Source organism: Wolffia australiana, chromosome 2 (genome assembly GCF_029677425.1).
Source record: "Wolffia australiana isolate 7733 chromosome 2, ASM2967742v1".
Taxonomy (NCBI): domain Eukaryota; kingdom Viridiplantae; phylum Streptophyta; class Magnoliopsida; order Alismatales; family Araceae; genus Wolffia; species Wolffia australiana.
In genome coordinates this window covers 11257430-11329518 of record NC_135836.1, presented here as the reverse complement: position 1 = coordinate 11329518, position 72089 = coordinate 11257430, and the positions used below count along the sequence as shown (strand labels likewise).

General features: G+C 43.2%; 1 protein-coding gene across 1 annotated transcript; it reads right to left on the bottom strand.

Annotated features, from left to right (window-relative positions):
* Positions 1-29010: 29010 nt before the first annotated feature.
* Positions 29011-30778, bottom strand: LOC144716824 (GDSL esterase/lipase At5g55050-like). The gene is made up of 5 exons (XM_078592074.1): positions 30451-30778; positions 30206-30321; positions 29875-30114; positions 29553-29802; positions 29011-29449 (listed from the first exon to the last, which is right to left on the bottom strand). Exons 1-5 carry the CDS (start codon positions 30698-30700, stop codon positions 29232-29234), a joined length of 1074 nt encoding a protein of 357 aa, XP_078448200.1. The 5' UTR covers positions 30701-30778; the 3' UTR covers positions 29011-29231.
* Between the last annotated feature and the right edge of the window lie 41311 nt (positions 30779-72089).

Below are 72089 nucleotides of genomic sequence, written 5' to 3'. Positions count from 1 at the left end.
ACTGAAGGTGCAACCCAAGGGTGGGGAGCGATGTGCAAACCACACACAGTGGTGCAATAGGCCCGTGCAATGAAGGCCTCGTGAACAATGGTGTGGCATTGACCGCTCGAGCGGGTGGACTGTCGCAGCCGTAGTAATACAACTAGACTCCGAGGGGGGGGGGGATCTTCTATCCAATGAGAAGACCATGTGGGGCGGGCTGGGCCGAGCCGGGCGATAGAAGATTACGATGCAATTTTGTTTGATGGCGTGATCTCGCTTGTCGGCTTTAACCGACAAGTGGGACCAGCAAAGGTGTGACTATCGTGTATACCAGCGTCTCAGGCGTGCGAGTCGACCGTGCCTGCTTTTGGTGTTGACAAATGCATGGGGGGGGGGGAGAAGGAAATCTTACATCTCTGAATGTGCATGAGCAGGATCTATCCCGAGTTTGGTAGATGCATGTTGGAGGGACACCACGATGCAGCATTCTAGCGCTAGTGGTTCATCACGGTAAATACCTTGTAGCGTTCTAGTAGGGCTTGTCGGCATCTCCACCCATCTTCTTCTTCGTCTCCTTTCTTCTATTTCCTCTCCTCTTCCTCCTACTTCTTGTTCTTCTTGGGTGAGATCTGGGCGTGGAGTAACTCCCAAAACAAAGAATTCCAGATCTGCTTTATGCGGTCCCCATTATGGCCTTATATAGGACAATGACGGGCCATTTATAATGATTCCAACAAGGGGCCCAACAAGGGGACCCCTTTTTTACAACACAACTAAAAGAAACAATGGAAATTAATGACTCGGCGATACAGACGAATACAAACTAGATGATATGGACGAATACAAACACGACAATACCGACAAACATGACGTGACAAATACATGGACTTGACGTAGATAATTATACTAACATAATAAAACAGCAAATTGGATGAGCACGAGCTGGAGAGAAATTCAAAACATGTCACGGCGCGGTCGTGGTTATCAACCAGGTTGTTAAAACCAAGTGTCTTCACTGTAGCTTTGGCATGCCAGTCGTGCGAACCACCAGCCGGCGGATCGTCAATGATGATGATGTCAGTTTCCCTAACGTATCCGATGGGTAAGCTGGCGCGCTCCATCAATGAGCCACAACGTGGAAATAGTTTTTCTCTATTTGAACAGGAAAGAGTTCATTCTCTCTCTAGAGAAGACTAATATGCCATGGGTGAACCCCATTCATCCCCCACCGAGCAATCAATGAGGGATATGATGATTAAGATGATGAAGCAATTAGAACTAATCAGCAATAGATTAGATAAATTAGAATCTCATCATACTAGTGAACCTCATCACATTGTTGGGAATGAACTAGAACATACCCTTAATCATATTGTGGAAGATCTCCTGGAGGAGGATGAAGGTGTAGATATAGTGATGGAGCATCCACCCCATGAAGATATTGAGGTGTACCCGATGATTATAAATGATGATGAAGAAGGTACATATGAGTTAGAGGATCATACATTTAGTGGGGATAACACACTTGTATTCCTCTTGTGCTGCACCATAAAATCTACCAAAGGAGGATATAGGAGGGGACGTAGTGAATGAGCATCCACTTTATGAGGACATGCACAATACCTTCATGATGGATAAAAGGGAAGGTACATGTTAGGATCATGCATACAAAGGAGAGAACACATGTTTAGACTCTCCTGATTTTGAGGGTAATGAGAACAAAAATTTAGAGAAACCACTTGAGGATCACAACTCTAAAAAATGGTTTTATTATTTTCTTTAAGTACATTGAAGATTATTTTAGAAGGGAGACTTTTGAGTTCATTAAAAATCATCCAATGGAGCAAAGACACATTGACTTTCCGCCACTATTGAAAGCATACATGGCGGATATACACAGGGGAATAAAATTTCTTTTATGAATTCTATAAGTCTAACAGAAGACACTAAAATCAGTGCTTGCTGGAAGACAACCCAATCCACTATTTTAGTTTCAATATTGCTAGGTAGGTTTGATTTTATTGTTATAACTTTATTCCCTCCTAATTAAATGTTGAGGAGGTGAACCCATAGGAGCCATCACGTGCCGTTGACCAAGACGACTATGAAGAAGCCAAGCCGCTGGAAGCCAAGGAGCAGATTTATTTGGTTCTTTCTACCCATACTATTTGATTTTGTGACCATCAACTACTAGTATAATTGATTAATGGGGGCAGAAAATTTTAGTCATATCATGTGCTGCATTATATGCCCCTTTTTACTGCATACATACATAACCCACTTAAACATCCAAGTCAAAGATTTCTTAGATGAAGAATGACGTAGGTATCTAGCATCTCTCGAATAGTGTTGTGAACCACTTGAGAAGGAAGAGAGGTGAATCTAGGAATCTATCACCATAATTATTATAGACATTCCATGGTGTCTCACATGAGAGTATACGATGAGTCAGTGTGCGATTCTTTGTACTACTTAGTCAATGAACATGACCAATCTAAACTTCTGAGCCTATTCTTGAGTAATTGATTATCACCTTATAGCCTTGAGCCGTGCTACAAATCTCTTGTCCCAAGCCTAAGCTTCTAAATACACATCTTCGACCTGCAAGCGATAAATGTCAAACTCGTACGAAAGGGGTGAAAGCTATGAGAAAGAAGAAAGAAGCAGGATATGGAGCAAGGGCTAGAGAAATATGTGATCAATATGCCTCAAACTGCGTTAACCCCACAAGGCAAAAGAAGCTGAACTCAAAATTACAAAGGGGTTATATGAAAAGTATACAAATAGAAACATTTGAGAGGCACCAAGCTTAATATCCAATTATTCTCAAATGGAGTGGACGACAGTATGCGTGCTCAGCTAAATGGTGAGTTCAATGGATGTTGGATTGTAAGAAAGATTGGGATTGGAATTTTACAAAGTGTACAGAGAAGATCGTATAGGGCTCAACTCTGAAGTATCTCAAGTGATCGACACATTGATATATGATAAGAAAATTCCGTAACCTAACCATCACTTTCAAAGGGAGCTAACCCACTTAAAAGCGCACTAGACTCTAAAGTCAACCATCATCATAATTTTTTCTTGGCTTGGTTATCCATCATTGCTAAGGGACAACAAATGTTTAAGTAGACATTGTAATTATAAACATTTTGAAGTCATTTTGTGACTATTTCCTATGTATTTTGTCCAATTTTCTAAGAATTTTATATTTGATGTATTAAATAGAGAAAGTAATAAAATAATCCATTTTATGCATGCTTTACAACTTTGAATATTTATTAAAAATACATTTAAGACATTTTTAATTTTCAAATTCTTTATTTAGTATGTGTATATGGTACTGTAGGGAAGAAAACAAAGTTGGAGAAATAAAGAGAGTAAGAAATAAATAAAATTAATGAACAAGAAAGAAACATACATATATATATATGAGGGGTTTATTGGGCCGGCTAAGGAGCAGACAAGGTGCATAGAGCCCAAGCCAGCCACAGGCCAGCGAGTGTAAGGCTCCAGCCAACCCACACCCAGCAAGGGGCAGTGCCCAGCAGGCACGCCTAGCTGGCCACAAGGAGAAGAGGCCCGTGGAGAGGCCCATAGCGAACACGTATTCCCACACTGAAGGGGTAACTTTTTGATTCAGTTAATGATACGCTGACATTAATATAGCATTGCGGGACTTTGTATTTTCGGATATGGGATTTGAATCCTATTATATATTTTCCTCGCATCGAGCTGGGTCGATGAACAACAAAAGGATCATGGCCCAACAGACCGCAATCTGCTGAAATTTTAAAACAAAATATGATTGGGCTTCGAGCTGACCTGGCCTGAAGTGCGTATCATTTCGGGACCTTTTAAATAAATGGATATGATTTCGTCTGTTCGATCTTCTTAAAGAATATCAGACGGTGAGATCTGTCCAATGTTTTTAAATTGATTCGCATCGTTTTTAGGGCCTCTTATTATTTGGTTGGCGGTAACGCGGATTGCCAGATCCCCGGTGGATTAATCAGTAAGATTGATGCTGACGAGGCGCTAACGAGGCATGCTGATGTCACAAATAATGGGGTACACCGATCTTAACAGGTCAGGGCTGCGATTTAATGGCATCCATTGACCCAAGCTAGAGGAGGATGGGAATATTGAGAGGCAATCTTATTCTTCTTTCCCCCTAGTAGTCCTCCTCATCGGCCGACCTATGGAGACCACCGACGAGGGGACCACAGGCTGGTCCAACGTCCCCTACAACGGTGTTGGATGAAGCCTACTCCAAGGTTTTCAGAGGATCTCTCTCGACCATTTAATAGATGAATTTCAAGCGCAATTGAAGCATTTTTTGACCTTAAGCCCTCTACAGCGGTGGGTATCCCTTTCATGTTTGGAAGCACGCTGCGCCTTCATGACAGCACCGGCGTATGTGGACAGCAAAGAAGGAGCCAAAGAAGTAGTGAAGCAGCTTAGATTTACACCTGGGCAGAAGGGAAGAGCCAGGGAATCTGTAAACCAAAGTTTGGCGGTGGCGATCGGCACCGCCACTCTAATTCTTCATCGCATTTCTTCAGTTGATTTGTTTGTTTGTAGTTAACCTGGATGCTTAATTTCCCGTTAAATTGATATTGTGAGTGAGCTTTTGTTGAAATTGGTACCGCAAACTCGTTGTGGCATTTGATCCAACTCCTAGCTCGTTGGTTGATTATTTGTTTGATTTACTTAAGTTCTAATATCTCAACCTTATAAAATTTAAAAACATACTGTATAAAAAATTTCTATTGGGCATTCTCTCGAACACCTCAGGGACGTTTGATAGAAATACCCATTATCTTCACTTTTGTGCTATTAAAAACCTATATAAATATATAAAAAAACATATAAAAATTAAATACAATATATATCTCTTAGTTTGACATCCTCTAGAGATTTGATTGAACATCTCTTAGGTGTTGGACTAAATTAGGCCTTTCACTAACTTAAATTGACCCTAAAAATCTATAAAACTATATAAAAAATATACAAAACATATAAAAACATCTAGAAGTGCTTATATTAATCCTATAATAAATATCTTGTCTTTATTCACTACTACTTATTATTCTATTAATATATCTAGTTACTACTACTTATTTATTCTTCAGTATTTTTATTATATTTGAGTAATTAACAACTCATTTATTGAATACATACCTAAAGGCGAGTCTTTGTGGAGATGACCTTACTCACCCTATACATTAGAGTATGTTTATATATTTTATCAAATTTATTTGACTATAGACAAATTCAATTCACAGTGGCATTTAAACTTTTATACATAATTAACATTGGCCAGAATATAGTACAAACTAGTAAATGAATTAGTTAACATTCCTTGTTGTATTTAATCAAATGAGGGTTGTTGTTTGGGAGTGGCCTTGTACAAGGTAAATCCATTTCTAAACATAGAACTATCTTTTTTTTAGGGTTTTCAAAATTTGTTTTTATTTAGGGAAAATTTCAAGATTAAGTATTTATATTAGAACTTGTAAATTTAATGCTTTAGTATACACTTTATTTAGTAAGTTAGTGTCATCGTATTTAGAAGTTTATTTTGATCAAATTGACTAAGAAAGCGTGTTATCAAGGCTAAAATAATTTAATTTGTTTTTGGAGTGGTATTTGAATATTTGTGAATATTTCAGTATTGTACATGAATTTAATGACATCATATTCTGAAAGCATAATTTGCTTAATCAGAAAATGATTTTTCCTGAATTATTTGATAATATATTCCAAGAGACAACATTTTTCAAGTTTACAATATACATATTTATATCTATTATATATATATATATTTGAAATATTTAATGGGTATATGACTTTTTTTTTGCTTTTCTGAAATCGCATGGAGGAAACTGGTGAGCTCTCGATGGTCTAAATTCAAATTGTGACACTGAATGATCCAAAAAGAGTTTAAGGCTAACATTCTTAGCGTAGGTTTATTTTCCCCCCTTTTTCCATTAATATGTTTGGACAAATGAACAGAACCATGTCTCTCTATAAAAGCTATTTTTTAAGTCATTTCCTCTTAGAGAGGCAGATTAGAAGCGAGTGAGAATTTTGAAGGTCCATCAAGATGTTGTTGGTTGAGTGAGTGGAGAAGATCAACACAGAAGTGGAGAGACTTATCTAGGTCAGGAAATGCCTTGATCCAAGGGGAAAATATGGATATAAGGTTAGTCTCCTACCTTTCATAGGCTTCTTTGCTTCACATTCATTTAACTAGATCTCCATCCTTACTTTCATCATCTGATTCTCATCCCTTTCTTCCATGATTTCAGTCTGCCATAGTCATTTCCGGTCTCATTCTTGATATCACCTTCGTCTCATATTGATATAGTTTATCATGCTCTTTTTCATCTCACGACTGCCCACCATTCTTACATCACATTCATTTGTTAGATCATTATAATTTCTTTTCCCACCATTTTATTTGACCATCATCCATCAACCTCCATTCACCAATTTCATCATTCTACCTTATTTCACCATCTACATCCGTTATCACCTCACATTTACATCTATCTCACTCTCTCATTTCTATTCTATCTAATCATGTCCCCCTACACATTCGTAAAAATACTATTCATATTGTCATTATTATATAATTATTATCACTCTCTCACATCATCCTTATCGCAATATCCTATTTTACACGTATGTGGTTTTGAACCATCATATAAAGAGCATTTAAACCACAATATCCATTACATATGGGTATTACCCCTGCTCATCACTAACTAATCAAACTATTTTATAAGTAATTTTTATAAATTATTTTTGGTTGAATCAAATATCAAGGAAAAATTAACAACTGAAAGTTGATTTCATCGATTTCCTAAGGTGAAGTATGAGCAATATTTTATGCTTTATACCTATTTATAATATCTGGACAACTAAACATGAGGCTATGATTTATGATATTGTTTTCAGATACAAAAAACTCTAAATTGTAGTTGAAAAGTTAATAGTTTCTTTTATGAAAATATTTTCCCTGGTTTTCTGTATTCATTTATGACCATTTCCAAGTACCTTCTATTTATATACAAGTTTCCTATGCCAAATTATAATTTTATAGACACCGGTGATTGATAATACAAAGGTAAAGTAGGAAAAAACTTTGTAGTGATTTGATATCTCAAAATAATAATTTTGGACCCAACTTATATTCATTCCATTTGGCCAAACTACTGATGTATAGATATTCCCCACGTTGCATCCTTAAATGAAGTTCTTATAAAAGCTTACTGATGGAGCGCACCAGCTTGTTCCATCGGAGACATCTTTGGATCTGCCATCTTCATAATCGACATCCCGCCGGTTCGCGTCCTGCCAAATCAGCGTGCCCAGGCGACGAAGACATCTAGGTTTAATACCCATCGACTATTTTGAATTTCTTTGTGTCATTTTAGGCGTCATCTTACTGTGATCATGCTTTCATTTTTTTGTGTCTATATTCGTTGAGACATGTTTGTAGCATCATGCATCATCGTCTTGTCATTTTGGTTCTCCAAAGTGTATTTTGGTTTTAAAGTGGGTCCTTAGGGATATGGATCCCCCGTATTGAACCTACCTAAGGGACCCCATCTTGACCCTTCATATTAGGGAGAGACTGGCGTCCTAGGTCAGCAGACCAGAAATTATCAAGGCATCCTATTGTGTGTTTCTTGGTCTCACGCCGCTAGAAGAAAGGAGAAGAGGGAGAAGGGAGGAAAGGAGAAGGAAGAGAATGGAAGGACGCGGGAAGGTGGTGAGGATCGCACTGTCGAACCTCCTGCCTGGGTGTCTCTACCCAAGTGCCCAACCCGCAGTGCCTATCCTCGCACAGGCCATTGACAACGATGATGTCTTTACCCCCCGCCGTTACGGCAAACGTTGGTGTTGTGTGTCGCATACGCGAGGAACTTTTCGTCCCGCACTATTAGAACCACAACATGACAATCGCATGTCAACATGCGAGCATGGTCCTGATGGACTCGTTGTACTTGTGGCTAGCCGACCCGCTGAGCACCAAACACCCTGCCAACGCTGTTACCGTGGGACGTGGATGAGGCCTTCGGAAGTCAAAACACCATGATCTCCACCTGGTGGTTTTCTCCTGATCGAGCTATGATGGAGCGCACTAAAACAACCCTCAAGAGATATATTCGGAGCTACCCTTGGTGCCATCAGCAGCACCACTTGTCCATGTCCTGCTGAGTGGCACACCAAAGCGTTTGTGAAGACATCGTGTTTAAATGTCCCGGATAAAGCACGAATATGAAAAGTGATAGTTGTTTTCCATTTTCGTATGTCCATTTTATGTTTTTGTATTCGTCACAATGAGTTCACCCTACTCATCATGCCACGTCAGTAGCATTGTCTTTCACATTGTCATTTTGTCGTAGTGTCGGTACTTTCTATTATTTTTATTTTGTTGTTGTTTGTTGTAAAAGGGGTCCCCTTGTTGGGCCCCTTCTTGAACCATGTGTAAAGAGGTCCATCATGGCCCTATAAAAGGCCATGATGGGCATCGCCAGATTCAGATCTGGATTTCATTTTGTGGCAGTTACCATTTGTCATTCAGATCTCACATTCGAGTCAAAGAAATAGATAGAGAGGAGTAAGAAGAAAGAATGAAGAGAAACCAAGAGAAGGAAAGAAATATCCGATTGATTCGAGTGATGATCAGCTGCATCATACGCACCTTGGACAAACTGGCCACTATAGTCGTTGATTATTGGCCTGCTGCCAAGTTGCACCTGGAACCGTACACACGCCGACGAGCATCAAATTGAATGAGTAAGACAACTCATGGTGAGATCAAAATCGAACGGGTAAGACAGTTAGGTTAACCAACTGACAATCACGCACCACCACTCCACTACGTGACTCCATGTGGTGAGATCATGCATCGCTGGTTACTGCAGGATAGCCAACTGTTTCCTCATCGAGAGCCACCATGGTGTTTACTGTGAGAAGGAAACAAAAGAACTGCCAATACGAACCGACGAGCCCACGGGAGAGCACGTGTCTCGCCTGCCCAGTTCAGTTGCATCGTCAAGCACCCTCCCTGGTGCACTATCTGGTACATGCGTTCCCATTCGTGTAGTGAATAGAAGTCGCACAACACAACCAATGATCACCCCTTGGTTGATTCACCGTGTAAAAGTATTGCTATGTAGTGCCCGTACTGTGGTCAACCTGCACGCGCACGGTGTGACTAGGTGGCCACACAGTTGCACCTTCTACTCGTTGAAAAAAAGCTCGTTGGGCACTATCGGATCTAGATGGAATGCCGCCAGCTAACATGCGGTTCTTCACTTGCTCTGCCCATTATTCCCAGCCCTATCGAACACGCACGCTGCTTGGACATCAACACTATGGCCATTACATCATCAGAGCTTGTTTGTCTGGACACGATCCTAGCCACAACTGCAACCCCACCATGTCTTGCATTGGCAGCCATCATTGCTGCCGTTGTGCGCAGCTGTCCCAACAATCTCTTGCACTGTGTCCCTCTATCAGTTATCAGCCAACTTTACGCATGATCACATCATCTTTGCCACTGCCTTATTGCTGCTGCTGCCCGCATTCGAGCTCTATGTGACCATCACTCCCGTAACAACGGAGATCATTCATCGGCCCGATCATGCCTACGCGCCGATAGGGATACGTACATTGAGTCTTGACTATTCATCGTACTATTCTCTACCATTTTCCCATCTGTCCACGCCTGTCCTCCGACGCCACGCTTTAGGACAAATTTCTCTTGCCTTTAGAGTTGTGTCATGCCCGACTATCTCTAGTGTCACCTCTTCTAGTCTCCGATTATCTCCATCGCCATGGGTTAGCAGGCTTCTCCATACCTGCTAGTTCCAGTCCTTGCCCCGACGAAGACCCTGACAATGAACACCACTACTGATGAGGTACGTCGTTCCCCTTTGCTTATTAGTTATCTTATTTTCTTCCGAATATTTTTAGCTGCACTCCACCGCGCTTTGGTTAGAATAGGTGAGAGAACATATCAAAAAAACTATGTCACGAGAGAATTCTTTGGTACGGGTCGAGCGGGTCTGTTACATATGACTGCCAACAGAATTACTATGTTCGACACCCTAGTCGCCGTCGTCGCTCCGACGAGGGTCAGAAGGCCACCATCACTGTCACCATCTCCGGTTGCCCATCATCGGAGCTTGAAAACTCGGCAAAACCCCAATAGTTGTTTGCAGCACGTACATCCTCCTAGAATCCACGTCATCACATAGTTATATCCCGTTAGGGATTTACCTATTGCACAACGTTATCGAGGACGTCTGGTAGCATTTTGGTATCAGAGCTAGGTTTTGGACGTCCACAATACATCTCCGTACCCTCGCATCATAACATCTGCATATATCCATTTTTGAAAACCCATCTAGGTACCCCATAGAATTGGCCATGGTTGTTGAGATGCGATCTAGCAAAAGGATGCATCCGAAAGGTTTAACTTCCTTGGAATGAGAAGACTTATCCCTATTTCAAAATCATCAGCCCTATACGACTCTTAAAGAATTGTTCCCACATGCCCGAAGGTGGCACATCACTGCCTCCTTCAAAGCTCTAACAAACTGCACCCGTCGATAGGGGTGCCAATGGATCACTCGACCCACGCGGATACATCTGTGGCCGATGTGGACAAGCCCAATCCCACCATAGCACCTCACGGTCACTAGGACTAGTGACATCGAGGAGATAGCGATGACGAGTCGTCACTAACACGGGAAGAATCCCGTGGACAAGCCTACACCTCGGGCTCCCTCAGCATGTGGCCAAGGAGCAAGATGTGGACAAGGGAGATCGCTTTAGCAGCATCGACACTGGGAGGACTTGATCGTTGGCGCTGAATGCATGGAGTAGTTGCTCGCACGCCCCACGGTACCTCTGGTACCTGTCGATGCACTCAAACCTATGGTGCCAGAACAAGCCCATGACCCACTAAGGGTCACGGGATCCCTAAAGTGCCTAGGAATTCCCTCTGAAGAGGACGAGTACCCAAACAAACACTGGCAGGACAAGATGCATGGGGACCGACGTCCTGACCATTATCCCACATTCGACCCACATAATGTTCATGCTTGGGATTAATAGGACCCATGAGACAACTACGATCATGGCTATGAGGGTGACCTACCAGCCCGCCGAGGCGAGTACGTCCAGCCCTATGAATGCCGGCACAATGAACCCGACGATGTTCTTCGGTACCCGCCGTGCGTGATACCTGATCACTGCGCTGCGTATGATGGTCAACCCCGACGATGGGTTGACCATGAATGCTACTCGACCCCACCCTAACGACACGCCGGACCGCGATATGGAGGACACTAGGGCTTGAGAGCTACCCGAACGACTATGAGCGCTGATGTGAGGAGCATCGTGCCAAGATCTTGAAGAGCGTATGGGCCGACGTTGCGTCCTTAGAGGGTTAGGAAGCCAAAGGAGTTCATCAACTGGTAGTCGAGTATGAACTATAATTCTGATGGTGTCGCATGGACAATGACTTGTGCATCAAATATGCAGAGAGGAGACTTGGCAGACACGCAATACTTTCTAGGAGAATGTGCGCCTCGTAATAGAGTGATGAGGACAGCCCATCACATCATGAACCGAGATGGCTTAAAAGCTAAGGAGCAAGAACATGCCATGACAGTTATTCATCTCATGGATTGACCTCAAACAAGGTTGGCAGTTCATGATGTAATATATAGAAGCCTTCGAAGAATGTCAGATGTAGTGCCAGTTTGTGGAGGATCAGCGAATCGTTGTCGGTCTGTTTGCCAACACGCTTTGATCGACCTTGCACAGCGAGGTGCTTAACAGCGAGGTTGACGAAGCCTACGATATCGTGGAGCACTTAAAAGCATCTAGGCAAGGACGCCATTGACCACGCTGCCCCAGCACCACATCAAGCAACACCCGCTCAAACCACCTTGTCCGTATTCGCTGCAACTTCACAAAATGTCAGAGGGTATGGAAATTCCCCTGCCACTTCAATGAGATCTGGCCCACCCGCTCGGGCTATCACGACCAACACCACGACCCGTAGCGCTGCCGTGAACCAAGCACATATCACGTGCTTTAAGGGAAAGTGCATCGGGCCAGCTAGTGCCCATCATCGACACTACTGATCGAAGTTGGAGATGTCAACCCAGATCCGATGGGCGAAATGGAGCCATTAGACAAACATGAATACCACGTGGACAAGGAGTTCGTGCAACAGTACGAAGAACCTGATGGATGAGTCAGGTACATACAGGTCACAAAACCTGGAGCAACCCCACCACCTGCTCCCTAACCCACTAGCCGACAGTTGGCCAATTTCACCGTAGATCGGCCCGGCACTAGAGGAACGCGGCCACCATCTTGAGTGGCCCCCCCTACTCGACCTGCACCAATAGTGTAGTGGACTGACCCGATGGCTGATGCGACCCTTTGCACCTCGATCATACCTATGTCAAGATCAACGGCAAGGTATGCAAGTTGATCGTGGATAGTGGAAGTTGTATGAACGCCATCTGGGATGCAATGGTCCCCCGACTAGGGTTGGTGGCCATACCTCTGTCCCATTCAAGGGTGAGCTCCTACGATGAAAACATTCTATGTGACGTACTTCATATGAAAGTAAGAAGTATCATCCTAGGCTACCCTTGGCTATATGAACATGACATCACTCTAGCCGAAAGGACGAGTACATGCTTGTTCATGTACTAGGGACAGAGAGTAACATGGTACTCATATACCATGAAACCGGTGAACAAGACGGTCCCGACCTACCAAGTAGGATTAGTGGTTGTACGTGGCACCTTGTTCACCCTAGACCTATGATGCGAGATGAACGATACACCAATGTGCCTCGCCATCACTCTTGATGCCTCTGTTGATACACTTGTAGCTCCCAGATCACCCAAAGTCGAGACCCTCGTATCAAAGTTCATTGAAGTGTTCCCCGAAGAGTTGCTTAACAAACTATCATCTATGCATCACATACAACACGAGATTGATCTCGTACCCAGAGCGTCACTACCAATATTTCCCCATTACCGAATGTCACCGCAGAAGTATGAGGAATTGCAACGAAAGGTCCAAGAGCTACTAATGAAAGGCCGCATCTATGAGATCCTTAGCCCATGTGCGGTCCCCACACTCTTCGCCCCGAAGAAGGACAGCACATGGTGTATGTGCTGCGACAGTCAAGTCATCGACAAAATCATGTACCATTTTCCCATTTCCCCCATACAGGACCTTTTCGACATGAAGGCCAGATCCACTATCTTCTCGAAGATAGATCTTCGTGGTGGTTACCATCAGATTTGAATTTTCCCAAGGATGAATGGAAGACCACCTTTAAAATTATAGATGAGTTATATGAGTGGAGAGTCATGTCCTTCAGTCTCTCCAACGTGCCGAGTATCTTCCAACGGCTCATGAACAAAGTACTTTGTGCATTCATCAGAAAGTTTGTCTTTGTCTACTTGGACGACCTCCTCATATATAACCGCACACGAGATGAACATCTTGAGCATCTTCAACAGGTTTGGACAGTCCTTATAGGAGAGCAACTATACCCTCACCCGAGGAAATGCAGCTTTTCTATCTCGAAAGTTACATTCATATGATTCATCCTCTCAGCCTAGGGCGTTGCCGCCAACCTAGAGAAGGTTCGAGCCATCATGTCTTGGCCTTTGCCGAGTGATGTCCATGATGTATGAAGTTTCACGGGACTCGCCATACTCTACTGGCCTTTCATACAGAACTTTAGTTCTGTCACGTCTCTAATCATTGACTGCCTTAAGGTGGAGCTGTTCAGTTGGACATTGGCAACAGACTGAGCCTTTCAACGAGTGAAGCTCATAATGACCTAGGGGCTAGTCCTCTACCTGCCTGACTTCGGGAAGGTCTTCGAGGTTGCACGTGACACTTCTAGTGTCAGAATCGAGGGTGTGCTAAGCCAAGAAAGGCACCCCGTAGAGTTATTTAGCGAGAAGCTAACTGATTTCTGGTATTAGAACGCGAGACTTCGTTACTCAACCTACGACGGCACAACTTGGTTTTCGAAGATTGTGCATTTAATGCCTTATGCGAAGACATCTAACGCTACGCAGGTCGCACAATTATTCTTTCGAGAGATTGTGCATCTACACGGCTTGCCCACTTTGATCTTCTTTGACAAAGATGTCCGCTTCATGAGTTACCTTTGGAAGACCTTGTGGAGTCTCCTCGGGACAAAACTTAAGTTTTTGATGGCTTACCACCCTCACACCGATGGTCAGACGGAGGTAATCTATGGGAGCTTAGGTAACCTGCTCTAGTCCCTAGTAGGTGAGCCCCTAAGGACGTGAGATCTGCTAATTGCCCGCGCCGAGTTCGTTTATAACTCGATAAATCGAATCACCAGGTTGACTTTTTTTGAGATCGCTTATGGCCACTCTCCTTGTCGACCCCTCGACTTAGCACCCGTAGATCCTAATGTTAGGGTTTTGAGGACGGTCTTGCATTCGCCCAGCATGTCTTTGTTGCATAAGCTTATTTATGATAGAATCACGAGTCAAAATGCATTGTACAAGCAGGCTGCCAACTTGCATCCCCAATCCTGTGTGTTCAATGTGGGAGACTATGTGATGGTGAGACTTAGACCGGAGAGATATTCTCCTGGGTCATAACGCCGTAACCAGCTACATGCTCATAACGCCGGCCCATTCTCAATCCTCTGAATAGTAGGCGATAATGCCTACGTGATTGAAATCCCTCCTACGTTGTGGATCAGCTCCACATTTAACGTGGCAGACCAAGCTCCGTAGTGAGCCCCTTCTCCATCCTCTGATACATCCTTTCTAGACCCATTCACTATGAGTGAGTTTGCCGCAACCACTCCCCCAATAATTTCACCAGATTGGCACGAGTCAGCCGATTGTATACTACAAGAGGTAATTAAATATGTAGGGGATGAGGTATCGCGGAGGTTTTTGGTGCATTGAATTAATTTGTTTTTGGTAATTAAATATGGTAGGATGGATAAAAAAAAAAAGGGGGGTGAAAAACGCAAATTTTTTGCTTGTCAGGAATTATGAATTTTTGCAAAATGCATATATTTAAAAAACTCTTAAATATGATTAATAAGTAGGAGGTCAGTCTCAAGGAGGTTAGGGGGGATTAGATTTGATTTTGAATTTGATTTTAGTTTTGGTGTTTCCTATCCTTTGATCTTCAATTCTTCAATGAGATTTGATCTTCCCTAATTAGTGAGAATGAGAAGAGGGGTAGAAGAGATAAAAGAAAAAAAGGATAAAATAGATATTGATAATTGTGATCCAATTGATGATTGGAAAGAATTCAATTAGAGAGGCTAGAAAGAAATTTTTTTTTTTTTTTTTTTTTTTAATTGAATTACTTATCAGAAATAAAAAGGGAACTTTAATCTCCTAAGAAAAAAAAAAATTTTTTTTTTTTTTTTCTTGGAATGCAATTGAATGCTTATGTAAAAATCTCAAAATCCTCCTCTAAATCCTAACATCAGGGCTTGCAAGCTGGCTGCTTTAGGAGATTTAGAAGTTCAGATCAGAATAGAGAAGAAAAAAAACAACAACCTAACACTATCCATATTCAAAAATCAAAAAGAAATAAAAAAGTAAATAGCCAAAAAATCCAATCTTCCATTCCAGAAGCTGGTAGCTGTCCCCTGTCTTGCAGCTGTGATAGAGCACCATCTAGAGGCACATCAATTTTAGGTTTGGCTTTAAAGCATAGGTTATAAATCACCATTTTAATTTATCTTACCTCATGATGTATCAATCATCTAAATGATATCTATATGATCTGAAGAATCTGGGATAAAGACGAACAAAACCATCAAAAATCATCAAAAAATAAAAAAATCATCAAAGTTCAAAATTCATCAAATTAGTCAAAATTGATCAATTTTAAACTAATTTAATTTATTGGTTAAAATTGATTTATTTATTAGTTTTGTAACACATGACGGTAATATCTGGCTCTCCTCCTTTATTTTGAAAATCCTCCTTTTTCGGAAAAATTTTTTTGAGCCCAAAAGTAAAAATTTTATATACCCCCATTAAATCTCTATCTCTGCGAAATACTCTCTCTCCTCCAAAAATTGCAATAAAAAAAAATAAAATTAAAATTTGAAATAAAAATATCGATCTTTACTGAATGCAGTTTTAATCTTTTGCAACGTCAGACAGCAACGTTTTTTTCGCTTAAAAGTTGCAAAATTGCATAAAAAGATCCCATTAAAATAAATATGCCTTTTTCATGAAATAATCTATTTTTTCTTTAAATAAAATCAAAAATTCTTAAAAAAAATAAATTCTTAAAATTCAAAAAATTCGTAAAAATTCTAGAAAATTCTAGAAAAATCCTGATTAATTCCTAAATAAATCCCAAATGTGCATAAATGTATAAAAATTTTTTATTTCATCCCAAATAAATCCTCAAAAATTCATATAAATTCAAAAAAAATTAAAAAATTCAGAGGAAAAACAGAAAATTAGGAAAAAATCTATATTACTAAGGATTTAAAATTTTTAAATAAATAAATCATGCTAATAAAATAAAATATGAAATAAATGCTCATATTAGGTGTTATCAGGGACGTCAGTGCAGACGACTCATGGATTACAAAGGATGAGTTACGACATTTGGGGGCAGATGTCCTTTAGCCATTGGCATTCGCCACGACCAACTCGTTAGAGCCGAGTTCTTCTGAACACTTGAGGATTGGTGGACCGCACCAAAATGACCCGCAAGAGACATCTTTGGAGCTGCCCTCAGCATCATAAGCATCACTGCTAGTCCATGTCCAGCCTGACTGTCACGCCAAAGCGTCTATGAAGACGCCCTGGTTTAAATACTGGGGTAAAGCACATCCACCAAAAGTGTTCGTTGTTTTGCATTTTTGTATGTCCATTTTATGTTTTCTGTATTTGTCATGATGAGTTTGACGTACTCATCGTGCCGTGTCTGTATCATCGTCGTTCACGCCGCCTTTTGTCATCGCCTCGTTAATTTCCAGTATTTTTATTTTATTGTTGGTTGTTGTAAAAAGGGTCCTCTTGATGGGCCCCTTGTTGAACCTTGTGTAAAGAGGCCCATCATAGCCTTATATAAGGCCATGATGGGCATCGCCAGATTCAGATCTCACAGATTCATTTTGTGGCAGTTACCATTTGTCATTCAGATCTCACATTCAAAGAACAAGGGAGGAAGAAGGAGAGGAGGAGGAACAAGAATCAAACAAATAGATAGAGAGGGAGAAGAATATAGAAAGAAGAGAAACTAAGAGAAGGGAAGAAGTGTCTGCTCGATTCGAGTGACGATCGGCTGCATCATACTCACCTTGGACAAACTGGTCGCTATAGGCGTTGATTATTGCCCCACCGCCGAGCTTCACATGTCACCATCTACCTGCGAGCGAGGATTGAAACTAAAGGGTCAAGACCGCTTGTGGGCTGTCATGTTAACCAACTAACTATTAGGCATCATTACTACATTGCTTGGCTGCATTGGGTGAGATCACGTATCGATAGTTATTATGGGATCGCCATCTGTTTCCTCACCAAGAGCCAACGCATTGTTTACCATCAGAATGAAAGAAAATAACTGCCAAGACATTACTTATCGAGAGAGCATGTGTCCGGCCTGCCAAGTCCAATTGCATCATCAAGCATCCCCTCTAGAGTGCAGACTGGTACACGTGTGCCCATTCAAGTCACGAGTAGAAGTCATACAACACCACTGACGATTGCCCCTTGGTTGATTCACCGTGTCATAATATTGCTATGCTTGTATCGTGGTCAGTGCATCATGTGACTAGGTGGCCACACTATTGCTCGTGCTACTTGCCAAAAAAGGGTGTCGGGCATCGTCGGGTCTAGACAGAATGCCGCTAGCTGACACACAATGCCTGACCTGCTCTACCCATTATTCCCAGCTCTATTGCACGAGCACACCGCTTGGAGATCAACAGGTGCGGTGATACATCATCCCTCCTTGTTCAAGTGGACAAAGTTGTCGTCGTAAATACTACCGTGCTGTGTCTTATGCTGGCCGCCACCATTACTATCGTTATGCGCGGCTGTCCTGGTGATCTCTTGCACTGTGTACCTCTCATCAATTATCGACCAACTCTACGCACGATCACGTCTTCTTTGCCATTGCCCTCATTGCTGCTGATGCCCACGCTCGAGCTCTACATGACCATCGCTCCCACGACAATGGACGTCATTGACCAGCGTGATCGCGCCAATCCGCCAAGAGGGACACGTACATTGAGCCTTGGCCATTCATCATACTGATTCTCTACTGTTTTCCCATTCGTCCTTGCCTCTCATCGTATGTCATGCTCCAACACGCAATTCCGCTGCCTATTGAGCTGTGCCGTGCCCATCTCCGGCACCCCTCCTCCACTCCTTGTCTCTAACTATCTCCAGCGTCACGCTCTAGCACACTTCTCCACCGTCCATCGAGCTATGCGGTGCCCATCTTGGCACCACTCCACCATACTTCCCAATATCGGTTTGTGCCCCGATGACCAATGCCACTTCTAACGAGATACGCTGTTCCCCTTGGCTCGTCACTTATATTATTCTCTTCACTATCTTTTCGACTGCACTCCACTACACTCGGGCTAGAATAGGTAAGAGAACATATCTAGAAAACTATGTCACGAATGAATTCTTTCGTACGGGTCAAGCTCATCCGTTACATGTGAGTGCCAACGGAGTTAGTTTGTTCGACGCCATAGTCGCCATAGTCACCATCGTCACTCTGATGAGGGTCGGAAGGTCATCATCACCATTTCTGGTCGCCCATCATCAGAGCTCAGAAATTTGGTGAATCCCCATGAGTCGGGGCCTGCACGTACATCCCCCTAGAATCTATGTCACCAAGTAGTTACATTCTGTTAGGGATTTACCCATCGGATGGCATTATCGACGATATTCGGCTTTAGACTAACTTGGAGCTTCCCATACCGCCCATTGCACTTACTCAACCCTATTGCTTTCTCACCGGTCACGATCAACGCAGCTGGTACACAGAACTGGACCCCCCGTCCGTCTACTCGCCACGTTTAACCCTGCAACACCTGAGCTTGGACATGTGCAAAGGTTGTCAACACTGACTATTGTTCTAGTTAGCATGACGCCACTATTGCCAAAAAGCGCGCACAGCCTGCTTTGCGGAATGACCCGCCGGTCACGTGCGAAACCCGTTCTAGAGGGAAGTCTCTTACACTGGCACAAGACGGAGATCTCTTAGTCCGCCTGATCATGTCGCAAATGGTTGCTCTCTAATGCCCCTGGACATTAGAGTGTGAAGGTTACCAAGAGATGCATCTCTGCCACTGGCCACGCTCTTGCCATCTACATCATTGGGATGCTCATGCTGACTGTATGGGAAAGCATCGGGCCATTGCGATTGCATACTACCTGGCCGTCGTCACCAACGGACATCACTGTTGAAAATCGTACGACCTCGGTAACACTGTGCCGTGCATCGCACCAATCTAGGGTCGTGCCGACCCTACACCGACACTCCAATATTCCTTCTCCTTGCCATCGTCTCCTACTCCTGATTCACGTTCTTACGCCGCAACACCATTGCCATTTGAGCCAAGCAGTGCCCATCAACAATACATCTCCACCTTCCTTCTCGCACTGGCCCATGCACCAACGACAGACGCTGCCATCGACGGGGTACGTGGCTCCCCCTGCTAGTCAGATATATTACCTCTTTCAAGATATTTTTGGCTGCACTCTACCGCGCTCAAGTTACAATTAGGTGAGAACTTATATCCATAAAACTATGAGTCGAGTGATTTTCTACGCACGGGTCGAGCCCGTCCATTACATGTGAGCGCTAACGGAATACTCCATTTGATGCCGAGTTGCCGTGGTTGCTGCGATGAGGGTCAGAAGGTAACCATCACCGTCACCGGTCCCCTACCTCGGACCTCATAGCTCGATGGCATGTACGACCATCTAGACTTCATCACATCACGTAGTTACATTCCCCTTAGGGAATTATCCATCAGACAACCTCACTAATGAAGTTCGAAATTATCTAGGTATTCGAGCATCGTATCGGTATTCGAACGAACAACGTCCTAGACGAGGTTCAGCATAACATACACCATTGTTTATGACAGTGTAGAACAATGTATATCTGTTTCTCCGTACCTTGGCAATGTGGCTCATGGTTTTATTAAGACAGGCTAAGTTTTTAGGCTCATTATTATTGTAACAATGTTTCGTGGATATCTCATGCGAGGATTACCCATGCATCTAAAGGATGCATTCACGTGTATGATAGTGGTCCATTTCATATTGTCTCCCTCAAGCTAGCTGAAATCAGGCTATTTTCCTTATATATAAGGCCAGCAAGCATTTACTACTCATTAATGATTTTTCTGCGTCATGTGTCCCCAAGTAGAATAATGAAATGTGAAAAATATCAATAAGCTGAAGTAGTGTATGTGACACTAAAGGGATTTCTTAAATTTTGGTAAAATAGTATTCTGGACTTCAAAGAGATTATGGGGGTTGCGGGTTGAGAGGAATGTGTGATAGGGGTCCATCCATTAACCCCTTAATTTCTCCTTGAAAACGAATACAACATTTGGGAAAATAAGCTCTGAACTATTTAAAAACAGGAGTTCATAAAATACTCAACAGGCAGTGGACATCCTAATAAAGATAGAAAAGAAAAAGTCAACAGGTAGTGGATATACTAATAGAGATAGATCATGTATCAAATGGGAAGGTAATGGTGTAGATAGAAGATGCTTAAATATATAAGGATCAGAAATTAAGTAGGTGAAGTAAGAAAAGTAAGAACAATCAAATATTATAAATTGGTGGGTAGGTACTTGAGTAATGATGCCCATTAAAACACATTATAGTATGTAAATACCTTGGAAGTGCTTCAGGAAAGGCTGGCAATCAGAAGAAGGCATTCTCACGGATCGATGTAGACAAAACTAGTTAACAAGTCTTGACCCGGGTCCTCTCAGCTTATCCCATCTTGAATTATAAATACCTGATCGTTGCAGACATTGATGTACAATACGAACAAGGGGTAATAATACTTCGTGACACGAGCAATGATATAGAACAAACATGCATTGTTGTCCATTCCTGTTGTGCATCATATCAATTTTGTATTGATATAATTCTTATACTATTCCATTTCTTTGAGCCACTGTCACTTTTTGGTCCACTTTCTGATATAACACGAAGCGCGGGATCGAACTGCTCGTGTTACACCACAAGGAGAAGAGGGCTGATCAGCAGAGCGGCAGCACAGGGTGGCCACATCGGTAACGGTGAGGGGTTGAGCTTCGGCTACGGCTCGCTATAGGCAACAAAGACAGTCGTCGACAGTACAGAGCAGTGGCTATATATTATTGCGGCAACATGTACTTCACGGCGATGGACTAGCAGCTGCATGTCATCCGGCGATCGTCTCCCTTGGAGATACTCTAGGAGACCGTAGGGGTGGGCATAGGAAAGCGTAAAGGCGGAATGGCATAGGGCAGCTGTATCAAGGTACTATTGGATGTCAACGACGGCGATGTCTGGCATCGCTTCAATGATGAAGAAGGCTGTAGGCTAACTACTAGCGGTCGGAGGTAGGCATTGGCGACAATGGCAGCAGCAGTTCATCCTGCGACGACATGTACTTTGTGGCGGTGAAGTGGTGGCGGTGGGTCGTCTGGTGATTGCTCTCCTCCAAACAACTCTTAAGAACACTATGCGCGCATGTGGCGCAGGTAGACACAGCAACGGGCTCGGAGACGAGCGCGGTGGGGAGGACATTAACGGAGCAGCTAAGTTGGTGATCGGCTCTGAGGCGAGTGTAGTATCGAGGATAATCACGCAACCAGGCACGGCGTTGGGCTCGGAGTCAAGCATGGTTGCATGAATGGTGGCAGTGCATGTCGGCACGACAATGGGCTCAGAGGCAGGCGCGGTGAGGACGGCGGCATAATTAGCTGTTGTCATGTGCTCGAAGGCGAGCGCAAGGTTGTGGACAGTGGCAGCGCAGGTAGGCGCGGCGGCAGCACAGCAAATTGACATGGTGATAAGGCTGGCGGCTACAACAATGGTGACTACATGGCTGTGAGGCAGAAGCTATGGCAACAGCTTGGCTGTACGGCTCCCTGGCTGTGATGCTGCGTGTTTGTGTGGAATCGTGGCTGTAGTTGCACATGCGTGGCTATGCATGCGCAGTTGTGCATGTGCAACTACGCCTGCATTGCTGCGCGCTTGCGTGGTTGCACGGCGGTGGGGCTATAGGACTATGGCTATGCGGGTGCTGACGAAGTCCCTGAAGTATTTCCCTAAAAAACAACACCTAATGTAATGAAATGTCATTATATTCAAAGTCATGGTGTTGTTTTTTAGGGAAATACTTCAGGGACTTCGTCAATTTAAAATCCTAGAACAATATTATGCCTAAATCTCATGTTCCCATCAGTTATTCATATATATCAGAGACAAAATATGTTTTGTAAATTGATGGATATGTTTGGTCTACATTCTATGAGTCCATAGTGAAGAGAATTGAATAAGTCTACGCATAAAGAGGATATTAAGTAGTCAAGATTCATATTTTTTTCTGTTTAATAGAATATTTACTTGGAATAACCCATGCATCGAATTACGTCGATGTAATGGGGGAGATATGGGAGCAGGCACTCCCCGATGGTATCTGTTACTGTTTGAAGGAGAGATTAGGGTTTTATGGTTCACCATACTCTTGATCATAAAGTAATGGATGATGATAAAAAATCCATAATGAATACCTTTTACTACTGTGTATTTTTTGTAGCCTGTGGTGCAGATAGGCATGCCACATGTTGGAAACTGAACTTATCAATTAGGTTAAATTCATACCTCGTCAGTTCATATATGTGAATATATTTTTAATTAATAAGTTTGGCCAAATAAATTTAATCAGCACCTAAATTTATAATGACATTGGTACTTGGGCATCAAGGGTCACATGCATGAGATCTATGTATGCTGCTACATAGACTTATTGCTTTAACAACCCTAATGATTATGTACAAGTAATTTCAACAGGGGATAATCCTTTCCTAGTATCATGTCTACCGTATCTAGGTAAGAACTAGTATTTTCTCCCATTATAAAAATCCCCTTCTTACAAAGACTTTATTTTAAGAAGATCAAATTTATCTTCGAAGAGCATTGAACAAGTTATAGAAGAAATATATTGTAATAGTGACCGTCTGGATTTTCCAGACTCTGGAAATGTGAATGATTAGAAAGTATTCTTCCGAGGAACAAGTTCAGAGTTGAATAGGATTTACAGTAGCATATGTTATGAGCCTATTTTTTATACCTTAAAATTTTGATGTATTCGGAGTAAATAAAATTTAAGAGCCATTAAGTACATAGAGCTCAACATTTTCCGTACTGGCACCATGATGGGGGACCATCTAGCTGATGTCATTATTTCATTATTTGAATATAATGAAATGTGACCAAGGAGTGTGATTGTTTTTCTTGCAACCTATCTATCAGGGGAGACAAAAGGAAGATGCAATGGTTTACATTATATCAATTTATATTTGTAATATCCTGGATGGTGGATTCAGATTTTGAGGAATGTCATATCCGTTCACCCTGTACCTGTTTATGTGGCAGAATTAGTTTGAAAATGGTTTCGGGGCAAGAGAAAACAAATTTTAAGTTTGCACAAATGTAGGTCACAAGTACAAACAAAACAGTTTCATTAGACAAACGTTTCCTTGCATGCTGGACTCAAATTATAAGTTTATTGTGAAATTTTTTGTTATTTCATGAACATTTTTGATGCGTCAATAAATAAGTGGCACATACTTGACCTTGGAGGATTCCTATGCTGAACAACATCAAACCAAAATTACAAATCAATATTACAGTATTTAAATTCTTTCTAGCTTGTTCTGGATGTGTATTAATATATTATGATCCTAGATCTCTTTGAAATATCACTTTAAAAAACATTTTTTCCTAATTTTCAACTCTTTCTGCAAAATATCTTTCCAATACCCTATCTTAATGTTACAATCTTATTCATCAAGAACTCAATAGTGCATCTGCTTCGTCTTTCCATAATTCTTTATCAATATCTATTGAGTTATATTTTCAGTTTCACATTGTATTTTCCTCGTTTGAAAGTCCAGCCAAAAGTTTTATTTATCAAGTTATATCATGCATCCATGTACCGAGCAAAAAATGTCTAAAGTTTCTTAATAATTTAAATAAAAATAAATAAAAGTAAAACTTTTATGAATTTTTAAATAAACCCAAAATTTGTTATCTAAAAGTCCTCCTTAACAAAAGTGGTCATCAAATGGTTTCTGAAATAAATAATGTGTTTATGATTTTATATACTCTCGTTGAGAAAAAATAAAATTGAAAAATGCGTGGATAATGGCCTCCTTGTGGATCTATTTATTTTATTATTTTTTATTGCATAAGAAACAAATTAATGATGATTAGAATAAGCATTGATTCCAGTGGCGAGATTAACTGTTATAAATACAGAATTTCCAGGCTTACCAGTCCTCCTTCAGTTAAAATAGTATAATTAATTTATAAAAGGAGTTATAAATATGTTCTTTTGGATATTGTAGATAACCTTTATCATGTCATCCTTTTTACAATTAAAAATGATGTTGATTTTTCCTAATTTTTGTTAATCTATAAAAATTTAGACATATGGTTCTAGGCTTTCATGTAATGTATATTGAAATCGTCGAGACATGCGATAGATATTGTAGAAAAATTATGAAATTTATTCAGAACTGGAGTTAGTGATGGAGGACCATCCAGCGGACACCAGGCCCGACGTCTCCAGCCACGACGAGCTGCTCGTGCCGATGCTCGCGACCCGGAGCTTAAGTACTCCGCGTAAGCATCTTATCTTCCCTTTTATTTGTTTTATCTTTTCGTTATTTTTATTTCTGGATTCTATGGACTGGGCCGGTGTTGGGCCTCGTCCTTGTCATTTTTTTACTTTCAATTGTAACCGTGTAAGAGAGGCCGAACCACGTCTCGCGACGGTTCGTCCTCCCCCACGTTCTCACTTCGCACCTATCCTCATTATATAAGGGGATAGCATGCCCAAGTGAAAGTTTGAGTCATTTGTTGAAGGAAATTTCCTGTCTCCACCTTATCGTAGCTAGAGAGTAGAGAGGATTGGCTATCCTCGCCCACGTCGAGACCACTCCGTGGTTAGAGCCCGCACCTTCACGTCGAGATCATTCCGTGAAGACGTGTTCCCACGCCTCGTCGAGATCACTCCCAGGTCGTCTAAAGATTCAAGATTCGTCACTTCTTGAAGCCGGAAGACCCCTTCGTCGAGATTACTCCGAAGGTGATTGAGGACTCAAGAAGCACCGCTGTCACTGTCCGTCTAGATCCCGCCACTGCCATCCTCGAGCTCTCCAAGAAAATCAAGAACTCTAATCTCCAAGCGGTTTCTTTGATGGTTACTTTCAAGAAGGCCTCTTCTTGGAAGCTCCTGCCTCGCACACCATTGCCATCTCCACCAGCGCCCCCCCAGCTCGCCTTGCACGCCCACCTTTTGGTGCCCTCCGCCGAGCCACCTCCCCCCACCACCATCCGCCGCTCGTGCACGCCCGGGCGCCCTCCTGCAACCAACTCGCGCGACCCCGCACGCGCGCCGCCAACCGGCGCCCAGCCAGCACCCGCCTTCAGCGCACCCAAGCGCCGTCTCACCTGCACGCGCGACCCGCACGCGCACTCTGTTCGACAACTATGTGGCCGCCCCTGCCCGCAGCCTCCCGGCTAGCGCCCGCGAGCGCCCGGTGCTCAGCGCTCGCAAGCGCCAAGCGGCCGCCTTCGCCGGCACGCGGGGCTTCACACGTGCGCGCTGGCCGACCGGCGTCCGCGCAGTCCCTGGCAGGCGCCTCTGCTGTCCCGCACCCGCGATCCCTGTGCGCAGTGACCGCGAACCCTACCAGATGACCGCGAGCCCTCAGGTGTCTGCTCACACCCTGTACTCGTGGGCTCCGCACGTGCCCGGTCATCCAACTGTGTGGCCGCCCCTGCTCACGCCCTCTCACCATCGATCCCGGTCGCCTCCAGGCCTCCGCCTCCTCCACCCGCTCGCTGTCCACCTTGTTTGCTCGCTCAGCCTGCCACACGCAGGCCGTTGTCCTACCCTGGACTTGCCAGTCATTCGTCTTTGTCATCGGGCATCCAGCGCAATCAATCGTGTTGTGGACTATCTTCAAATCAAGTACCTATTTGTCTCCTCTCCATTACTCTGGTATTATTACGTCTTTCAGTGCCGTCGTCCCCTGTCACTTCCTCTGTCGGATTTTCATCACTCATCGATAGGATAGCCACCATTGTCGAGAGGTAGGATTTTCTTGTGGTAGAGGATTACCCGTTGATTCTTAGGCGTCGAACACCTTTGGATCGTCAAACGCCCCTCACTCCTTAGACGTCTTAGTCAGTCCTAAGGGTCATTGGGAGTTTAGTCAGATCAATATCTTCCCTAGCGAATGATGTTGATCATCCTTCCTCTTCCGTGGCCGTCCATATTGCTCATTTAAGAGTATTTTAAATGTCATTCGTCTCAAATCATTAATTACGAATCCATTCACCATCATCCTGTGACGTAATACGAGCCGCCCAATCCCGGCACGTCATCGTATTACATCAGTTAGAAACAATTACAAAAAACCTCAAAACCAGTTTTTAATATGAGACTTACTTCTGAGTAGTAAAAAATGTGATTGCACTGGGAGTGCAGTAACTAGCTGAAAACCTCAATCAACGTCAATTTCCTTTTACCTTTGGCATTTTATACGGGTTTAGAATGTTTCTATATATCAGCTCAGAATATGCAAAAACACTTTATGATCACACTACTTCATTATTTTGATCTTAGGAGGCTTGGGATAGTTAGCATTTTCTCAAAATGATTATTCATTCATATTGAAAAATAGTTCTGCGATGTTCACTTTTAATACCACATTATTACTGTTATGATTATCATGCTGTTCGCCACTATTGTTGATCAAGAATAGATTTGAAGACATATAAGAATTTCTAATTCACTAATTTTGGATCTAACGTGTTGTAATAAAATGGCTCCTCTATTTCAACTTATATTTCCCTCTTTGTATACCTGATAACACCCTAAATTTGGTCTTTATTTCATGTTATTAGCACAACATTATGCATTTATAGAGTTTAAAATGGGGTTGTTATCATATAGTTTTACGTAATTAATATTTCCAAGTGATTTCTGATTATTCCCTAATTTTCTCTTAATTTTATGAATTTTCTGGGATTTATTTATGACTCAAATCATTATTTTTAAATAATAATGTCAGGTTTAAAATTTACTTTTGAGGTTAAATAGTGTGGGGATGAATTACTGAATTTTCTGGAATTTTCTGTATTTTTCTACAATTTATTGGGATTTTATTGGAATTTTTGGGTTTTATTTGAGGAATAATTGAATTTTAAAAGAGGAAAATGCTATAATTATCAGGCAAAAATGAGTGTTAAAGCCATTTTACAACTTTGAGGGGTTTCTTGTAAAGTCGCGTTGTTGTTATATCCCTAAAACAGCTCTCGGTAGTGGCATAGACACAATTATGTAAATTTGGCACGGATTAGTAGAAAATATGCATGGTAATTTAGTGACTTCACAAAAAATCAGAGGAGAGAGAATGCAGAAGGGGCATATACACAATTACTTTTGGGCAGCATCAGGCGGCAATTTTCCATTTTAAGAAGGACTTTACAGCAAAAGCAGCGGAAAGACTTTCGGTCAATTGACGTGGCCTCATCTCGGCCATTAGATGGAAATCTGACGACGCTTGGTGAGGGAGGCCAGTGGGAGGTAAGTCTAGCACCCGTGCGGGGTATACAATGTGCTCACACGAGTGGTGGCCTAGCATTTTTTAAATCGTCTGTGCGCTAAAGAACGCACGTTTAGACGTGTATTAGTTTGGAAATCTATATGTCATAAAAACAAACTTCAAAAAATTTTAAAATCCTGTTAGTACTGTACACTTGTAATTTATATATTTCGAGATTAATATGAACACGACAGTTAGTAGAATAAATGAATCATTTTTTATGTTTATGGCATTCCATAATGAGGTGGGAATCAGCGGGCAACTTTTTATCAAAATGAGTAGGCTAGGCTACTCAGAAAAATCATTTATTGCTCATAGACAACTTTGATTCAAAATTAAGTCAGGGATTCTAGAAAAGGGCTTGCTGTTTGTTATGGTATCGATTTTATTTGCAATATAGTGACATTTTAAATTTCACATAACATGTATTAAGTTGATCAGCCAACCCATGAAAAATTATTATGATAAGAGCTGAATTTGAGCTTCATTTTCTCACTCATATTTTTGTTATGTTGTAATTTCCTAGGAGGAAAATAATATGTTTTATACTAGTACTAGGTATCAGCTGTCATTCATCCATTAGTAAATATATGCATTACCATGATACTGGCATTCATCTATTGTGTTCAAATGTGTAGATACATAGCCGAACTTGAACATAGTGATGGGTTAACTCAAGAGAGACTAATAAGGATATGGTTGCTTGGATTGCCTAGAAGTAAAAGCCATTTTTTGACTCCCATGTATGTTTATATCTGAGATATCTCATTAGTCTCAATATTAAGGATAATACCTGTTGATTTAAAAGTGTACTATTCAAGATCAAGATCTCCACGAAATCAGGTCCTATCTCTTAACTTAACTCATGCCACTAACAATATGCAGTTTTTTATGTTGTATCACCTATTTATTTGTCGTTAACATAGTAATACAAAAGATCCCAAAAGTTTTATTTTACTCTTATGGTAGAACAAAGTTTCATTGGCGCAATATTCTAATGTGAATATACTAGGAGGCTGGGTTTCCGGCTGTCACCAACTCAGAAGTAAGAAAAACGCAGACAAACAACGTCAACGTCAGCTTAGAAATATCCAAGGCGATTATATGAATTACATTCATTGTTTATCATGGGTTGTTTCCAAATCAACAATAAGATCTTCAACTCGTGCCTCTAAATACACGGAGATCCTTCTGCAAGAAAAAAGAATTATTCGCGATGACTGCGGCCGGGAGCGCTCTGTACGCTCAAGTGCGCCGGGCATCTTCATTAAAGCCGAACCAGCTCTCCGATTGAAATGGGTGACGCGTATTTGCGCCCATTAAACACCACGCGAGAGACCAGGTCGGAAAAGGCCTGCGTGGTGTGATATCTATCCCAGAACAAGTACTCATTTCTGTTTGAGCAGTACGTTGAATTAGGCGTACAATCAGTCTCGGCGTTAAGTCTTCCGGAGCCGCAGCATGCGGCGACGCCTTCCTTGAAACCTGAAATAGAGTGCCGAAAACCTTCCATTATTTTTGTTTCTCACGTAAAGTTAGCATCGTGTAATCCAACAGAATGTAGGCGTGTATATTTTCTTTTTCCTACCAAACTTTTGTGGGTTGGAGGCGACACTATTGATGAAGTTGTAGGCGTCTATGAAAGAATATGATAAGCCATGGAGTCTGGACGCCATGTCGGGTAGCGCTATCTTCATAGCCCGGTTGAACTTCCTGGAAAGAGTGTTCGTATATTCGATGCAACCGCCGCCGGAAACAGATAGTCGTGCAATGGGGATGCAACCCAAGATGCCGGTTCCAGACACAAGAAATTTCCTTGCTCCGCGATTGTATAAAGACTGCATGCAATCCAAGACAACAATTAGATTAATTTTAACAAGGCAAAAACGGATGAAAGTAGAAAAGAGCACCTCCAACTGTTTTGTAAACTCCCGGGTCAACTGTCCAATGAATATGTCTTGTTCGATTTCATTCTGGACCCCGGAGCGAATTAAGACTTGGAAGATGTCATTGTTGGCCGTGCTAAAATAGAATATTGACTTCGAAAGGAAGCGTTTCGCTGCTTTGGGGCCGATCCGCGTCTCCAGCGAGTGCGAGACTCTGTCGAAGTATCTTATTTGCGTGCTCATTGGAATAGAGTTGTTTGGGTTCTGATGGTTCCCACCGATGAAAGAAACTTTTAATTAGCAGTCAAAGAAAAGAAACGGACGCAAGTGTTTAATAGGACAGTTCTGCTCTTACAGTTGAATCGAATATACCGGACGCCCCAGATGCGAAGTTTACGCCTTTTGCTTCCTGCTTGCTATCGTTTAAGGATAGATAGGCCGGTGGACTTAGGCGGAAACCTAACCTCATGGCTGGAGATCAAACGCAACCAGATTACATGTGTATCCCCAAGTAAACCCGTGATTGAGAAACAATATGAATCATTGAAAAGTTTCAAAATAAATGCAACGGCCATCAAAGAGTAGGGCAATGTTGGTTACCGAGGTAGTCGATTCCACTGTATCCGTTGCTAAATCTCCCCGTCGCCCGGCGTCCGGGAAAGTCAATACCGTACGGCGGAAAATTCGCTCTAGAGGGATTTCCCCCCACGAAATTATTGTTTCCAACGTCAACGGTGGAGTCGCCAAACACGTAGATTGCCGGAATCGAGTTGCTTGCCGTTGCGGTTGCCACAAAGACTGTGACGGCGAAGGCCAAGGCTAGAAGCGGATAGCGAAGCTTGTTCTCCATTATTCGGGCTGATCGAGTTCGAGGAACACTTGTCTTGGTAGATACCCGATAATTATCCCGTACGTCTGTGTTACTTATAGCCTTTGCGTTTATCGCCGCTGACTTCCGAGAGGTGGACAACGTGTTTACGTGTGATGTGTGAATGAATTGCTGCGGTATGAACACGGAGAGAGCTCTTGTGTTGTGAGTGCCGACATCGGTTTAGGATGCTCACACGACGGCCAGCAAAGACGACGAGTTCACACGTTTTAGAATACCAAAAACACGGGTAAAAGATACCAAGTCGATTTTGACACGCTCGTTTCGACAAGCCTATCCATAGAGCCGGATAACGCGAGAGCATCGGTTCTCGAATTAGTAATTGTGAAACTGAAAAAGAAATCTAAACCTAGATTAACGCTTGATTTTTCATCAGGGGAAAAATACTTTCGCAATAGAGTCAAAAGAAATTGTCGATAAATTTCTCAGACTTTACCCTTCCTATGCATATCGAATTTGGTAGCAATTTCCTCAAATATGATAATTCTTTATTGTGTATTACGACTCAGTCACGTGTTAAGATCCACTCAAATTCCAATTGAAATATATATTGCTTTTACTTTTCCACGCGAATGGGACAACTATTTTGTATCATTCAAAATGAAGAATTAAACAAAGCAAGTGCGATAGTGACCCATGAAATGCGCAACGACAGTCCTTAGCTGGCAGGCCCCGGCCACAGTTGCAAATGGAGACAACGCTGATAATGACTTTGCACGTATTTGGCCTGTGGTGCCTTGTGGTTTCACAATGGGGTGTGCCAAACAACTTAACATTAAAATGTTAGGCCAATATTATTTCTAATTGAAATGATTATACAATTCCCCTTTACCAGGAATAATTGTCAGAATTGAAATTACTTCTTAAAATTATTTAAGTTTGTAGATGAACCGAAAGTTCATTTTTCAATACCCAGAGTTCATCGATTTGAGCCGTACAATGGTTAGTAAGAAAATATTTTCTTTTTATTACACTTTTTCAATACGTTCTCTCGATGGGTTTGACCCTTACTATGTGGTTTTTAATTTTTGGGTTAATCAGACGGTTGACATTAATGTGTGACCCTGTATTATGCTTTATAGGATATTGAGTAGGCTTATACAAATGTGGGGTTTATTCATTGGCTATCTGTTAAGACCCCAGCCCTCCAAATGAGTAGAAGAGAAGATGGTCCAGGATTTATGCAGCACAAGGGTTCTTTAACACCCACTGATACAGAACAGGAAACGACAAGAGAACGAGGTTTCCAAGGGAACAAGTCCGGGGACGCCTTGTCTCGGGGAAGCTCTTCCTCAAGGTGCTGCTGTCAGACGCTCTGTAACCTGGGAGGAGTAAGGGGTTCAGGGACTCGGTGGGAAGAGCAGTTAGGTCAAGGAAAGGTAGGGCAAGGAAGACGCCAGGAAGAGAGAGAGAGAGTAAGGAGGGGAAGGATACCAGTTCTTCGATGCCCTCTTCCGTCTCCGTCCCTCCCCTTAAGAAGGACGCCCCGTTCTTTACTTCCGCCCTAATGGGCGCTGATGCGAGTTGTGAGGCCAGCAGAGGCCCACAGGACTTTCTTTTGTAGACTTTCAGTGGGGTCCTAACAATACTCCCCCCTTGAAGAGCCAACTTGTCCGCAAGTTGGAACTCTGGGAAACGTTCCTCGATCATAATGGCGTCCTCCCAGGTTGCTTCGAAATCCGAGAGATGATGCCACTTGAGCAGTACCTAGGTACCTGACACAGATTGCTTGTAGCGAATCAATGCTTCCGGCGTGAGCTACCACTCTAGATCGGCTGAAAGTGTGGGAGGAATTGGTTGCGGAGTGGTTGCAGGTCCCACGGCTTTACGAAGCTGGGAGACATGGAAAACTGGATGAATGGCGGAATGTGACGGCATGTCCAATTTGTAAGCCACTGGTCCCACCCGCTGCATAATGCGGTAGGGACCGAAATAATTTGGTCCCAGCTTCTCGTTGGGTCAACGGGCCAATGATCACATGCAATAGGGTCGCAGCTTGAGATATACCCAATCCCCCACTTCGCAGGACACGTCTCTGCGATGCTTATCTGCTGCCCGCATCATTTGGTCCTGAGAGTGTGTGAGGTTGGCCTTTAGGATGTCCAACATTTGATCACGAGCTTCTAGCAAATGATCCACGTCCGCCACTGGTGATGGGGGGGACCCATATCGGATCAATGGTGGGGGTTCGCGACCATAGACAAGTCGAAATGGAGAGGTCTTGAGAGACGAATGATAGGCTGTATTGTAACTATACTCTGGCCATGGTAACCATACCACTTCCACAATTTCTCCCCCCCAAAGCACCGTAGGTATGTCTCTAGGCCGCGGTTGACCAGTTCGGTCTGGCCATCTGTCTCCGGGTGGTCAGCTGAGCTCATGCGGAGTTGGGTCCCTTGGCGGCAATGTAGTTCCTTCCAAAAGTTGCTGATGAACACTTGACCCCTGTGCGACACTAACGAATTGGATATGACGTGAAGTCGGACCACCTCACGAATGAATATGACTGTGATATCCTTGGTCGTAAAAGGATCACAAACTGGGGTGTAATGGCTGTACTTGCTCAACCAATCCACCACCACCATGATGGCATTGAAACCCCCCGAACGGGGCAGGCCTTCGATGCAATCTATGGAAAGGTCCTCCCAGACTTGATTTGGGCTAGGTAGCGGTTGCAAGAGGCCTGCCGGCGCCAGATGGGATGCCTTATTTTTGAGACATGTATGGCACTGGTTCACATGTTTTTTGACCTCTCTCTTCATACCCCGCCAGTAGAACTGCTGCTTTAGACGTTGATAAGTACGCAGGAATCCGGCATGTCCCCCTTCAGCCTGAGCATGGAACGCCTCCAAGATCATTGGAATAAGCATGGACGCGGACGATAAAACAATACGTCCCTTGAAGAGCAGTAGCCTGTCCTTGATGCTATGGCCTGGAGGGATTGGACCGCCCTCGTTGAATTCCGCCATGATTTTCTGCAGGACCATGTCGCTCTTCAGCTCACGACGAATGATGTCAACATCTCGCCAGGTAGGGGTTCATACGGAGCACAGGGTCGCTTCCTCCAAGGCTGGAGAACGAGACAGTGCATCGGCGACCTTGTTCAACCTGCCTTCCTTGTACAGGATATCGAAAGAAAAACCCATTAGTTTTAAAACCCATTTATGAAAGGGACCCGGCGCCTCTTGCTGCTCAAATAGGTACTTCAGGCTGTATTGATCAGTGCGGATCGTAAATCACCGAAACAGAAGATAATGTCGCCACTTCTGTACTGCCCACACTATGCCAATTAGCTCTCTCTCATAGGTGGAGCATGCCCGTATTGTGACGGGGAACACCTTGCTGAAATAGGCGATCGCTCGTCCTTGTTGCATAAGGACAGCCCCAATGCCCAGCCCTGATGCGTCAATTTCAATACAGAATTCTTGGGAAAAATGTGGTAGGACCAAAACTGGTGCTGACGAAAGTGCTGCTTGAAGGGCGACGAATGCACGTTGCTTCTCGTCCCACTTGAAGGCATCTTTCTTTAATAGTTGGGAGAGAGGCCACGCAAGTGATGCATAATTAGCCACAAACCAGCGATAATAGCCAGTTAAACCCAAGAAGCCCCTCAGCTGGCGCACGTTGCGCGGAGTGGGCCACTCCAGAATGGCCGCAATCTTGTTGGGGTCAGTTGCCACTCCTTACGCGGATACCACATGACCCAAATATTCCAGCTGGCCCTGGGAAAAATGGTACTTCTTTGCATTCACATGGAGTAGGTGCTCGGTTAAGTCCTTAAAGACCGTGTTGAGGTGGAGTCTGTGGGCAGAGAGATCCCTGTTGTATACCGAAATATCATCAAAGAAGACCAATACGAACCTGGGTAGGAAGGGCTGGAGTATACGGTTCATGAGGGCTTTGAAGGTGGCGGGCGTCTTAGTGAGACCGAAAGGCATCACGAGGAACTCAAAATGCCCATGATGGGTGCAGAAAGCCGTCTTGGGATTATCCTCCTCGTACATGCGTATTTGATGATATCCCGATTTAAAATCCAGTTTGGAGAAAACGGTCATCCCATGTAGCTCCTCCAGCAACTCTTCCACCACTGGGATCGGGAACTTATCCGGTGTGGTAAGCTTGTTTAGGGCCCGATAATCCACGCAACAACGCCACTGTCCATCTTTCTTCGGAACCACCAGTGCCGGGCTTGAGTATGGGCTGGTGGAGTGGCGAATTATGCCCTGAGTGAGCTGCTCCTGAATGACCCGCTCCAGCTCGTTCTTCTGGGCATGCGAGTGCCGGTAGGGGCGCACATTGACGGGCGCGGTTCCCGGCTGTAGTCTAATTTGATGATCCACCTCCCGGGCGGGCGACAAACCCGTCATCTCCTGAAAGACTTTGGGAAACGAGCCTCTTAATGCGACCTCGATGGGATCTGCATGGTCCTGCGAAAGGGAAAGAGAAACCTTGGTCGTTAGATGAAACTCCATCGAGGGTACCTCCCCCGTCGGCTCCTCCGATCGTTTGTCAGTGCGGATGACCCTGTCGCGATCCCCACGCAAGGTGTGAAGTACTCTGTCCACACAAAAACGCAACATCAAGAGGTCATAATTTGCTTCCATCCAACCCAAGGTTCGCAGCCATTGAATTCCCAAGATGTCTTCGACCCCGATCCTCTCCAATGGTAAGAAGTCTTGGACCATGGTGAGACCTTGAATCCGGATCTGCAGCCCCTGACACAACTGATGACCTTGTAGACGATGTGCATCCCCCAATACAACATCATATGACGGAATCTCCTTCAATGGTGTGCCGAGGGCCCGTAGCAACTACCGACAAATGAAGTTATGGGTCGCACCACTGTCAATCATTATCACCTCTGGCCACTTATGAATAGTCCCCGTCACCCTCAACGTGCCTTGGGATGCCACTCCCAACAATGCGTTTAACCCTGCCTTAGCCAGAATGGCCGGCTCCTCTAGTGCCTTAGGAGTCTCCTCATCATCCGATGAAGGGTGGAAATCCTCCTCTCCTTGAACCAGGTAGAGCCTTAGTTCCCGTTTACAATGATGCTCAGGTGTAAATTTTTCATCACAATGGAAACACGGACCCTTCTCCTTGTGACTCTTCCATTCCTCTTATGTGAGTCCCACATACGATTTGCGAGCTCTTCCTGGCTCCGTCGTGGCCAGGAACGGAGGGGGTTGATCACCCGAACCATATGGTGTTGGACGTTCTTGGCCGCCTCCTCTCTGGCTCATGGGCAACTTCTTCTGGATGCTGTCCATAACTGCTGCCAGTTGTTGTTCTGCTTCTAAGGCCAGATCTTATATTTCGTCCAAGTTCTGGGATTTCACCCTCTGCATCTCTGTGCGGAGCTCGGGAAGGAGTGCCGACATAAATGCCTTGGCGAGGACGTCTTGGGGTACAGAATGTGCATAACCCACCAACTGCTCAAATTCTGCTATCAGTTCTTCCACCGAACCCCTCTGCTGGAGTTTGAAAAGGCGGTGATATGCCTCGTCCGAGGAGTAGCCAAAACGCTTGGAGAGTCGAAGGTGAAAATCTGTCCAACTGCGAAATCCAAAATGGTCATCCCGATAACAGAACCAACCGAGAGCTTTGCCCTCCAAGTGCATAGCTACTAGCTGTAGCCTTTCTTGTGGGTGGACTTGGTGTAGGCAGAAGTACTGTTCCACCCGTCGTAGCCATCCTTCTGGGTTCTCTCCATCAAAACAAGGGATATCCCCTTTGCGATACAGACGTTGACGATCCGAGTTGTCGTGTCGAAAATGATGATTTTGCCCTTTGTGTCCCCACTCGAGCGGGGGTTCGTCTTCCCGAGTATCCTCGTCCGCCATCCCATGGACGTCCTCCTCCCTGCCGTAATGTGGCGAGACGCGAGGCGGCTGGCCCCGGGGGTCGCCCCATTCCTCTTCGGTGGGGTTGACCCGGGCCGGAGGAATTCTTGCTCACTCGCCATCCATTGGGAAAGGTGGCCTGGGCGCCATCCTAAAAAATTCTGGGTTCCAATCCTAGTTTTGGCGGTCTCCCCCCAACGGCTCTCGGTCGGGCTCCCTTCTCCCAGGGCCCGTAGGTCGCTCCTCTCGACCAAGGGCCGGCGAGCGTAGATGAGGATGTGGGGGTAGCGATGCCAATGGAGGGACCCGCTCAGAATTTCCTGCGGCACTGTCGCGACTCCCACGTTTGCCCCCGTGCTGCCCTTAGGCATCGTCCCGCTACGGGGAGTAGGTGGGAAGGGCAAAGGTTGGAGGCTGGTCGCCCCAGTTATAGCAGGGTCAGAAGGATTGGGTTGACCCTCGAGGTGTTGATTGCTGACCGGAGAGAACCCTCTTGGCGGTGACCTTGGCCCTGCGCTTGGATCCCCGCTGTCTAAGGGTTGTTTTCCAGCAAGCAGCGAGAAGATTCGCGCCACGGCTTCCTCCGTTGAGCGACGCGTCTCCGCCATTTGCGTCAATAACCCATCGATCCTTATTGAGGTGTCCTGGACTGCTAAAAACAGATTCTGGACTTGCTCCTCCATTTCTTCTATCCTTACTACTGTAATCCCTTTTTTCATCGCAGGATCGTAGGGCTCTGATACCAAAACGTTAAGACCCCAGCCCTCCGAATGAGTAGAAGAGAAGATGGTCCACGATTTATGCAACACAAGGGTTTTTTAACACCCACTTATACAAACAGGAAACGACAAGAGAACGAGGTTTCCAAGGGAACAAGTCTGGGGACGCCTTGTCTCGGGGAAGCTCTTCCTCAAGGTGCTGCCGTCGGACGCTCGGTAATCTGAGAGGAGTAAGGGGGTCAAGGACTCGGTGGGAAAAGCAGTTAGGTCAAGGAAAGGTAGGGCGAGGAAGATGCCAGGAAGAGAGAGAGAGAGTAAGGAGGGGAAGGATACCAGTTCTTCGATGCCCTCTTCCGTCTCTGTCCTTCCTCTTAAGAAGGATGCCCCGTCCTTTACTTCCGCCGTAATGGGCGCTGATGCGAGTTGTGAGCCCTGCGGAGGCCCACTAGACTTTCTTTTGTCAACTTTCAGTGGGGTCCTAACACTATCACGGCGTGTGAGACGAGAGGTCAATATTTGACTCAGAAGACAAATGAATTTTGAGTTAGGTTTATTAAACCTCCACGTCTGGCCATGTTTGTTAACGTTGCAATAATAGGGTCCCATAGCCACACCCGATAAAACCAGTATTCATGAAGCGTATGATGACTCAGTTGGAAACTTTCTTTGGGGCATGGTTTACTAAGTCTACGCTGACTCATATGTTTTATAAAAGCTGACTTATCTTAGTTACTGCTGAGCTAACTCACCTTTTTAACACTTGTTTACTCGAAAAAAAAAATTATCATCACAAATTTTGAAAAGCAATATTATTTATGTTAATTGGCCCATATGTTTATTAACCATCAACTTATCTGACTTAAAGTACCTTAATGTTTCTTAAGAGTTATACTTCAAATTTATGCATAGATATTTATTTCAATAGAAGTCAGAGTATCTTTTCTGTGATCATTTTTAACTGTTTGACCTATATTATTTAAAGTTGAAATCAGTATGAAATTCCACTATATTGTATTGAATAAGGCCCTCATCAAAAGAAACACAGGGCTCTGAATTTATCTCTATTTGGCGTTATTCTCATGATGTCATTCCAAATCTAAAATGTAGGCTCATATGTTTTTTTTGGGTATATATATCTAGCAAAATTTCTACCTTTCTGGTTACTGACTAAAACTTGGCAGATGATGTTCAATAACTGGTGGTTCCCTGTGGAATTATTAATAATATTCCTAATTTTTAACAGGTGTCCTTGTCATTCTGTGGTGATAAGTAAGACTTTTGGTCGATTATTTTAGATTCATGACCATACGTCATAGACGTTCCACAACCACAAGAACGATGAGAAAAGATGGGTGAATAAAAGCCTATACCGTTTATAGAGTAACACTTTCTTCGGGGTGTTAGATATACCCACTATAAAAAAGCATTCATTTGTTGTCTTTATAATATTTGATACTGATATGAAATGTTTCCATGCAGGGAAATAATCCTTTTGGTAATATTCCTGCTACAGTGTCATCTATATTCCGTGAAAAGAGTGTGAAGAAAAAAAACACCAAAACTTTTGTTGGATAGAATGCCGGTTGGTAAGATCTACAAAATATTCCTCTCTTAACATAGACCTTCTTCAGATTTTTGCAAACAACAAGCATAGTCTTATTAGATTTCACATATGTTTCTTGATTGGGTAACCTCTATTATGTACAATGCTGCCACTTAAAATGCACGCATAAAGATACGTTGAAACAAATAATATTTTAAGTTTTTCGTAGGAAGTATTAAAATATAAAAAATTCAGTTTATTTCCAATTATAGGGACCTTATTTTCAAACATAAGTTTGTTTATACTATTTACAAAAAATAATGACTTTTTTTCTGGCTGAAATGGTTATTCATTTTTTTACCTACAACAAGTCAATGCAGCTTGTTAGATGCAATTTGTATACATAATAACTAGTGAATCCAAAAATATTATACACATTGTCATATGAATGTTTTGAATTGTCAACCCACGGGTATTTCATTTTTATTAATTTGAAATGCTTGTATTACTAATTCAAATTAATCACTAACTACAACAATTAGAAAACATGGTTCCTTTTTTAACATAAAATTGTAAGAAACCTATCCAATAAAGGTACCCCCTATGATAAATTCTTAGGCTGGCATGCCAAGAAGGATTCACTAGTTCCAAAGCCTAGTGCGTAGTTTTTCTAATAAACATGAAGGATCTTTCACATTGATATTTACTTGAAACTATTGACAACAACCAAAAGTAATAATCTGATGGTGCCCAACAGCCAGTGTCCCCAAAGACGTCTTCAGAGACGATGTCATTGTCATCAGCAGTATCACCGGTTCGCATCCAACCGGACCCGTCATGCCTAGGCGATAGTGAAGGCATCCATGTTTCAAGTATTCTGGGTGAAAGCGTGATGTATTTGTTCAAGTTCTCTTAGTATCATTTGGTTTTCTCGTGTTCGTGATTCTGTCCATGTTTTCTAGTGCGTGTACCCCTTTTTTAAAAAAAACTTTTTTGTGATGGATAAGGGAACCTAGCCAATTGGACACCCCTGGCCCTCATGGCATCTGAACGGCACGCCACGAGAGGACCGTGCTCGCATCCAAAATAGCGTGCATATGGATGTTGTCGTGTTCAAGGTGTCGAGCAAGCCCAAGGAGTTCATCAACTGGTATTCAAACATGAACTACTACTTCTGGTGGTACCACATGGACAACGACTTACGCGTCAAATATGCAGCGATGAGACTTGGCAGACAGACCAAGAACTTATGGGAAAATGAGTGTGCCGCCGCCGAGTGACAAGCATGGCCCATCACATCATGGCTCTAGATGATGCAAAGGTTGAGGAGCAAGTGCATCTCTTGACAATACCAAATATCATTATTCATCACGTTGCTCGACCTTAGAAAAGGTAGAGCTTCCGTGACGGAGCACGTAGAAGTATTCGAGGAAGGCCGGACACGTTGTCGATTTGTGGAGGACCTGCGAGTCATCATTGGTCTCTCTGCCCATGGGCTACTGCCGACCCTATACACCAAGGTTCTTAAATGAAGCTCTATAGAGGTTGATGAAGCCTACCACTTAGTGGAGCATATAGAGCATTCGAGCGACGAGGTAACCGCTAAGCCCACTCACACTGCACCCATTAACTTGCAAATTAACATGATTAATTGATGAATTTTACATTATACTTATATATTTTAATGACCATGTTTCCATGTTATCATATTAAAATGAAGATAAATGACTTGCACTTTGATTTTATTATTACTTCTAATTTCTATCATTTTTTATATGGTATTTAACCTCACTTCATTGAAGAAATATTTTTTTCTGGGCCTTAAATACTTGGCTAAAGATTGGTAAGGGTTTTCCCAATTTTCCGGAATTTGTCCATATTTTGTTATAATTTTCTGACCATTATTTAGTCAATAAATGAATTTAGAATTAAAAGAATTGATATTTATGAATTTATTTATTATTTAAATACGAATTTTCTATTAAATAGGTGGCGTCCATGTCATTCGTCCAAAAATTTGGGCGAATGATTGGAAGCGCCAAGATTAATAAATGATTGGTTTATTATGGCATCGCAAATCGCGATGCCATAATGAGCGAATGATTGCTCAAAAGGAGCGTGGCGCGGTCGGCAAGAAAAGGTCCATTTTTTATTTTCCTGCCATAAAGGCACACGGAGACCCGATCTCCTCGTGCATTTATGACGTACTTCCTCGTACGTACAGTCGGTTAGCTGCGTGCATTAATTGCACGTGGCAACCAACAGGCGCGTGTATAGTTATTTAAGAAAACATTTTATTTAATGTATGCGACGTAGATTCGCTGCGTGCATTAAATTCACATGGAAGTCAACGCTGCGTATATTAAATAAAATGGTAAACTCACCTTTCTTTTATTTATTTATTTAAAAGGATGCTGACGAAAGCGACGTGGCATCCTCTCAGCCGTTTAAATGGAGCATCATTTTGTTGAATAAATGGGACTTCGGATGTGCACAACGACGTGTCAGAACACAATCCGAGAAGGGGGAAAATGATAATAATAGCGGCAACTAATCAGAAAATGCCATTTCCTAGCTTCTTGGAGGAGAGATAAATTAATCCAACGGCTAGGATTAATCCTTAGTAAAACGACGATATCTTGAGATCTAGACGTCCGATTGGGCTGAAATTTTGAGGGCATGTTTATCTTTTCTCCATCTACAATCTATACGGTTAGATCTTTAAACAGAGGTCTGAAAAAAGGCAAAATTCACTTTTTCAAGCTCTCCCCAAGAATTTGGCCTAGAAGGACACAAGAGGTGCTTTCGAAGTCGACATATCCTGGTTCTGCATTCAAAGTTGTAAGTTTCTGATTTGTATTTTGAACTTCTTCTTGAGAGATTCTAAAATGCCTTGGCATGGTTGAAATGTACATACCCTATAAGTTGTTTGAATGAAATTAGCATTGCATTTTGAGTCTGATTCGAGATCTGATTTTCAATCTTTAGTTTTCAATAGATTTGGAACAATTTGGCATTTTTAGATTTTTAATTTAGGATCGGATTTTACCCTTTCCCCAAATTCTTCACTTTCTCTCTCTAGATTTTAAAATTGGTTGTTTGGAAATTAACTCACTATATAAAAAAACCCTAAATATAAAATTTCACCAAAAAATTTGTCCATCTTGAAGTCCAATTTCAAAATCCCTTTCTTGATCATAAATATTTTCTTAAAATTTTATAATAATTGGGAAATTTATAATCCAAATTAACCTGATATTATAATTAAAATTATCTTATCTTGAGCTTTTTGGCTGAAATATTTTAAATCAAAATTAATTTTTTACTTAATTTTGGTTAATTAAAAACATTATTAAGTATGATTAAGGTGTATTCATTGCAAAATGAATTCATCCTTGAATTAATTCATTAAAAATCGGTTAAAAATTATTACTTGCTGCCTCCTTGTGGTTCGACCTCTTGCTTGCTCTATACTGTGTATTTAGTGATTAAGGGTATTTAGAAATTTCATTATATAAGCCTAAACACTTAATCAACGACGTATTTACACACTATGTTTTAGGCTTATCAGCGCCACAGACCACACCCACTTGAACCACACCACTTGCGACTGTCCGGGCGTCTCATAACACCAAGGGGTAAGGAAGCCTTTACCTTAGTGAGTCTACCCTACCTGCCCGTGCTGTCACGACCGATATTTCGGCCCGTAGCACCACCGTAAGTCAGGCACACATTATGTGCTTCAAGTGCCAAGTAAAGGGTCACCAGGCCAGCCAGTGCCCCTTGTCGACACTATTGATCGGCGCCCAACAAGTCGATCCCCATCAGGTTGATGAAAAAGAGACGCCACATGAGGACCACTACCACGAGGATGAGGAGATTGCACAAGAATAAGAGGAACCCAACGGACACATCAGGTATCTATAGATTATGAAACACCGTGCGTCCCCACGGCCCGCTCCATGACGACCGGCTTACCGCTGGCCAATATAGTTGTTGATCGACCTAGCGCTAGTGAGACACGGCCACCACCCCTTGCCGCTCCACAAACTTGGCCTGCAGCGATAGAGCAGACACCCGAGCCAATGGCTCACGTGACTCTCCGCACCTCGATCTTCTACACCTACATCAAGATCAACGACAAGGCATGTAAGTTGATGGTGGATAGTGGCAGCTGTCTCAGCGCCATATCTGACGCGATGGTCGCGCGACTAGGGTTGGGAGCCATGCCTCATCGTACCCCTTACAACGTGTCACGGATTGATGCTTTGTCACTACCGGTGAAGTGACAATGCCACATCCCATCAAAGATGGGTATGTACAATGAGACCATCCTTTGTGACGTCCTTCGTATGAAAGTATGAAGTATTATCTTGGGTCATCTCTAGATCTATGACAACGACATGACCATGGGCGGTAGAGTGAAAACATGTTTGTTTCTGCATTAGGGACAACGGGTCACATGGTACCCTAACACTACGAAACCAGAATGGAGGAGTACCCCAACCAGAACGGTCGGGCTAACAATCGTCTGCCCTCCCTCCCCTCCCCAAGAGCTGAGATGCAATGAAGATGAAACGCCATCATGCCCCGCCGACCACAGCGTCTAGCGGACCGCCCACGCAACCAGTCAGGAGACCCGCGCAGAACATTGCGCCGCATGTGCTGCTCGTTCAGCCACTAGAGCCGTCTGCACCAATCATCCCACCAACCACGCTGCCTGCCCCTCTGCTAGTGCCACTCGCCCATAGCAAACACGTGTCAACCCCACCGGCTTCACACGTCTTAACCCGACCTTTCTAGAACACCTCACAGTGAGTGAGTTTGCCGCGACTACTCCCCCGATTGTTTCACCCGATTGGCACGAGGTAGTCGATTGTATACTACACGAGGTAATTAACTATGCATGGGATGAGGTATCTCGAAGGTTCTTGGTGCAATGATAGGGAGAGACAAGTGCGGATGACACTTGGATCATGGAAGCAAAGCTACATTGCCTTCGGCTAGATCTTCTTCAGCCGCTGCAATTCACTCCCCGAAACTCATCAGAATCAAGTTCTTCCGACTGCAACGGATTGATGGCACGAAGCAGCCAGAGTCCACATAGACACCTTTGGAGATGTTGTCATTATCATCAGCACCACCGTCGGGTTGCGTTCAACCCGACTAGCATGCTAAGGCGACCCTTAAGGCACCCACGTTCAAATATTCCAGGTGAAAGCACCTCATATTTGTTCAAGTTCTCTTAGTATCGTTCGATCTTCTCGTGTTCTTGTTTTTGTCTTCTGTGTGAGCCTCTTCTTCTTTTTTTAATTCCGTTTTGTGATGGATTGGGGGAACCTGGCCAGTTGGAACCCCCCTGGCCCTCATGCTCATTCTCCTTTTATTTCTATTGTGTTGTAATGTGGGGCCCATCCCATAAGGGCCCCCTAATGGACCTCTCTTCCCTCACCGACCCCTTTCTCTTATGGTCCAGCTAGGACCAGGCCGTTGTTTCGGGCCTCATCCACGTCTCCATTTCTACTTTCAAAATACTTGTAAAGAGGAGGATCTCGTCTCACGATGGTTTCCTCCTCTAAGGACGGTCCCTTGGCACCCTTCCTCCCTATATAAGGGGAAGGTATGCCCAAGGGAAAGGCAGATTTAAGAGAAGAAACCATTGTGTCCTTTGTTTTCTTTTTCGTTGCCTTTCCTAAGAGAGAATTAGTGAGTTTTCCTTTCAAGAGTTCTCGTTACAGCAAGGGCCCGTTTCTCACCCGCCGCTGGATCTGGATTTTTTGTTGCTTCACCGCCGGAAACGGTCGCCACCGTCGGTAATTTTGCTCTTTCGACCGTTCACCAGCGAGAGCAACCGCCTTCCGTCGACCGGCCGCGCATCTGCCTCGCCAGCACCGACCGGTGATCACCCCCTCTCGCCTCGCCAACGCGGGACCCCGTGAGCACAATGTGCCCCCTTGTAGTGAGTTTTGTGCCTCTCGCGGCCAGTCTGGTCGACCATCGCGATCATCCTTACGGCCGCGCGCCTCCGGGTGAGATCCACCGCTCATGACGCCCTCGACATCGTGCGGTCTTCGTCTCTACCGGGTGGACTCATCGCTGCCGAATCCTTTCCATCAGAGGAGCACCCGCACGAGGCCCGCTGCCCTTGGTGCACTCGACGCTGCGAGCTCTCGGATTCCACCGCCGTGTACCCTGACCGAAATCGTCTCTACGGGGTGGACTCATAACCGCCGAAATTTTCCCCCGTCAAAAAGAGCACCCGCGCGAGGCCCGCTATCCACGGTGCACTTGACATTGCGCGCCCTTGGTCTCCATCGCCGTGCACCCTGAACCGGAATCGACAACCTCTAACCACATCTGTGATCGTGTTCCAACTGTTTGCCTCCCGTGCCGCTACTCAGCAGTGCCTACGCCCCCTCGTACGTGTCAATCGGAGATTCTAGAGCTTCTGTCGAACACGATCCGTGGACGGATTATAGCCAGGTTCTAATCTCGATTCCCCTTTTAAATTTCAGTATCGTTACTTTCTTCAGTGTTGTCTTCCTCTATCATATTCCGCTGCCGCTATAGACTTTGACATGGTCTAGAGTAGGATAGCGACTAAGTTGTTGATTTTTGCGGGTTTAACTCCGACGACCGTAAAATGCCTCTCAGTCGTAGTATTGTTCGTCAATTTCTATGGGTCATCCAGAGTCTACCTTCCTATTCAACTATTCGAGGGTGTATTGAATTGTTCTCCTTAGCCGGACCATCCCTTTTGCTCGTTAGGGTTTCTTATAATCGCATAATTCGATGTCATAGAACATCTACTTTTGCATTGTGGTGACATAATACGTGTTGTCGAGCCTGGCTGTCATTGTATTACATCATATTGGTATCAGAGCCGGCAGTGTTAACTCTCGTTTAACACGGTTGGTAGCATATCATTTGGAATTTATTTATTTTATGCACCTCATACCTCGAAAATCATCTGCATTATAGCACGTCATTTCATTTCATTTCATACCATCATCTAGATAATTTTTCGTAGTCGAATCGAAAGAAGTTGACCATAATATGGTTCGTACGCGAGCCCAACTGCAGAACGCCGACGTGGTCGAACATAATGAGTATCATGGATTTGATCCAATCGAGGGGATCTTCCTCACGAATATCACTTAGGTGCACCATATCAAGAGGAACTCTTAGGGAATGAAGAGATACCAATACCGCCTCTTCCTCCTCCGGTTAGGGAACCCGTTACTCGGGTCGCCACTCCAAATAGTGGTGTAGTGATTTCTGCTCAGCGTGCCCGATCCGAAGATCGGAACTCTGCTACCACGGCACCCAGTCCACGAGCTCCATCCGGTGGTCCCATGACTACTGGCTCGTCCAGCGATGTCCCTCAACGCCCAGGCAAGGCCCCTATGCTGAGCAGGCCCGCTCCGGCTCCAGCCTATGTGGCCCCAAGACCTGCGGCGTCTCGTCCCTATGGCCAGCATACCTACCAACCACGTCATTACAAGCAATGAAGCTGGGAGAGTCATTAACGGAGATCGCCACCACCCGAGGGGTATCGCCACCCGCGATACCATGAGGATCAAAGCTATCCACACGATAGGAGCTATTACCCCGCGGAGGCAAGAGCACCCCCTCAGTACAAGCAGTTGGGCCCACCTCATGGTGTAGCCCCCACACAGACCCGTCCCCCTGCGCCATACGTGCAAACTTACCCGATGGCACCAAATGGGGTAGCATACGCTACCGCTCCTCAACCTACACGGACCCAACCTTGGTTCGCCATCATATTACAGTACAGCGCACGTGCCTGTACTCCAACCACATGGTACTTATCCACCAGCACCCCAACCGGTGTATCCCCCAGGTGCACCTAGTCATCCGACCCTAGCTCCCGCTTATGCACCACCCCCGTACCAGGGACAAGTCGCCCAAACTATGCCCCGAGCACCGATAGCTGCATACCCGCCTCAAGGATATGCCCAGGATGGAGCTTACTATCCCCAACCGGCCCCACCGGTTGCTCCCGTCCCGGACTATTTAGGCCACGTAGATCAACGGGAAAATCCCCAGCCGCCACCTGCTCGTCGTCAGGATGATGAACGAGAGAGACAACCAGAGGCGCATCGCACCATGATTCAGAAAAGCGTACGCATAGAAGTACCGATCTTTGAGGGATCACGAAATCCTAAGGATTATTCGGATTTGAAATCAGATCTGGAAAGTTATTTCCAGTGGTAGAAGATGGACGATGATCTATGCGTATCCTACGCAATAGCTTGTCTCGGAGGGCAAGCTAAAATTTTCTGGAAGAATGAAAAGGAAGCTGCCCGACGCCGTGGTGATCCCCCCCTGACATGGAACGAGATGTCCCAAAAGCTTAAGGAAAAATATATCCCTAAGCTTTATATGACCCGCCTTTTGCTCAAGTGGATGGATCTAAAGCAAGGAAGACGAAGGGTCAGCGAGTATGTCGAGGAATTTGAGGAATACCGCATGAGATGTAAGTTTGTAGAAAGCCCTCAGATTCAAATCGCCTTTTTCATCCATTGACTGCGATCAGATTTAGGGGTTAGAGTCTTAGAGCAAAACCCTAGCACCGTAGACTTAGCCTATAGTCTAATCGAGAGTAATGAATACTCTCATGATGATGTAGTTATGCCGACTACTGTTACGCCTCGGGCGAGTGTTACTAGTTCGTCCACGAGTTCGACAACTTGAGCGACATCCCGATGGACCTGAGGAGCTCATGCGACACCGCGCCCAGCAGCATCAGCATCCACTACTACACCCGTTCCAACCACGCCGACACCCTCCGTAGTGTAAGTTCTAGTACCCATTCACGATTAGCTACTGCCACACCGGTCGGATCGAGTCCTGTGGCCATTGCTATTCCAAGGACGAGCACACGTCCCTCCGGTCCCACTACATCGATCTCACCACGCATCCCTACCACATCGCCGAAGCCCCCTACTCTAGGACATGCTGATGTTACTCAGCGAATGTCTATTTTCTATTTGTACGTCAAAATTGCAGCACGTACGTACAAACTTATAGTAGATAGTGGGAGCTGTGTCAATGCCATCTCTGAAGACACAGCCCAGAAACTCGGACTCACGTTGATACCGCACCCAACGCCGTACAACATGTCATGGATTGACGCATCCACCCTACGAGAGAGGATGCAATGCTATGACCCGTTAAAGATGAGCAACATACGATAAACAGGTACTCTGTGATGTACTACCAATGAACATTGGTAGTATTATTCTCGCACGACCTTGGTTGTTTGTTCACGATGTCCAGCTATCCGGACGAGCAAACACCTGTTCGTTCATTTATGGAGGTCGACGCCTCATTTGGTATCCCTCGACCTGCACTCACGTCCCATCACCGACTCTCGCTTCCGGACAGGATCATCCACAACCAGGACCTGTTATCACCAATGGGTGTATCTTTAGGCGAGACCTTGAACCCGTAGTTGATACCTTGCCACTATGCTTTGCACTAGCCATATCCCTGTCTACGGCGGATGAAGAGGCAAGGGCAAAGGACCCTAAGGTAGTTCAACTAGTAGAGGAATTCGCGGATGTCTTCCCTACTGAGTTACCATGTGAGCTTCCCCCATTGAGGAATATTCAGCATGCCATAGACTTAGTTCCGGGAGCCTCCCTCCCAAATCTTCCTCATGATAGGATGGATCCAATCAAGTATGAGGAACTATACGAACAAGTAAAAGATCTTCTCTCCAAAGGATTGATTAGAGAGAGCCTCAGTCCGTGTGCTGTGCTAGCTTTACTTGCGCCCAAGAAGGACGGAACTTGGCGCATGTGCTGTGATTCTAGTGCTATAAACAAAATCACAGTGAAGTATCGAATTCCAATACCTAGAGTACAAGACTTATTCAACGAGATGGCCGGCGCCACTATCTTCTCAAAGATAGATTTAAGAAGTGGCTATCATCGGGTCAGGATTCGACGAGGAGATGAATGGAAAACGGCATTCAAAATCAAGGATGGTCTTTATGAATGGAACGTCATGCCTTTTGGGCTATCCAATGCGCCGAGTACTTTTCAGAGGTTAATGAACGAAGTTCACTGCCCATTTATAGGAAAATTTGTTGTAGTCTATTTTGATGACATACTAGTTTATAGCTACACAAAGAGCGATCATCTCCAACATCTATGACAAGTATGCACCACCCTACGCCAAGAAAAGCTATATGCGCATCCGAAGAAATGCAGTTTCTTCGTATCCGAGGTATCCTTTTTAGGATTTATACTGTCGTCAAAGGGAGTAGCGGCTGATCCAGCTAAAGTGGAGGCAATCACTACTTGGCCGAAGTTGAAGAATCTGCATGACGTCCGCAGTTTCATTGGACTTGCCACCTTTTATAAGAGGTTTATACTGGGGTTTAGTGGTGTGACTTCACCGATCACGGACCTCCTTAAAAGGGAACAACTTGAGTGGACGTCCTCAGCAGATCACGTGTTTGAGCTAGTGAAGAAGCTCATGACGGCGGCACTAGTACTGAGATTACTCGACTTCACCAAAGTCTTCGAGGTATCATGTGATGCTTCTAGTGTCGGAATAGGGGGAGTCTTAAGTCAAGAAGGACATCCCATAGAGTACTTTAGTGAAAAGTTGAATGATACACGTAAACGTTATGATAACTACGACCGAGAATTCTATTAATTGGTGTAATCCTCACGCCATTCGCGTCACTATCTCCTACAGAAGGAGTTCGTCTTATTTTCCGATCATAGCGCGTTACGACACCTCCATGATCAACGCAAGGTCAGCGACCGCCATGCGCGATGGATAGCATACCTACAAGATCTTACTTTTGTTAGTCGCCACAAAAGGAGCAAGGATAACGTAGTGGCTGATGCCCTAAGTAGACGACCTTTGCTTTTGAACATGATGAAACCTCAAGTCCTCGGATTCGACCAATTACGAGACGATTACATCGACTGTCCCGACTTCGGGAAGATTTTTGCGCAGGTCCGCGAGGGCACAATTCCAAAATCATGGGATTACTATATCGATGACGGCTACTTATTTCACGGCAAGAGGCTATGCATTCCCTGGACTTGACTACGTGATTTCTTGATATGGGAGACACATGCCGGCGGGTTGAGTGGACACTTTGGAGTTAACAAGACCATTCAAGCAATGGAACAACAGTTCTTTTGGCCATCTCTGAACGAGATATAGGGAAGATTATATCTCAATGCCTAACATGCGCTAAGGCCAAACTCACCAAGCAAAATACCGGACTCTATACACCATTACCCGTTCCCGACAAGCCGTGGGAAGACATTAGTATTGATTTTGTCTTAGGATTACCTAAGACATCTAGGAACCATGACTCTGTTATGGTTGTAGTTGATCGATTTTAGAAGATGGCACATTTTGTGCCATGTTCGAAGACATCCGATGCATCCCGAGTCGCCCAACTTTTCTTTGACCACATTGTCAAATTACACGGGGTACCCAAGACTATCAACTTTGATCGGGACGTTAAATTCACTAGTTATTTTTGGAAGACACTTTGGGTTCTTATGGGAACTCAATTAAAATTCTCTACTGCGTACCATCCCCAGAAGGATGGTCAAACTGAGGTTGTCAACCGTAGTCTTGGCAACCTGCTTAGATCATTAGTTGGTGAGAATCTCAAAACATGGGATCAAATTTTGCCCCGCGGAGAATTTGCATTTAATCACTCGGTGAACCGCACTACTGGAAAAGCTACTTTCGAAGTAGTTTATGGTCAACTTCCGAGGAAACCCATAGATCTCATTCCATTAGATGCGTGTAGTAAATTTTCGGATGAAGCATATGATTTTGCGAAAGAAATTAAGACCATGCATGAGCATATTCATACACGCATATCATCTCTAAACGAGCAATATAAGGCTGCCGGCGACAAAGGATGAAGGTCCAATATCTTCTCGGAAGGTGAACTAGTGATGGTTAGATTAAGGCATGAGAGACACTCTCCAGGGGTCGCTACGAAGCTACATGCTCGTAGTGCCTGGCCTTTCCAGGTAGCCCAAAGAATAAACGACAATGCATACGTCGTGAGTATTCCTCCTAATTGGGGAATTAGTTCAACCTTCAACGTCAGTGACTTAGTCTGATATCATCCCATGCCACCCATCGTTGAGCCTCACAGCCACTTGAAGCTTGATAGTAATGAGAGTGAGAGAACATACATGCCACTTCCACTACCTACCTTCATGCGGCAAGAAAAGATAGAAACAGTACTGTAGGAAGTAATTAACGCTACAGGGGATCGAGTGGAATGTACATTTCTTGTACACTGGCAGGGGCGCCCGACATCGGACGATACCTGGATCACCGAAGAAGACCTACGACAGCAACGACCCGACTTGATCCTCCCCATCGAAGACAATGTGGAGCTTTGCTCGCTAGAGTCGAGCTCTTCCCACCCCCGGAGGATGATGGGGGACTATCGTGCCGACACCAACACTACATGAGCTCAACCACATTGAGCTGCTCGTGCAGACGTACGCGACCCAAGATTCAAGTATTCGTCGTGACCTTTCGTAAGTTTTCTTTACTATTTCATTTGCTTGTAATTTTCAGGACAATTGGACCAGGCCATTGTTTTGGGCCTCGTCCACGTCTCCATTTCTACTTTCAAAATACTTGTAAAGAGGAGGACCTCGTCTCACGATGGTTTCCTCCTCTAAGGACGGTCCCTTGGCACCCTTCCTCCCTATATAAGGGGAAGGTATGCCCAAGGGAGAGGCAGATTTGAGAGAAGAAACCATTGTGTCCTTTGTTTTTTTTTTTCGTTGCCTTTCCTAAGAGAGAATTAGTGAGTTTTCCTTTCAAGAGTTCTCGTTACAGCAAGGGCCCGTTTCTCACCCGCCGCTGGATCTGGATTTTTTGTTGCTTCGCCGCCGGAAACGGTCACCGCCGTCGGTAATTTTGCTCTTTCGACCGTTCACCAGCGAGAGCAACCGCCTTCCGTCGACCGGCCACGCATCTGCCTCGCCAGCACCGACCGGTGATCACCCCCTCTCGCCTCGCCAACGCGGGACCCCGTGAGCACAATGTGCCCCCTTGTAGTGAGTTTTGTGCCTCTCGCGGCCAGTCTGGTCGACCATCGCGATCATCCTTACGGCCGTGCGCCTCCGGGTGAGATCCACCGCTCATGACGCCCTCGACGTCGTGCGGTCTTCGTCTCTACCGGGTGGACTCATCGCTGCCGAATCCTTTCCATCAGAGGAGCACCCGCACGAGGCCCGCTGCCCTCGGTGCACTCAACGCTGCGCGCTCTCAGATTCCACCGCCGTGCGCCCTGACCGGAATCGTCTCTACCGGGTGGATTCATAACCGCCGAAATTTTCCCCCGTCAAAAAGAGCACCCGCGCGAGGCCCGTTGTCCATGGTGCACTTGACATTGCGCGCCCTCGGTCTCCATCGCTGTGTGCCCTGAACCGGAGTCGACAACCTCTAACGACATCTGTGATCACGTTCTAACCACATCTGTGATCGTGTTACATCACAGGAGCTCCTTCAATAGGGGTGGTAATTGATCCACATTAGAATACCGCTTCCCATCACGCGGTGCAATCGATCCACTTTACAAGTGGACGATCCTCTCCTCCTATGGCACCGTTGGTTCTCATCAGCGGGAATCCTCGAACACCTCGCTTGTGGCGCAATTGCATCGCACCAGAACTCAAGCATCTAAATTCCCAAACGAGCACGAGGTGTGTCTCACTTGTCACCTCTAGGTTGACTGGCTGTGCAGGTGTAGCCTTGAAGGTCGTGTTGACGAGGGGAATCCTCCCCCACGTCGATTTAGACGGTGGCCTTGTGGGAGAGACTTGGACTAAGTCTATTCGTTCAGTGTTGGGGGCCCATAACCAGGCTCCAGTTCGAGACGACTGCCCACTCTCCCGTGGTCTGACGTGGCTGGGCATAGCGCCAAGCAAACTGTCAGCCGTGATGCCGAGTGTCACCGACGGCGACGCCCGTCTCTTCCCCTGCTAGGGCCCCTCATCCACCGCACCGCTAACTCAGCACCTACTTAATTGGGAAAAGTATCATCCGTTGAATTGCTACCTGCGCCGACCCAACCCGCTGACGCCTCCGCTGTCACTATCCCTCTTCTAGTGGCCTCTAGACTGTGTGCTCCAGCATGAGTGATCTCGAACCATGCCCACCCTTTCCGGCATTTCTCCCTTTTTGACTGCGCCGCCAATCGCTCTAGACACATTCAGCGTAGATATTCACTAACGAGCACTAGCCAACAAGGTACATTGTCTCCGCGCTTGTGTGTTACATTATTTTTTGACGTATAATTTTGATTGCCTCCACTGCGCTCGGGTTAGATATAGGTGAGAGGGGAAGGTTCAGCATAAACTACGAACATTTTAAGTGTCTTACCATTACAGGCCGAGTCTGCCCCTCATGTGTGGGTCCCTACAGAGTGATAATGTTCATTGTCGTAGTCGCCTTCGTCCCCTATAACGAAGCTTGAGAGACCACCATCGTCGTCACCGGCGACCCATTCGGAGTACAGAGTTCGGCACTCTCACCGAGTCAGGGCCTACACGTACGACACGTAGCACGCATTCATCGTGCATCATAGTTACATATACCAGTTTAGGGTTATCTATCTGTTGATTGATGACTCCGTTGACGTCTGACTTTAGTATCTAGGTACCAAGCCACCGTTCTCAGTATCGACTGGATGATGTCCTTGGTGATATCCGACATCATAATCATTTAAATCAAATGAATAGAGTGCAGAAAAATGACCATTATCTTTCGACTAAGTCATTTTACCTCATATAGAAAAGAAAGTTTATTTGGCAAAAATTTAAAATACTTATCTAAAAAGATAAATATTTGTGCATGGGTTTGTTTTAATTTATGATTTTTCCCCACAAGAGGGGAATGAGGATTATTTTCCCCTAAAGAGGGCCCTAAATGGGAGGTGTATTTTGTGTATCAAGAATACTTTGCTCGTGGCATTAGAATATTATAACAAGATAAATATAAAATGATTAGTTCATTCTTTCACGTGCCCACCTTTCTTTTAGAAGTGCAAATTATTATCCAAATATAAAATTAATAGTTGGTAAATTTGATTTTGATTTGTTATCATTTGGTGATAACGAGGAAAATATGTGCACAATGTAAAAAAATTATTGTTATATCCTCCTGTGGAATAACTCCGTGGGCTTTGTAATGTTTTTTTATCTAGTTTTTCTTTTAGGAACGTTACTTGATGTCGGACATTGTCGGTGCGGTCGTGCGAACAAGCATCGAGACTATGCTTTGATACCACAATGATGTCGGAATCCATGAATGACGTCCTCCAATGGGTAAATCCCTAAGGGTACGTAACTACGTGATGATGTGAAACCTCTGCAGATGTAGTGCAGGCCCAACTCGTAGGGATTTGCCAAATCCCAAGGCCTTGGAGTGACGACCGGTGATGATGACCATATAACCCTTGTCGGAGTGACAATGACAACTAGAATGTCAAACGGATTGATTCCATTTGCGCTCACACATAACAGAGGGGCTCAACCGATTCCTAAGAAATCACTTGGTTCGTAGTTTCCTCGAGAAGTTCTCTCACCTAAACTAACCTAGGCGGGGTTGAGCACAGTCAAAAATAAACTGAAATACGTAATGTAACTCACAAGCAAGGGGAATGACGTACCTTGTCGGTGGTGTCACTTATCAACAATCTCTTCATTGGTGCAGCACCCAATGTGGATAGGTGTAGCAGAGGCGTGACAAGGAATCTGAGTAGCTCAACATGCGACGAGGGAGCAGCGCTAGAGCATGGAGTCGGGGGCAGATCAAGATGGAGGGAAGAGCACCGACATGACAACACAGGGGGCGCACCAGCAGCACATTGATTGACGCAGTAGAATGTGGTCGATCCAAACAACACATTGCAAGGACAGTAGTGGCGCAACTCTAGCAGCGTAGACTATGGCAGATACGGTGCAGGACTCACAATGCAACCTTGAGGATGAGTAGTGTGGCTATGGCGGTGAGGATCAAAGGAGGCGGCTCCAACGTTGGCAATGGTTGGGCTGTCAAACAATTGTGCGATCAGTCAACCGCTTGGCCACCTAGCTAGGGTGATCGGGGGATGACCGCGGTGCAACCATGCAGCTGGAGCAGTTGTGTGGCAGGAGCAAGCCAGCATTTTGGCCACAACGTCGAGGATTCAGCAACGCGACTACAGGGGAGGCCAGTTGGGCAGTTGTGCAATTGACACACAAAAGAGATGGCTGATTTGGCGATAACAAGCGGATGGCTAAGGTAGCACAGCCACTGTGTAGGTGTGGGCAGCACCAACATGCGGGTGGCTGGTGCCCAAGAAGGTGGAGCAGACGCGGGACATGCGGCAACCTGCGGGCAACTGAGTAGTAGGCAGCGAAGCGGATCCTTGCAATCGCTTGGCGAGCACTCACCGGTGCGAAGGTGGGGTTGTCACATCTGATTGGTGGACTTTCAATGGTGCAAGGCAGATCCAAGTAATAGTTTGACCATCATTCATCATGGAAATATATGTGGCTGGCAAGCCAATCACACATTCCACATATCGTTCAATGTTCATTGGTAGAACATATTCATTATGATGCACGTGTGATGCCTATAATGAAGTCCATGAATACATGATCGGACATAGTAAATTATGATGAGATCATAATACGGAGATCACTACTCTTTAAGCATGTGCTTTAAACATTCCTATTTGAATGATACACGAAAAGGACATTGAAGTATCCGGATAGAATAACAATATCTAGCCTCGCTTATATGATGAGTATAGCCGGTCCCGTAGCCATTAGTGTGTAGGCACTAAGAGATAGATAGTGCTTGCTCTTTAGTGGAAAAAGTTCACTGAATTGATCTGTACGAATTATTGAATGGTATTATCCCAAACAGTCAACCAAGTTGATTCACGCCACGGTTGTATAAGTGGTCCTTAGACGTAAGACACCAAAATTGTCTTCTGTACAAACGATTATAGTTTGACTATGGCCAATGAATCTCTAATCATGGGATTCTAAGGGGTCTTGGGTGGGCTACATCAACAAGTTCACGAAGACAATTGAATGGTCAAGGTGGGATCATCAACCCTTAGTATAGGAGATGACAGCTCAAGGAAGAAGATAGGATGAAGTCCTTGGACAATGTAGTGAAATAACAGGAGAAGAGTCCTCCAATGATTTTTTTGTTCATCAATACTAACTCAGATGACCAATTATTGTTTGACAATTGACCGCACTCTAAGTCGTCCGAGGAGCGCATGTGGAGGAGGGACTATACATACACGGTAACTGATGATGAACAAGTTCCATGAGTGAGTTGACACACACTCCTCTAGGTCTTGTAGATCACAAGGTGGAGCTTGGCACCCCACGTGTTGGAGCCTCGACCAATCGATTATGTTAATTCAATCTGACATAATTAATCTATATGATGATATAGTTAATTCTTATAGAAGTCTAATAAAGGATATTGGGCCACTAGAGTTGCTAAATAGACGGATACCTGGGCCTATAGGGTCACACACAAATGGTCTTTTGGACGTCACAAGATATACATAAGTTTTGGGGGGTTTTATAAGAAATACCCACTTAGTATGAATAGGGAAAGGCCCTGAACAAAATTCACCCATTGTAGAATTGTTCAGGGGCCTTCTCCTTATTCTCCCCTCTCCCAACACCATTTCCATGCCCGATGTAATCGGAACAAGGTCATGGGGATGATAGAGGTAGAACGGGGCTCATCAACGAGAAGGAAGAGATTCGATGTGTGGCACACTTCAGCAGCTCAACTTATCTCACTCTAGGATCCACGAAATCACAGATGTGATCCATGCGATGGTACTTTGTTTAATGGTTTTAATGATGCCCTTTGATTTTGTTCAAGTCTTCCGCTGTAGAATATTTTGATTTGTTCATCCATCTCAAGCCCTCTAGAACTCAACAGTTTAGTGATGGAAGGTACGTGTGCATGCGTCGGCTTAGCCACTCGAGCTATGTTCTAGTATTAACCATTTATCCTTATTAAAACCACGAAAATAAGTTAAATGTCTTGATTATGTTGTAGGTTTCCTTCCCTTTAGGAAGCTAGTTAACTTGAGTATAAAATTCTTAGCTGTCTTTGATAGCCCTTTTTTGTCGCCATGTATTTGTATGTAGTTCTTAAGGTACTAAATATATTACTATTGTTGATCAATTATGATGTGAACTAAATTTAGACTTCTAACTATAATAAGATAACATTCAAACTAGTTCGGGGAGCACAGCAATACATCAAACAAGTCAAATTAGCAATTGTAATGAGAAACCAACCATTGACACAACTATATTCACAAGGTGGACATTTCTACGTAATATTTATCGAAACTAGTGTTATGAAATTGTGTGTTCTTTAAACGAGCCATTGTTATTCTTCTTAATAGTGTTTCACAATTAATATTGTTATTTGATAGTTTAGTAATTCTTAAGATGTTTATTGGCCATGTATTCCTAGATTAAATCCAACCATTGCTAATCAATTCCTTTAACATGATACAATATATTACTATCATATTGAATCCTATATTTTTTAGTAATGGGTGTGAGATGGAACCATAAAAGGGGGTTTTAGTCGTATATTTAGTAATTCTACATATGTGTAATGGTTTTACTGAAAAATATTGCACTATGATTAACATGATTCTACTAAAAGCCATTTTTATCTTCTGCTCACATATAGACCTCGTTACTCCATCCTACCCAATCATGTCATTTCAGTGACATTGTCTTCCTATGTTTACATTTATTTTTCGTCTGATGTGTGTAATATATATATATATATATATATATATATATATATTTACTTCGTGTTGCTATTTCCCATTTTGAAAAATATCAGTTTATCCTATATACTTTTCCTAAAAACATAGTTGCTTAAAAATGCATCACTCTTGTATTATTCACAATACCATTCTCATTTTGAATTGTACCATGATTTCTAACAAGAGGTCTTATACATAGAAATATTTTTTGCATGTTCAATGTACAACCCATTTGGTATCGCTTTTACTTCTAGTATTCTTAGATGTTTGATAATTATAGGTCTCTAAGATGTTAGCATGACATTGATTACAAGTAGATAATGACCATTACTTTTGATTATGCCTTATTTATATATTTGTTTTGGTCTGGTACAGATATTATACTTGGCATATGAGTACCTTACAAAACATAACTTTATTCAACATTTTGGTCCTTTTAATCAAATAGGTTTTTCCTTGATGTTTGACGTTGTTCGTGGCATCGTCTGACATATAACTCCCCAACGAGATATGTAACTAGGAGACGCACTGACCTAGGCAGGATTACGGGCAGGCCCTGACTCATGGGGATTAATCAAGCTCCGAGCTCTAGGATGGGTGAATGATGATGGTGACGGTGATGTTGACTTTCTAATCCTCATCAGAGTGGTGATGAGGACTATGTCATCAAACTGAATAATTATGTTTGTGCTCCAACATAATGGACAAGCTCGACCCGTATCTGGGAATTCAGTCGACTCATAGTTTTCACGATATATTCTCTCACCTAAACTAACTTGAGCGCGATTGAGTACAGCCAACAATATACTCAAGAAAGTATACAATATACTCAACAATATACTCAATATACTCAATATACTCATCGGCAGTGTTGCTCGTCGTCTCTGTCTTCGTTGGCGCAAATCGTTGCCATAAGGTAAGACATACGCCTGCCAAGGGAGGGCATGGTCTAGCGCAACACGCACCGATGATGCAATAATGGAGCAGGAGTCAGACTGCAAATGCGAGGAGAGGCAATGTGCGACGCTGGAGTCACTCAAAGTGACCGATCGAGCCTGGTGGAACAACCTTAAGTCAATCGATTCGGATGGGTCGGTGAGCAAATCTGAGCACTGTTTGGGTGCATAACAGCAGGTGCGAGGGAGTGCAATCACTAGGGAGGTGCGAGGCACCATGAAAATTTGGTGGGGCTGCAAACGTAGCAGCACCAAGTAACGTGTCATCAAACAACTAGTGCGTGTGTGGCTATTTGGATCAAGGCATGGAGAACCGCAATAATAATGAGCCATCCAATCCTCGCAAGTGAGGTTATGTGTACGATGTAAAGACAAAACTACGACGAGGTTCGCTACAGCATAGAAGAGACACAGGGATGTTTTGCAACGACGTAGGCCACGTATACAAAGTTGCTAGGGAGATCAGTTGCAGCCGACATAGTCGTTGAGTCGTCTTCTCAATCGGTGTAGCTGAGACATTCAACATGGAGACTAGCAAGCAGATTGAGCGGTAGCGTTGGTGCAATTGCACCAAGGCATCCGGAGGGTGAAACCAAAGCAATCTGCGATCAATGGCACACCCAACAGTGCATGTGCACACATGGTCCCAATGACCGGATTATCAGTGACCTCACGAGATGGATGTGCATAAGGCTGCATGACGAGTTGGTCGTTTGTCGATTTCCATTGTTGCATAGGAGAATGGCTTCAACGTCGAATCAGTGGAATGTCCTTGGATCCATCAACCAAATTGAGAACGTATTCAAAAGGGTGAAACACGACGGCGTCAAACATGGCTTAGACTTTGAGTGGTGCATGCAGCCAAGAAGCCAATCGTGGGATGGTGCAATGACCTGCACTGCTCCATGACGCCGAGACGAGTCAATTGGTGCATCAAGAGGTTCGGAGATAAGGGTTCGGAGAGCCATATTGGCAATCGGGTATATCCTATGTGGGAGAGGCCTAGAGTTAATGTGCAGTGTTTCTCGGTGTGGGACTGACGTCCCACTTATCTACCGCTGTGTTGGCGAGTGGCGAGATTGCATGAGCATCCACGATCTGGATGTACCCGACTCGAGCGTTGGGTTCTTTATACTCGTTCGGAATCTCCTCATCTACATGGTTGTCTTTGCCCTGTAGTGCTCCATCTCGCCTATCTGGTCCTGTTTGGCTTCACTGGTATCGATCAAGGGAGAAAAAGACGAACACTGACTAGCGAGGTGCCCCTTCCCATGGCACTTGAAGCGCGTAATCTGTGCTTGGTTTACACTGGTGCTGCGGGACGTGGGGTTGGGAGTGACGACCCGAGCTGGTCGGTTAGAGCCCATTGAAGTGGTTGGGTTGTTCCCTTGCCCTTTTGCAATGTGCAAGGTCTCTGCAATCACAGACATGATAGATCGAGGGGCAGTTGGGGTATGATGAGCGATGACCTCCTTGCTTGAATGATCCATGTGTTCCAGTATGTGATAGGTTTCGTGAACCTTGAAATGGTGCACTTATGCACCTCGCCCCGTACAATCGATCGAAGCATGTGGGCAAACATGCCAATTACTATCCATGCATCCTCTAGGGATCACCAATGCAACGAGCATTCATCGAATGCCTTGATGTATTCGGTAATTGACTATCGACCCTGTTGATACCAATAAAATAATAACTAATAAAATGTTAGTTTTATTGTATTGTTGGGCTTTTAACATTTAAAGACATTAAATCTCTGTGCATGGTATCATGACATTACATTAAAACAAGACATTTCTTAATTTCCAAGAGAAAAAATAATTAGTAAGGCTTTTTTAATGCATTAATAATTCTTTTTACACGTTATTTCAATTGTTTTTTTTAATAAAATTCATTTTTAATGAAACTGGCCCTTATTGGGACACTTTAAGCGGTAACTATTTATTAAATTGTGCAGAGTGTACGAGAAGTGTGCGAGCCAATCATAAGCCACGATCAACGTTATCGATGTTTGACCCACACATATACAACATCGCCCATGTTGCACATCACGCATAGCTATCTTTGACCACTAATGTACGACTTAAGTCGATGTGTGCAACACAGAAAGTTCAAACATGCAAAGCTCGTGTTGTCCGAATTATAGATCCACATAGTTCCTGCAAGCCTCGTCTGTGCAAATCACACGTACGCAGGGCCGTGCGAATGAAGCTTGACTAGTACGCGACACACGTGATCCAATCACAGCGCTTCCTTCAACCTGCGTACAACGCAAAAAATTACGTTAGGAACAGACTGCAGCAATAAATAAAAGGAAAAGGGAAAATTAGAGGCTGATCTTGATTTGTAAGCTTAAGGAGAGCTTGCTTGGCCCCCTTGAAGACTCAAGAACACCCTGGGGTGAATTTTGAGCTCAACTCTCGCAGCAAATCGGACGGCCCTGCAGTGTGTTCATTCTCAAAAGTTAAGCCTCAATCCATAGAAAGCTCATTGTTCCTTGTGGAGAATTCTTTCAAGACGATTCCTAGTTTATTTATCGTATTTCTAGGCTCAATTTGAATTCAATTCATACTTAATTTTGTGCTCAATTTTAGCAATTGCATACTCCGTTGAGTTTTATGATTTATTCAAATATTATGTTACCAATTCTTCTATTATTTGAGTTTCTTTTGTCTTCTCATCGTTTAATGTTCATCAGCTAAGGATTAATCATGTCGACTCAAATTAAATCTTAAATCCAAGCAATTTAGATACTAATTTCTATAATTAGCAAAGCTTGATCAAGCTTTGCTAACTGAAGGTAGTTTTACGATTTATGGACAAAATTTGGATAAGTAATTAAGTTCCTCAGTTGTTTCTCTAAATTCTGGATTAAATTTGGATAAAAAAATTTAGAAAAATAGTTTCTTATCCATTACGAGCCAGTGAACACTTGTTGATCTAAAATTTTAAATAAATTAGGATTGAATCAATTTACTACATACATCTTAAATGCAGTAAATAACCTTAGAACAAATTTGAAGGCAATTCAAATTTTTAAATCAAATTAAATGCTGAGGTCCATTTTTTACTTCTATTCTAGATGTCACTAGCAAACACTTTAGTGAAGAATAGTATTAAATTTGCAAATAAATGAAGTCAATTTGGTACCTAAATGATCTGAGTTAGGGGATTATTTAATAAAACTTAGCAGGAATTCCCAAGTAATCATAATTTTGATTCCCATTGATTGCCCAAAATATTAAAAGTGAGTCATTTTAAGTCTAAGTTAATAAATAACAGAGATCTATTTGTGATAATTTGAATTTAAATTTTTAGAATCTTAAATACCTGTTACAAGAATTTTCTATTACTTGAACTAAAAAATCATGTCATTTGGATTTAGATTTCTAAACCTTAATTTTAATCAAAATTGAATTTCACCATCCCCTCTCTACGGTTTGGCCCCTTGAGCACTAAGGGATAAAATAAATTTTATTGATTATGTTCGAAACCCTTAAATAACAACATTATACACACATTTTGAGCATGCACCTGTCGTAGGCCAAGCCATTAGAGGAATAATGTCATGTGGTATTGCCGTGGCATGTACTTGTTCATCAGATTTTGTCCCATCTCAGTCGATGATGTGATGGGCCCAGCTTGTCGGTCGGCTGTGACTCGCTCATTCCCCAATAAAATATTGGGATTTTGCCAAGTACCATTTTTGCATACTCGATGCACAGGTCATCGTCCATGTGATACCATCGAAGATAGGAGTTCATGCTCTACTCCTAGTTGATGAACTCCTTCAGCTTTCTCAACCATTGAAAAATTACGACGTTGGCTCAAACGCTCTTCTAGATCGAGGAGCGATGCTCCTATCCTCGGCTCTCGTAATCGTCAGGGTGCCACTTGGCACTGGGTATCCTCCTTATCACGGTCCAGCGTGTCGTTAGGGTGGGGTCGAGTAGCGCTCATGGTCACCCAATCATTGAGTTTGACCATCGTATGGGCCACAGATATTGGGTATCACGTGCAGCAGGTATGGAGGAACCTCGTCGGGTTCATTGTAGCGGCGGCCGTTGGGCTGGCCGTAGTCGTCTCCATGGGCTGGTGGGTCAGCCTTGTACCTATATTCATAGTCATCTCATGGGTATCAACTATCCTAGACATGGACATCATGAGGGTCGTATGTGGGGGTAACGGTCAGGACGCCGGTCCCAACGCTGTTCGTCTGGCCACAGGTTGTCCAGATACTCGTCGTCATCGTCTGGGATTCGTGGCTGCTCTAGGGGTTGTGTGACGAGATTAGTATCGAATCACAGGCTCGGGTGTGGTGATGGGTACAGGAGTTTGCGTGGGCCATGCTAACAACTGGTCCACATGTTTTGTGATGGTGGTCAGGGTGCGGAGATACAATCCACGTTGTTTGGTCGAGTTCTCTTGGGGTTGTATTTGCTGGTGCGATCTCCATTGTCCATGTCCTGCTCATCCACGTGTGGAGGGGGCTTGGCGTGTAGGCTCATCCAACGGATCCTTCCCTTGTGGGTGATGTCTCTTCATCGCCATCTCCTCAACGTCACTAGGATTGGAAGTACCTAGTGACTGTGAGGAGTTGTGGTGGGGTTGGGCTTGTCCACAGGGGCCACAGACCCATCTACGCGGTTCGAGTGATCCAGCAGCTCCCCTATTGACGGTGTAGTTAGTTTGAGCTCCGAAGGAGCTGGTGACGTGCCACCTTTCAGCATTAGAGGACAACGCTCTAAGAGGCACATAGACCTGACTCTTTCGAGCAGTGGCAAGTCTTCTCGTTACGGGTGGTCGAACCTCCGGGATGCATTATTCTGTTAGATCACATCTAGATGACTATGGCCAATTACCTAGTGGTACCTAGATGGGTTTTTTCAAATCGGATGAATGCAGATGATATGATGTTAGGGTATGGAGACATACTGTGGGCGTTCACAGACTAGCATTGATACCAAAATGATGTCAGACCTCATCGATGATGTTGTTCGAACGGTACCAAGACGATGCTCTGGTACAAAAAATGATGCTTGATGTCGTCGATGATGTCGTCCGATCGGGTATCCAAACGATGCTTTGATAAAAAGATGATATTGGATATCGTCGGGGACATAGTCTGACGGGCCCTGAGATGATTATTGCATACCTAGAGGATGTCAGATGATGTCGACGATGACGTTGCCAATGACTTCAAAGACGTATCAAATGGAGCAGACTGGCGCGCTCCATCATTCCTACTTCTTTATTTGATTTTTATTTAAATTTTATATAATGCTCAGATGAATGCATTGAACAAAAAAAATATTATATTAAGAATGCAAATGGGAGACAATGAAATTATGATAAGATACCCAATATTATGGATGAAAAATTGAGCAATCCAATGATATCTAGGTAATGTAAAGAGAACAAACTTGCTTTGTGGAACTAGTTCTCTGATTAATTTTGGAAGTGTTTTTAGTTAACTTTATTCCATCTGGTTTTATGGGTCTAATATTGAGAAATCAGTGATCCAAATCTGATGGCCTATATAATTGGTAGAATAAACACCAACAAGTGTCATAATCAACGCGTAAACGTAGTTTCCATTCTTTTAATTATTGGGATAATTTTCTCTTCATTATGGATGGGTTATCCTCCAAGATGATAGATCAAATTTATCTTCCCATTTCAGTAAAATTATTTCATGAAACCAGATATAAATGTTATGATGGTTTCCATTCACCCTTATCTAATAGGGATATAGGAATTACTGGCCTGACTCTTACTAACTTATGCAGAACAGATGGCGTTTAATACTTTATGGTGCACTTTCGAATTATTAACAATGTAAATAGGCTTAGAACCAGTTACATAGGATTCATTAAATTTTAATCAGACCAATCATACCGCAGCAACAGGTCGGATTTCAGGTCTATCATTGTAGCGAATTAAACATACAGCATAAAATTCAATAAGCACAATACAAATGGCAAGAGGTGCATAAAAGAACTCACTGACTACTGGATTGACAATAAACATTTAGTTTTCACACTTAGCCATGTAACATTATACATATCATTAACATTATACCCTATTTTGCAATGAAATAACATTCTTAGTGACATTTATTTTACAATATCATGTATATTCCCTAAAAGAGTGCAAAAAACAAACCACACATATAAACTGTTTCTGTAGACTGTCGTTTGGTGAAATACACAAAACATGCATCTCCTTACAAATGCCCACTTTGTATTTTTATTGTATGGAAAAAAAGCTCTCATTAGACTGCACATATGATTCTTGAGAGGGTAGCCTTTTGTATAAGTGCACCAGTCAATTAAAATCCACTTATAAGGATACTTCAGCCAGATACCATTTTTAGTATTTAATAAATGTTTGAGACCCTACATATAATTGTGAGAAAAGTATAGACAATATGAAAGTATCTATACTGGTTACTTGTAGTTGACCATTCCTTAATCGTGAAGCCTATCCTTCCTAACACTATTTAACAATATTAATGCATACATTTAATAAAACTTACATCAAGTATGTTTCAAAGTTCCAGTTCACTAAATGAATAAATATTTTTAATATGAATAAATGTTTACTTACGGCGATATAAGATTTTCGTAGGACCAATTAGGAATAAATATTTTTTTAAGGTCACACCACTCATTGTGCAATGGGAATAATTATTTCAAAATATAGTGAGATATTTGCAAATTTTATTTAATTTTAAGTTCATGTTGTGATAGTGAGGAAATTGGGCACCTTACATAAAAACTTTATTGATGAATTTCATTGTAAAACAACTGAGATGTCTTCATAAGATTTGGATATTTAAACTTCCAAACAAACTGGCTGAGATAAAAATAATGCAAGAAATAGAATGGTTGTTCAGATTTTTCAAATAATTATAATATAATATAATAATAATGATTTTTTCCCTTATATATTAGAAGGTCTGTACTTATCTCATGACCCTAATTATTAGAAATTGTCTGTCCATGATAAACACATTTAAACCGTCATTCATATGTATTGGATCTCATTGCATCATAAACGTTACATGGTAAATAAGAATTAATACATGCCTACAGCGTTCAAAGATACAAAAAATCTGAATGAAATGAATGAATTTTAATTACGATATAGACATCAAAAGTTCTACTAGAGTCTATAAATTTCATCATTTATAGATAATTCCGAACCATTTCGAATCAAAAATAGTTTTTGCCTATAGATGCCAGGTCAATTTTGAGACATGTTTTCACAATGTTCTTGTTTTCCTTGTGCAATGTTAGGTGTAATATTATTATGTTTGAAAATAAATTATAGGCAAAAAAATTTCTGCAATATTGCATTAAATTTTTTTACATGAACGAGTAAAATTAAAAAAATCTTTGACCCTACTTAAATTAGTAATTATTAGAAAAATGAAAAATTAAATTTACTAAAGGACCTCGCAGGATCTTTAGTAATGTTTGGTAAATTTTGTGACTTGAATGAAATGTTCCTTAATATGTGCAATGCTTTTATGAAACGGTTTTTTTGATTCATTGTTATAATAATGGTAAATATACTGAATTTGAGAAGAGTATCACATGCGCAGTCAAATACAAGACAATGAGTATTGTAGTTAGTACGAATTAGATAACACATTTATTAAATCATTGAGGCCTCCACTCAATGCACATCAATAGACATGAGAACATTAAAGTTTAAAAAAGTTAAATATATAGCACAGTATGTAAACTAAATAAAATACTTTTAAAGAATCAATGAAAATAGGCGTTCAGTTAAGAATCTTTAATTTTATGAATATGATGTTAAGGCTTCCATGAATATTTAATCAAAATGGCAGGTGTTTACATCACTTATACTCAAAATAACTCTCTTAACATCTATAGTCACTATTTATCTTTAAATGGAGTATTATTATATTGAGATAACACTGTTTACACAGTGTCATTAATAAAAATCCTTTTGCAAGGTCGTAGTATGTGAATTACTATATCCACATAATGTTATTTGTGTTTGAGGGTAAACAAGAGTCAGAGAAACTTGTTTGCTCAGTATTAGCTGATATGACTTCGATTTGAATAAAGACGTTGTCAAGACCGAATTGTCTTAACATATACTTATTGAACCATGATTAAAAAATGATGCTAATTTTTAATAACATGTGGATTCTGTTCTTGGATCTGTTGGACCGCACCAGTGTTGAAGCTAATAAAATTGGCTAGGTACTGGCATTTCATGAAAATCAGGGTAAATATTAAATCATAAAACTTAGTATCACACTGGGTAGGCCCCAATATGGTGTTACTTTTTGTTCTTATTTTAACCATCACATTTAGATGACTGATGTCTAGTGATTTAAACTTTGCAAAATAACATTGGGAAGATAAATAGTTCACTAAGGCTGCCAACAATATATTACAACAGATTCCATCATTTCGATACACAAAGGAGGATGCTAAGTTTAATTAGAGGAGCCTTTTTCTGACACCTGGATGTAAGGAAGATTAGAATCCCAGAGGTACTTATAGAAACCATGTGTCTTATTTATGTGGTCCTCTAAGTGCATTCTATATGGCTTTCCATCATTTTAAACCATGGGCCTCCTATTCCAATTTGGTTCGTGCTTTAGAGATATTTGTAGCTACTATAACCTTTTTGGAATTCAAAAGTGAAATAAAAAAATAAGAATAATTCAGTTGATTGAAATGAAGCATAAAGGGTTCATTTCATAAACCAGCAAATCAATAAATTAGGACTCAATTGGTAAAATACATTTTTTCAATTTAATCATACAAAATGTGTAACAGGAAGTTCGAACAAAAGACACAAATGATGTAGGGGGGGAGTGTACGTGCAGGTCCAACTCCATTGGGTTTATCGAGCTCCAAGCTCCAAGCTCCAGGCGTGGGCGATTGGTGACGGTGATGGTGACCTTTTGAACCTCGTCAGAGCGACGACGATGACCATGGCATCGAACGGAATAATCCCGTTGATTCCTGCATGTAATGGACGAGCTCGACCCATACCTATGAAATCACTTGACGAGTAGTTTTCTCAGTAAATTCTCTCACCAAAAATAACCCGAGTGCGGTGGAGTACATTTGAACTTATACTAAAGAAGATAATATAATCATCGGAATTGCCGCACGTCGTCAATGTCTTTGTCGGTGCAAGTTGGCACTACTAGGTGCAATGGAGGGGCACTAGGGATGAAGGGGGGTAGCTCGACAGTGGCAATGGCATGACGTGGAACAAGGAATGGAAGGATGAAGCAAGAATATTGGAATGGAGACGGTAGCCACAACACAAGGGGCTTGGCTCCCAAAGACCGGTGCCCCATGACTAATGCAATCAGCGTTGTTCGTTGAGTAGCGAGTGAGAGCTATCGGAATGTACCTATTGGTCCCTAGGATTGCCTCGGGCAAACCAGTGACAGGCTGAGACGGTTAGCACCACTGGTGGTGGCACACCTGCTCATAGACGCTCAAGCTTAAATGCAAAATGGGTCAAGCACCACAACCAAATTGATTTGGGTCATTGTTGGTAGGGCGCGTTGAGGGCTGTCTGCGGGAAACAAAAATAATGTTGGCATGTTCGGATTTACCAACAAATTGGGAACCAGCAACGGTGGAGGTCAGGCGCAGAGTCTTGATAAATCAGCATCGCACAATGCCCACGTTTGTGAGCGTAGTTATATTGGGAAGGTCAAATGTGTAGATCTGCGAGGCACCAGCATGTTGCACACACCCGGTAAATGGGCTTTGTGGAAGACATACTGCTTCTTCTCCTGTTTGTTCACAAGTCTCACGACACTAGTCAAAAACCATAAGGTACATCGACGTCTCCGAGGGTCTGATTCGTGTTAGAAAATGCAAGGTACGAGTTGGCATGTCAACATGTGCGCGTTAAGTCGACGGGGCAAATGCATTGGGATGATCTAGACGGGAAAGGTGGAGAATGGCGGGTTTTCTTTCTCCCACTCTTCCCTCCTTCAGTCCATTCTCGCTGGTGGTCAGATGCTGGCTGCGTAGGCAGTTTAGGCGAATCGCTGATCGGTGATCCGTGAACCTAACTTTGTGGAAGGGTCAGCCAATACTCATGAATGTAGCAATGAGTCATGTAACCAATGAGTTGCACAGGCAGATTGGTTGTTGGTTGGAGTGGAACCTGTCGGCAGAACAATCGTTTAGGCAGAAGATTTCCTCCTCCTCACTCACGTTTCCTTCCTCCTTCCATCCCCTTCTCCTTTCTCTTTATGTGAGATCTAAAAAATGTAACTTCCACAATAGACAAAAAAGATCAATATCTGTTTGGTGCCCATCATGGCCTTTTTAGGGCCATCATGGGCCCTTACAAAGGATCCAACAAGGGGTCCAACAAGGAGGGTCTTTTTACAAAGGGGCCCCTTTAAAACACAAAAAACCATGGAAATTAAACGATGCGAAGATAGAATGAACGGTGTAATATACAACGATACGGATGTGAGACGACAAACACAGCAAACACGACGTGACAATATGACCATATAAAATGGTCATATGAAAATGCGAATGCAACGAATACGATAAGCGCGGGCTGTAGAAAAACAAACTGCTCGAGTCGCGTATATGTACTTTACCTGGGGTATTTGAACCCGGGCGTCTTAATCGTCGCCTTGCCTTGCGAGTTGGGCTGGATGCAGATGGGCAGGGCTGATGGTGACGAGGATGGTGGCTTTGAAGAAGTCTCTAGATGGTCAGGCTGGGGCACTCCATACTTGCTCCCAGGGTCAGAACAACTCGGCCCTGACGAGTTAGTGGTGATGAATGTTAACGACTAACGGAGTTCCAGCCATAGTCGTTGTAACTCATCCTATGTGATACACGTGTTGTCCGCACCTGTACGCCCTTGGAAATGCACCAAAAACCTTCACGATACCTCATCCCCTACATAGCTAATTATCTTGTGCAATATACATTTGACTAACTCATGCCAATTGGGTGAAATTATCAGAGTAGTCATGTCAAACTACCTCACACTTAAGGTGTGTAGAAAGGCTAGGTTAGAGGAGGGAGACAAGGCTCAGTATGGAGCCAGGACTACCACGTGAAGTGTGAAGTTGATCCCTCGTGTAGAAGGGATTTTGATGACGTAGGCGTTAATACCCACTCTTTGGAGGATTGAGAATGGTTCGGTGCTACAAGCATGTAGTTTGGTAGCCATCTCGGGAGAATATCTCTCTGGTATAAGGCTCACTATCACGGGGTCTCCCACGTCGAACACTCGGGGTTGATGATGCAAGGCAGTTGCCTGCTTGTAAAATGTATTTTGACTTGTGATTCGATCATAAATATATTTATGTAAGGAGGAAACATGTTGGGCGAATGCAAGACCGTCATCAAACACTCTAACATGAGGGTCTATAGGTGCTAGGTCAAGGGGTCGATGAGGAGCCTGGCCATAAGAGATCTCAAAAGGAGCCAACCTGGTATTTTGATTCACCGAGGAGTAATAAGCAAACTCGATGGGGAGAGTTATCACACCTCATATGTGAGGTGCTCCCCTACGAGGGACCGGCTGAGGTTACCTAAGCTCCTATTGACTACGTCCATCTTACCGTCCGTTTGAGGGTAGTAAGTGATGTCGGACATCGTCCGGACATTGATAAGCCAAAAATAACGGTAAATTTATGCAATCTTAAACCCTTGTCATTGTCAATTTTCGCTTATACAATAAAATTTATAAAACCTCACTTAAGTTGCACAATGATGAGTAGAGGTATCATCCAAGGGAGGCTAGTAAGGACTTCCATTTGATGATTTATCGATGATTATAATTAATTTGATCTTCAATGAAGATCAAATCAACCTAATTGGACAAACAATTTAGAGAGGGAGGTAGAAGAGATGAGAAGAGTAGAAGAAACAAGGAAGCTCTAGGTTGAATTAATTGATCGAAATGCAAGGATCAAGGAATTCAATTAGAGGGATTAGGATGAAAATTCTGATTCAGTTGGTTGGTTTTTGTAAGTTTGACAATTCATAACTAACTACACTTTTAGATAACAAATAAAAAAAAGGAAATTTTAATCTCCCTAGAAATTAAAGTTTTTTTAGAGTTTTCTTTTGAAATGCACTTGAATTCACAGTTAAATCTCTCAATTTCTCCTCTCAATCCTTATCAGGGCTTGTACATACTACTCAAGCCAATAAATTTAGAGGTTCAGAACAGAATCAAGAAGAACAATCAAGAAATTGAACTAATTTCATTCAAAATGCACCGAAAATTCAAATACAATGAAGGGAAAGGCACCAAACAGGTTGCTCTAGGCTAGGGCTCCTCTCTATCTTGCAGCTGTGATAGAGAACAATCCAGAATGACCCCCTCCTCCCAAAATTTGGTTTTTTATACTTAGGTTAAATGGTCAAAATTACCATTTTACCCCTAATTAGTGATTAATTTTTATCTATCAATATAGGCTCGGTTTGATGATCCAACCATATAAATAGAAAGAGGGGATCAAGACGAGCAAATCCATAAAAAAAACATCTCGATCGGACTTCTAGATCAATAGTTATTAATAAATGAATTTAAACCAATTTTAACCATTGGATTTAAATCATTTATTTAAATATTTTATTTTAAGACATGCAATGATGTGTCGCGCATCCATTGGCTGGCGACAGTTCAACTTCTAAGGGTGGATTCAATCTTGTTGCGCCACGTACCCCCCTGGCAAAAATAAAACAAAAAAAAACAATTCAAAAGTTGGGCATTTCGTACATTTTGATACGCACGTACGTGTGCGCTTGTATTCAACTTAATCGAATTAAGATGTGCCATGTGACCGCCCGTGCGTGCACTTGGCATGTGCCACACCAGCGGTAATCTTACCGCACAGTGGCCGCCATCAGTGCCCGCTGTCGGATTCTCATCCGACGGCTGTGATGAGGCCACATCGTCGCCCCCAAGTGTCGCCGTGACATTTACATATAAATCCTTTGTGAAATGAAAATTTTCCACCCGACACCACCCAAAAATAATTATGTGTATACCCATTGCGCATTCTCTCTCCGCCGGTTTTTTTTCCTAAAACATTAAAACCAAATATAAAAGAATTGCAATAAAACACTAGAACATTTTAAATCATATCTATACGCCTGCAACCCCGACCGAGAGCTGTTTTGAGGGTATCATTGCAATGAAACTTTACAAAAAGGCCCTTCAAAGTTCGAAAATAATCTTAATACACATTTTTTTCTTAGAAATATACCTTTTTTTCTTAGAAAAAATGCATTTCTTCTTCAAATAAATCTCAGATAAATCCTAAAAAATCGTGGAAAAGCCTAGAAAAGTCTAGAAAATCCACTGATTCATCCCTGTACTGATAAATCTAAAAATTCCATTTTCATTCAAAAATAATTATTTCA

Bases quoted from the DNA above. Each gene is read 5' to 3' on its own strand.
- LOC144716824 (XM_078592074.1), bottom strand. From the start codon at position 30,700: ATGGAGAACAAGCTTCGCTATCCGCTTCTAGCCTTGGCCTTCGCCGTC. The intron at 29,803-29,874 runs GTGCTCTTTTCT...GATTGCATGCAG, and splicing joins AGTTTACAAAACAGTTGGAG to TCTTTATACAATCGCGGAGC. The intron at 29,450-29,552 runs GTAGGAAAAAGA...ACTCTATTTCAG, and splicing joins CTCCAACCCACAAAAGTTTG to GTTTCAAGGAAGGCGTCGCC.